Source organism: Falco peregrinus, chromosome 21, assembly GCF_023634155.1.
Source record: "Falco peregrinus isolate bFalPer1 chromosome 21, bFalPer1.pri, whole genome shotgun sequence".
Lineage (NCBI taxonomy): Eukaryota > Metazoa > Chordata > Aves > Falconiformes > Falconidae > Falco > Falco peregrinus.
This window is the reverse complement of record NC_073742.1, coordinates 812,781-883,986: the sequence shown is the minus strand read 5'-3', so window position 1 is coordinate 883,986 and position 71,206 is coordinate 812,781. Positions and strand designations below refer to the sequence as shown.

General features: G+C 47.6%; 6 pseudogenes; all 6 read right to left on the bottom strand.

The window, feature by feature from the left end:
- The window catches only part of LOC129782954 (NADH-ubiquinone oxidoreductase chain 2-like), a 722-nt pseudogene extending 571 nt beyond the window's left edge, over positions 1 to 151 (bottom strand).
- Positions 152 to 29,006: 28,855 nt separating this feature from the next.
- LOC129782959 (NADH-ubiquinone oxidoreductase chain 2-like) lies at positions 29,007 to 30,047 on the bottom strand (annotated as a pseudogene).
- A 6,774-nt stretch (positions 30,048 to 36,821) lies between these two features.
- LOC129782961 (NADH-ubiquinone oxidoreductase chain 2-like) lies at positions 36,822 to 37,862 on the bottom strand (annotated as a pseudogene).
- A 6,866-nt stretch (positions 37,863 to 44,728) lies between these two features.
- LOC129782985 (NADH-ubiquinone oxidoreductase chain 2-like) lies at positions 44,729 to 45,676 on the bottom strand (annotated as a pseudogene).
- A 14,682-nt stretch (positions 45,677 to 60,358) lies between these two features.
- On the bottom strand, positions 60,359 to 61,301 carry LOC129782984 (NADH-ubiquinone oxidoreductase chain 2-like; annotated as a pseudogene).
- A 6,868-nt stretch (positions 61,302 to 68,169) lies between these two features.
- On the bottom strand, positions 68,170 to 69,116 carry LOC129782983 (NADH-ubiquinone oxidoreductase chain 2-like; annotated as a pseudogene).
- Between the last annotated feature and the right edge of the window lie 2,090 nt (positions 69,117 to 71,206).

The window sequence follows — 71,206 nt, the reverse complement described above, 5'->3', positions numbered from 1 at the left end:
GAGGGTGGTGTGATTTTGAAAGGAAGGGGATAATGGCAAGGGTGTTGATTTCTAGGCCAGGCCAGGCTAGCAGTCAGTGGTTGCTTGAAATTGTGATGGTTGTTCCTAGTAGAAGGCTTAAGGAGAACGTTAGTTTTGTGACGGGGCTCATTTAGTAGAGGAAGAGGTTAAACCATCATTTTCGGGGTATGGGCCCGATAGCTTTTGTTTAGCTGACCCTACTGGGAAGTAATATAAGGGGAGTATGGAGCGCTTTGATCTCTTCTGTGCAGGTTCAATTCCTGTCTTCCTAAGGTTTTCAACGGAGACAATGGGATTCGGACATAGAGACGGTCTCCGGTTCACCTCAAACAGGAGAACTGAATGCAGTTGTTTGTGTTTTCCGAGAATGGAATGTACCGCTCCACCTTGTTACTGATTCTGCTTATGTTGCAGGTATTGTTCCACGAGCTGAAGCTTCTGTGCTGCGGAGTGTTTCGCATTCACAACCCTTTACCCTGTTACAGGAACTTATTTTCCTTTTGGACTCTCGATCTGCGCCTTATTTTGTTATGCATATTAGGTCTCATACCTCGCTACCTGGTTTTCCTGCAGAAGGCAATCGACGAGCTGACCTATTGCCGTGACCAGTTCAAGTACTGCCAGACCGTATGGCTCAAGCTAAGCGAAGTCACTCTTTTTTTCCATCGAAACGCTGGAGCTCTTAAGCGACAGTTTGGCCTTGCTGCTCAACAAGCATCAAGTATTATTGCTGTCTGTCCCGATTGTCAAAAACATTCTTTCCCATCAGTTGCTGCAGGAGTTAACCCTAGAGGATTACAAAGCCTACCGTTAGGGCAAACAGATGTCACGCATGATTCTGAATTTGGTAGCCTTAAATATATCCACTCTTCCATTGATACATTTTCAGGTGCCTTGGTTGCCTCGTGTCACACAGGAGAAAAGGCACGAGCTGTTCGTAGACATTTAATGCGTGCTTTTGCTGCTTTAGGTATCCCCTTAAGCTGGACCGTTATCTGTCGTTATCTTTACGTTTCAACAACTGTAAAAACCTCTTTTGCCCTATGGGGTAGAACTCATATTACCGGCATTGCTCATTCCCCCACCGGTCGATCTCTCATTGAAGGGTCTCATCGGTCTCTGAAACGTTTATGACAACAACAAAAAGGGGGAATGGGCATGGCTATTCCCGAGGAACGGTTACAGAAAGCGTTGTATGTTTTTAATTTTTTGAATTGTTCTTGAATAGATAACGGCCCACCGATAGGTCGACGTTTCACTGCAGCTACCTCCGTCGAGGCACGGGTTAAAGCCCCGGTATCGGTCCGAGATGCAGAAACAGGTAAAATTATGGGACCATATCCTCTTGTTACACGGGGAAAAGGTTATGCTTGTGTCTCTACAGAAAAAGGACCTAGATGGATCCCAGCGAAGAATGTCAGACCTTTCCGTGAACCTTTACCGCAGGCAACTGATACCGACACCGACGCTACAGAATGAAATAAAAACTGTGTGAGGATGACTGTTTTGCATTAATGTTAGCTACCCAAAATCAGGACATAGGATATAGATTTCGCTTTTTACAGCGCCTAGAACGAGCACTATCACCCTGGATCAAGCCACTGAACAGAGGTAATACTCTCGGACCAAGCGGGGGAACGGGACGACTCATTGTCCATGGAACGATGATTCCATTGACACTGATAAGGGGAAGGGAGGATTCATAATGAGAGAACAACTAGGTATTATGAAGGAGAACAGGAGCTGGGGGAAGAAGGGGCAACAGAGCAGAGGTGATGAGGTGTTTGTCACATCCATAGGATGTCTTGGCATGCTTAATCGAACTTGCAGGAGACAAACTGTGTGGCCAGGTGGATGACGCCCCTTGGTTATGAACCTCATCCATAGCATCCTTGAAAAGTCAGCATTAATTTCTTTGGTGCGGGGAAGGAAGGATACTCTTGGTTATAGCTGGAGAGGCATAGAAGTCAGTCTTTTCAATGTTTCATGAGCACAATGCTCTCTTCTCAAAGCAGAGGAATGCTTGTGCTCTGCTGAAGAGCAGCATTGCTTGTAGCTGACCGCTGGTGAGTCAGTGCCAATACTGGCAGTAGGCAGTTACTTAGGGCACGAGACAGAAGCGGTGGCCTGTCCTACCTGGCCCTATATATTATAATATAAAATAATGTACATACATACATATATAGATAGATATAAAAAATATAATTCTTTTTAGATCCACGGGACGGATTACGCAATAACCAAGGCTGACCACCAATTCCACCGACACCTCATTGGCAAGAAAGCAGCTAAACGGTAAGTGGAGTGCCTTTCTAGTCCTTCCCATGCTCACACTCTTCGTGTTTAGTAGATGGTATCAGGGGCTCTGTAGCTCACCCCGTGTGCTGTCTCCATCACATTTCCTCTGCTTTTCTGGAGTGGTGGTGGTACAAGGAGAGAAATGGGCCGTCAGGCCTTGCGATGGCTTTAACGGGTGAAAGTACCTTGGGAGCCTGAACAGTAGTGGAATTACTTTGATGTGTCCTGGAGGAATTTTTTTTTTTTTTTTTTCCACACGTTGCTCTGTGCGAATGACATTTTAGCAGCCAGTTGTGGGTGGTGGAAATGTGCTTGGTGAGCTTCTCCCTGTAGAGGAATGAAGGCGGTGGGTTGATTAGCATTGATAACACGCAGCTGTGGCCTTGCCTCAGAGGCAGTGGGTTGATTGACATGGACGATGTGCAGGTGTAGCTGGTTCCCGCTAAGGGGTTAAATAGCCCTGTGGCTTGTGGGAGAGGGTGTCAGCTGGAGGAGGAGCAGTGTGGTCTGGCCTCTGGAGGAAGGTGCTACAGCACCGGCAGTAGAATATGGCCAACGCTAAAGCCTTGTTGCGGTCTGCTAGTTTGATAGCACTGCAACGTGTCCCCAGCCAAGAGTTTGGGGTAGAAAGGAACGATTATCCTCTGCTCTAAATGTGATACTGTTTGGGGAATGTGAGAAACTATGGACTAGGGTATTGTTTATTAAGATTTATGTTAAGCCCAATGTAAAGGTCAGACAGTGTGAGAAACTATGGACTAGGGTATTGTTTATAAAGATTTATCTTAGGCCCAATGTAAAGGTCAGACAGCAAAAGATATAAACAGCCACAAGATACCGCTTGTGCAAGATAAGATAACCACCAGATGTCCAGGAACCGACAGAAACAGGACAAACTACCCCATATAAGGACATATGAGTGAGGGGTCAACTATGGGACAAAGGAGGAAGACTTCTTACTTCGGCCTCAACGACCACCAGAAGGCAGAAAACGACCCCCTAACAACAACTGAAGCATGCGCAGAGTACCTCCACTACCTCATGAACACGGGAGTAAAGATGTATAAAAAGGGACTGTTTGAACTGCTCAGGACGGCAGTTGGCGGAGCGCAGACTCCCCTGTCGTCCAGCGCTGGTTTTGCTCATATTCTACTTGCTGTAATTAATAAAATTTTAATTGGATTATGATCCGTTGTGGTCTCAATTTATAACAATTTCTGGTGCTGTGACTCTGATAAGGAACGGTGGGCTTTGGTCCTCCGGGGAGGCGCCCCGCGACATTTCGCGGCCCCGCGACCAACAGCTTACTCCAACCTTACCGACGAACCTAAATTCTAGAATAATGAGCAAAGGAGAAACCGGTAAAATCCCATAAAAATTCTGTGCACGGGAGTCCGGACGAAGACGCAGGACGCGTAAGTATATTGCGAATTTGTTCGCGGGTTTGCCGTTCGGGCGGGATTGGGTTTCCTGGGATATAACGAGTGAGAGGTTCGATATACTGAACCAAGCGAGTGCGGACTCTTAAGTACTGCGTTTCCCATCTCCCGCGAGGGACTGGGCCAGGAACAAGGGGAGCGAGTGAGTGTATGTTTGTGGATATTCCAGAAGATGGGGGCGAAGGGCAGCAAGCCTTCGACTCCCATGGGAAGGGTACCCACTGTACCTAAGAATACCCCTCTGGCATATATCTTAGACAATTGGAGATATTTCCTTGGAACCCTAGGGAAAGATAAGCAGAAGATGATAGAATATTGTACTAAGATATGGGGAGGGAAGAAGATTTCTAAAAATGTCTTTTGGCCAGTCTATGGGTCAGAAGAAGATTGGGTAAGACAGCAATTAAACCTCTGGGTTAATAATAAAAACCCCCTTAACCCGGAGGAGAGTCGATATGCGGAAGTGTGGCTAGAAAGACCGGGAGCTAGACTTTACCCACTGAATGAAATGAAAACTAAACAAAAGAAAAAGCAGGAAGAGTTGGACGAAACCCTTCTAACCCCCCCTCCTTACATTCCTCCTCCTGCTCCCGCAGAGGTCCCCAGAGCGCCCACTCCCCCACCAGAGTCGGAACAAGGGTCTCCCCCTCTTCCTAGACGCATAACTAGAAGTCAGAAAGGGGCAGCTCAAATGTACCCCCTAAGGGAAATACCCATGGGGGGACCTCAACCTGTGATCGGATATATTTCCGTACCCCTAAACTCGGCTGACCTACGAGATTTTAAAAGAACCGAGATGGGAAACTTAATTGAAGACCCACTCGGAGTGGCAGAAAGATTAAATCCATTTTTGGGACCAAACCTTTATACTTGGGATGAGATGCAATCTATCCTTGGTCAATTATTTACTACCGAGGAAAGAGATATGATTAGACGAGCAGGAATGAGACTGTGGGATGCTCAGCATGCCCAGGGACCCCAAGCAGATATGAAATGGCCACTCCAAAGACCTAATTGGGATAATCAGGATCCAGTGCATAGAACTCATATGCAGGACCTGAGAACTATAGTAATCCAGGGGATTAGGGAAGCAGTACCCCGTGGCCAGAATATCAATAAAGCATTTAATGAAATGCAAAAGAAAGATGAAAGCCCTACTGAGTGGCTGGAACGACTGAGGAAAGCCCTTCAGCTGTACTCTGGGGTAAATCCAGACGACCCTTTAGGGCAAGCGCTCCTCAAAACTCAGTCTGTGGCAAAATCACGGGAAGATATCAGAAAGAAGATTGAAAAGTTAGAAGACTGGCAGAATAGAGGGTTGGATGAATTATTGAGGGAAGCTCAGAAAGTCTACGTAAGGCGGGAAGAAGAGAGCAGCAAGCGACAAGTAAAAATGATGGTAGCAGCAGTCAGAGAGGATCGCAAAGGGCAAACTGGTGAACACAGATCTGCTGGAATGAAACAAGGGAACGTAGTAGTAAAGAAGGAACAGAGATGTTGTTTTTACTGTGGAAAAAGGGGACATATAAAACAGAATTGCAGAGAAAGGATCAGGGATGAGGAAATATTGAAAACGGAATAGGAGAGTCAGGGGCTCTATATCTTAGGGGACCGGAGTCATCATGAGCCCTTGATAAAATTAAAAATAGGTCCCCATAAACAAGAGTTCACCTTTTTAGTAGACACTGGGGCTGAGAAATCAACTATTAAGCAAATACCTGAGGGATGTAAAGTTTCCCCTGAAAAAGTACAAGTAATTGGGGCAAAAGGAGAACCCTTTAAAGTAAGCAAAATCAAAAATGTGGTATTCGAAACTGAAAATAAATTTGGAATGGGTGAACTCTTGCTCGTCCCTGAAGCAGAATTTAATCTGTTAGGACGAGATTTAATTGTTGAATTGCAATTAGAAATTAAAGTGAAAAATCAAGAGCTAACAGTGTCTGCTTATCCTTTGACCGTGGATGATCAAAAACAAATTAACCCTGATGTCTGGTACTCTCCAGACACAATTAGTAGACTGGAAATCCCACCGATTAAAATTCAAATTTCCGAACCCCACATACCTGTGAGGGTAAGGCAATATCCCATATCCCTAGAAGGACGGAGGGGATTAAAACCAGAAATCGATCGATTGTTAGCACAAGGAATCTTAGAGCCTTGTATGTCACCCTTTAACACCCCCATTCTGCCTGTGAAGAAACCAAATGGGAAATATCAGCTCGTACATGATCTAAGGGAAATAAACAAAAGAACTATCGCCCGGTTCCCTGTAGTAGCAAATCCATACACACTGCTAAGCAAGCTAGGACCCCATAACTCCTGGTATAGTGTGGCTGATTTAAAGGATGCCTTTTGGGCCTGTCCACTGGCAGAAGAATGCCGTGATTATTTTGCCTTTGAATGGGAAGACATAGAGACAGGCCGTAAACAGCAATTGAGATGGACCGTGCTTCCTCAAGGGTTCACTGAGTCCCCTAATCTGTTTGGACAGGCCCTGGAAGAGCTCTTAAAAGAATACCAGGTACAAACGGGAAACGTGCTGTTACAGTATGTAGATGATCTGCTCATAGCAGGAAATAATAAGGAGGATGTAAGAAAAGAAAGCATTCGGCTCCTAAACTTTCTTGCACAAAAGGGACTACGGGTATCACAAGAAAAGTTACAATTTGTGGAGGAAAAAGTGAAATATTTGGGGCGTTATTTGTTTAACGGCAAGAAGATATTGGATCCAGAGCGCATTAAAGGAATTCTGGAATTACCTATGCCTGTCACTAAGAGGCAAATTCGGCAGGCATTAGGGCTATTTGGGTATTGTAGGCAATGGATAGAGAACTACAGCTTTAAAGTTAAATTCTTATATGAACAACTGTCTAAAGACAAAATGCCCAAGTGGACCCCTCAGGATCAAGAGCAGTTTGCCAGTCTCAAAAGGGAGCTAAGCCAAGCACCGGTTTTAAGCCTACCAGATTTAAAGCGGCCATTCCATTTATTTGTTAACATATATGAAGGAACGGCATTCGGAGTATTAACTCAGGAATGGGCCGGACAAAAGAAACCGGTGGCATACTTATCAAAGCTGTTGGACCCTGTGAGCAGGGGTTGGCCGAGTTGTTTACAAATCATTGTTGCTGCTGCCTTATTACTTGAGGAAACGAATCGCATTACCTTTAATGGAGAAGTTGTCTTATATGCGCCTCATAATATCAGGGGAGTGTTACAACAAAAAGCAGAAAAATGGCTTACAGATAGCCGATTATTAAAGTATGAGGGAATACTTATAGAATCCCCTAAACTATCTTTGAAAACTATTGGAGCAGTTAACCCCGCTGAATTTTTGTACCCAGGAGAAGGTAATGAACTATTGCACAATTGTTTTCAAGCAATTGAACAGCAGACACGCATTAGGCCAGACTTAGAAGAAGAAGAACTACAATGCGGAGAAGTATTATTTACAGATGGGTCATCACGAATAGTGGAAGGTAAACGATTGTCCGGATATGCCATCGTTAAGTTGGAAAAAAGAGAATTTAAGACAATAGAATCAGGCCCCCTGAGTGCCAGCTGGTCGGCTCAAGCCTGTGAGCTGTATGCATTGTGGAAAGCATTAGTGTCACTGAAGGGAAAGGATGGAACTATATATACAGACTCACGCTATGCGTTCGGAGTAGTGCACACTTTGGGGAAAATATGGGAAGACAGAGGATTTGTTAACTCACAGGGAAAAGAACTGATACACCCGGAATTAATTCGGCGAGTTCTGGGGGCATTAAAAATGCCGAATAAAATAGCAGTTGTACATATAAAGGGACACCAGCGAGGTACAAGTTACCAAGTTAGGGGAAATAATGCAGCTGATACAGAAGCAAAACGAGTGGCAGGCAATTATAGTACGATTTTAACTATACAACAAATACCTGTTAGTAAAAATTTGAGTTTTGAGTCTGCAGAAAAGGAAAAACTAGAACAAATGGGAGCTAAGGAACAGGATGGTAAGTACATATTGCCAGATGGGAGAGAAGTTTTGCCGAAGGGCATAGCACTTGAAATATTTTCAAAAATACATAGTAAAACACACTGGGGAACCCAGGCGTTAGTTGATCATTTCAATCAACAGTTTGCCTGTATAGGCGTATATAACATAGCAAAGACAGTCACGGCAGCCTGCGAGACCTGTCAAAAGGTTAATCGAAACAACATGAGACAAAAGCCTCTTGGAGGACGTTCCCCAGCATACAGACCTTTCTCACACATACAAGTGGATTTTACTGAACTACCCAGGGTAGGGCGTTAGAAATATTTATTAGTAATGGTGGATCATTTAACACATTATGTTGAGGCTTTTCCTACCTCCAAGGCAACTGCTAACCAAGTTACTAAAGTGTTACTTGAACACATTATACCTCGATATGGAGTACCTGAAGTAATCGACTCGGACAGAGGAACACACTTTGTGTCAAAAATTGTTAGAGATCTAACAGAAAGCTTGGGTATTAAGTGGGAATACCATACGCCATGGCATCCACAAAGTTCGGGAAAAGTTGAAAGGATGAATGGAGAAATCAAAACTATTTTGACTAAATTAATGATAGAAACCAAATTATCATGGATTAAGTGCCTACCCATGGCGCTATTAATTCTCAGAACCAGACCCCGAGCAGATGTAGGAATATCAGCGTTTGAAATGGTGTCTGGAATGTCCTATAGAATTGAAAGTCCACAAACAAATGTTTTAATTCGAGACCGTGTGATTAATGAATACGTTTCACGATTAGCAGAACATCGTAACAAGCTTTGGGAACATGGACTGATTGTACAACGACCACCGTTGGACTTAAAAATTCATACTCTTAAACCTGGGGACCGGGTATTGGTTAAAACGTGGAAAGAAGAAACCCTAAAACCCAATTGGGAGGGACCTTATCTTGTTCTGCTTACAACAGAAACGGCTGTCCGGACTGCTGAGCGTGGATGGACTCATGCTAGTCGCATTAAAGGCCCAGTGACGAGACCCCACTGGAAAGTAATCAGTACTCCAGGTGACACCAAGATAACCCTGAAAAGATAACGTAATGATAGAGACTTTATTTGATTATTTTGCCGCATTACCTTTTGGTATAAAGTGTGTATTGTTGTTTATATTTGCTATAATTGTTTCTTTTTTTATCTATTATATATGGAAGCGTACAAAGTGTGTTGAAGGAAATTGCTAAACTTATGCAACCACACAATATCAAGTATAAGAAGATATGCTGATGCAAATAATGTATGCACTCTAGATATATGAATTAGATGTAATAATTTGAACTGCAATTGTTATCCATTTGCTTGTTTCAGGTGTAAGGTATGCCAGAATAAATGGTGGACACACTGTGAATATGGATACCCTCCAATAGGAGTTTGCACACAGTGTTGGAAAATTCAAAGAACTCTTACGGAGTGGAAATTAAAACAATTAGAGTCTAAACAAGAAATTATTCGAGAATCCCATGAGTGGTGGGAAATTTTTGCCAAAGGAATAAACCCTCAATATTATTGTTACCACTCCACCGAACCAGTCCCCTTTGTAGCTGAAATCTTGGCTATAAAGTGCAGGAGGGAAGTACTAACCGTGTCTTGCTTGGCCCCATTAATTAAAGCTGCGAAGTAGGAAGCCTATGTAAACAGGCAAAAAGCCCGCAACAGCTATTCTCCTGAAGAATTCCCTTGCTGCCGAGAAGATGGTACACCCCGTGGCTCGAAGCAACCGAGTCGACGGGCGAGGCAGAGGAGAAACAAACCGTGGAGAAAAGAGCCAGAAAAATGGGATGCAAAAGCAGCCATGGCCGAACTTCCCCAGGACTGGTAAGAATATACTTAAATTAACAAAATTAACAAACACCCTTTTTCCTGGTATACCATTAATTGTGCTATTGATAATAACCCAAGCAAAAGGGGGAAACCCACATGAACCATTTAAGTGGGAACTAATATCTTGGGAAGGAACGAAAACAATAGCCACTTTTAGCAACCCAGGGCCACCTGAATTTGTAGTGAAACTTTGTAATTTAGTACCAATACCTTGTGAAAAAGGACCTCCATTTTATTTATGCCCGGCCTCTGGACAGCCTTACTGTAATTATCCCGGACACTATTATTGTGGTTATTGGGGATGTGAGACAATAGCCTCGGGCTGGACAGTAAAGGCTCCTGATAAATATATAAAAGCAACCTGGACTCCGAACGGATGTGTACCTGAACAAACGGGTGTAGATCTTACAGGTCTGCGCGACGTGGATTATGTAGCTCCACGTAACAAAAAAGTCTGTACCCACATCAAATTTCAAGTATTGCATCCCCTAGAAGACGAACATGTTAGTAGGACGAACATGGGGAATACGTGTCTATGCAGGAATTCCTAAAGATTGGGGAGGGCACTTTCTCATAAGAAAAATTAAAATACCATATGATTCACTCCCTGTTGGGCCGAATAAAGTATTGAATTCACCCACTTTCCCTAAGAAAAAGATTGTCCCCACAAGTGTTACAACCACTCGTCCAAACTCCCTATCAGTAACAGATAAAACAACTAATGACACGGTGACTGAGTTCTCTTTAGTTAGGGATTCAGGAGTGTCAGAGTCTAAAGACCCCTTATGGGATTTAATGCAAGCCTCTTATCATACCCTTAATGAAAGCAAACCAAATTTAACTAAGGAATGCTGGTTATGTTACAATGTTAGACCACCATATTTTGAGGCAATCGGAATACCAGATAGGATTCAATGGTCTAGTGGTTCAAACCCACAAGAATGCCCGTGGGATGACCAGAGGAACCATACGCAAGGAATTACTATTCAATTGGTAACAGGTCAAGGAAAATGTATAGGTACAGTGCCCGAACAATATCAGCCCTTGTGTAATCAAACAATCACTAAAGCTAACATAAAGAAACACAAGAATCAAAATGACAAATGGGCTATCCCGACACCAGGAGCTAAATGGGTTTGTTCAGGCTTCGGAGTAACGCCTTGCCTATCCCTAAACGTGTTTAATCAATCTCAGTTTTGCGTACAGGTGATTATTGTTCCTCGTCTGATCTATCACACCTCTGAGGAGGTGTTACGCCACTTTGAAGGAGACCTGAATAGGCAAAAACGAGAGCCAATTACAGTGGTAACCCTAGCTACACTGCTGATAGCGGGCGGAGTTGGAGCAGGTACAGGCATAGCCTCCCTAGTAAAAGGTCAGGAATTACAAAGTTTGCAGATGGCTGTAGATGAGGATTTAACAAGAATAGAACAATCTATTAAAAATTTAGCCACTTCAGTGAAGTCTTTATCAGAAGTAGTGCTGCAAAATAGAAGAGGATTAGATCTATTGTTCTTAAAAGAAGGAGGGTTATGTGTAGCTCTCAAAGAGGAACGTTGTTCTTTTGCTGACCATACGGGAGTAGTCCTGGATGCCATGTCTGAACTCCGGAAAAGGTTGGAACAACGTAAAAAGAGTCTTGAGGCGGGCAGGTCATGGTATGAAAACTGGTTTAATATCTCACCTTGGCTAACCACTTTGTTGTCTGCTTTAGCAGGACCACTTATTATGTTGATTCTAGGACTGATATTTGGGCCTTGTATATTACGCTATATTTTACATTTTATTAAAGAACGGTTTGACATAGCTCAATTGCTTATTTTAACTACGAGGGCTGGGGCAAAGTATAAGAGTGTATCGATTAATGAGGATGAAGATTGTTGCGAATGCATTATGCCACATGAGAACTATGCCTATTGTAATTGTGAGGTATTACCTTGTGAGTGTTATGATAAATGTTGGGATTGTGGAAAAAGGTTTGTTCGCAGTGCCGAGAATGAAAGTAGAGTCTAATAAACAATAATAGGATAAAAAGAAAAAGGGGGGATTGTGAGAAACTATGGACTAGGGTATTGTTTATTAAGATTTATGTTAAGCCCAATGTAAAGGTCAGACAGTGTGAGAAACTATGGACTAGGGTATTGTTTATAAAGATTTATGTTAGGCCCAATGTAAAGGACAGACAGCAAAAGATATAAACAGCCACAAGGTACCGCTTGTGCAAGATAAGATAACCACCAGATGTCCAGGAACCGACAGAAACAGGACAAACTACCCCATATAAGGACATATGAGTGAGGGGTCAACTATGGGACAAAGGAGGAAGACTTCTTACTTCGGCCTCAACGACCACCAGAAGGCAGAAAACGACCCCCTAACAACAACTGAAGCATGCGCAGAGTACCTCCACTACCTCATGAACACGGGAGTAAAGATGTATAAAAAGGGACTGTTTGAACTGCTCAGGACGGCAGTTGGCGGAGCGCAGACTCCCCTGTCGTCCAGCGCTGGTTTTGCTCATATTCTACTTGCTATAATTAATAAAATTTTAATTGGATTATGATCCGTTGTGGTCTCAATTTATAACAGGGAAGAAACACGCCTCGCTCTGACAAGGGAACAATGGGCTCTGTAGATGCCACGGTATTTACTTGGACAGGCTCTCGTGTGGCACAGGTCTGCTCTCGCTGAACTCCAGGGGGAAGAGGCAAAATCCCCTGGCTCAACCCTACCCCACTGAGTCCTTCCCAGAGGCGGCTTTACTTCTTCATCAGCCTCTGAGCAGTGATAATCAAGGTGCCTTGCTTCCAGGTCTTTGCCTAGCAGACGGCGTCACCACAGTCCTTGCCTCGAAGTGAACAGGATGGAGGATCTGTACAAGGTGTCTGTGCGCATTCCCCCGGACAACGAGAAGAGCAACCCGATCAGAATTGAAGGAGACCCAAAGGGGGTCCCAGAGGCCAAGAAAGAGCTGCTGGAATTCGCTTCCCGTATGGTGAGTGGGTAGGATGTGATGTTTGGGAGACTGCAGGGTTTGGGCTCTCGTGTTCCCTTGTAACCTTCTGGTGCGAGTGTGTGCCCCTTGCCCACGGAGCACTTGGATCTCAGGACAAGTGCAAGTTCCTCTTCACAAATGTCTTCCCCTGTTCCCTCGGGTAGCCCTTCTCTGTCAACGCAGAGTGAATTTGGTCTGGAGAAAAGAGGGACAGTGCTGGCAAGTAAACCGTCGGGCAGCAAACCGCTAAGTCAAAGTAGATGGCTCTCCGGCTGAACACTCAGTGTGCCCTCTGCTCCCGTCAGGAAAATGAACACGCTGCGGACCTAATCGTTGAGCAGAAATTCCACCGGACCATCACTGGGCAGAAGGCTGAGCGGGTCTGGGAAATCCGGGAGCAATTCCCAGAGGTAAGGCTTTGTAGGAGAGGAGGAATCCAGAGGGGTTATTTCCTACATGGGTAGTAGGCCTGTCGTCACAGAAGTCGTAACTTTAGTGGCTCTGTAGCGCAAGTGTCTGAGAAGATAGTTCTTTTAGCCAGAGGCCGCTAACACGGTTCCCCGTTTCTGAATGGGAAAAGGGCATGTGTAGGGTCCCCACAACCTTTGCATGTGTCTGACACAAGGGTTCTTGCTTTTGCTTGAGCTAACTATAAATGACCGCTCCTGCAGGTTATCATCAACTTCCCAGACCCTGCACACAAGAGTGACATCGTCCAACTCCGAGGTCCCAAAAACGAGGGGGAGAAGTGCACCGAGTACATGCAAAAGACGGTGGCAGACCTGGTAAGGAGGTCTTCTGCCTGCACTTCCCTCCTACGTGCCTGGATAACCCTGGGGCAAAGCAGAGCTCTACTGGCTTGGGTAGAGCTAAAACACCTCAAGAGGAGGGAGCTGTCGATGCTGTTTTGGCTGAATGGAGGCAGGGGGTAGTACCTGTTATGGGAAGGCTATAGGGGAACGTCCTTGCCTTTGTTTAGTCTTACAAGTCCCTCGTATAGAGAACTTCCTTGGGTCTAAGCCTCTTTTCAAAAGCTCGTTTATCAGAGTTCCTGAAGTCGGGCCTCCCTTGCCACGACAGTGTAATCTTCAGTTCTCCCTTCCTTTCTCCCTTAGGTTGAAAACAGCTTTTCTATTTCTGTCCCCATCTGCAAACAGTTCCACAAGAACATCGTAGGGAAAGGAGGTGCCAACATCAAGAAGGTGAGATATTGCTCCTAACTCAAGTGCTCGTGATGATCACTGCCTGCAGCAAAATCCCACTGGATGCTCTCTCCTGCCCATTGGTGGTGTCCAATATAGCCTGCGAGGGTTTTTCTTCTGACATGGGACGCTTCTGAGATGATTTTTTTTTTTTTTTCCTTTGTGGCAGATCCGTAAAGAAAGCAACACCAAAATTGATCTCCCAGCAAAGAACAGCAACTCGGAGACAATTGTTATCACAGGCAAGAGGGCAAACTGTGAGGCTGCTCGCCACAGGATAACATCACTTTGGAAGGACCTACAGAAGATGTGCATGTGGCTCAGGAACCGATTGAAGCCATGCTCAAGGAACTGGTGAGCTGGAGTTACTAGTTCCAGTAAGAAACTGGGGGAAGAAGGGGCAACAGAGCAGAAGTGATGAGGTGTTTGTCACATCCATAGGATGTCTTGGCATGCTTAATCGAACTTGCAGGAGACAAATTGTGTAGCCAGGTGGATGACGCCCCTTGGTTATGAACCTCATCCATAGCATCCTTGAAAAGTCAGCATTAATTTTTTTGGTGCGGAGAAGGAAGGATTCTCTTGGTTATAGCTGGAGAGGCATAGAAGTCAGTCTTTTCAATGTTTCATGAGCACAATGCTCTCTTCTCAAAGCAGAGGAATGCTTGTGCTCTGCTGAAGAGCAGAAGTGCTTGTAGCTGACCGCTGGTGAGTCAGTGCCAATACTGGCAGTAGGCAGTTACTTAGGGCACGAGACAGAAGCGGTGGCCTGTCCTACCTGGCCCTAGATATTATAATATAAAATAATGTACATACATACATATATAGATAGATATAAAAAATATAATTCTTTTTAGATCCACGGGACGGATTACGCAATAACCAAGGCTGACCACCAATTCCACCGACACCTCATTGGCAAGAAAGCAGCTAAACGGTAAGTGGAGTGCCTTTCTAGTCCTTCCCATGCTCACACTCTTCGTGTTTAGTAGATGGTATCAGGGGCTCTGTAGCTCACCCCGTGTGCTGTCTCCATCACATTTCCTCTGCTTTTCTGGAGTGGTGGTGGTACAAGGAGAGAAATGGGCCGTCAGGCCTTGCGATGGCTTTAACGGGTGAAAGTACCTTGGGAGCCTGAACAGTAGTGGAATTACTTTGATGTGTCCTGGAGGAATTTATTTTTTTTTTTTTTTTCCACACGTTGCTCTGTGCGAATGACATTTTAGCAGCCAGTTGTGGGTGGTGGAAATGTGCTTGGTGAGCTTCTCCCTGTAGAGGAATGAAGGCGGTGGGTTGATTAGCATTGATAACACGCAGCTGTGGCCTTGCCTCAGAGGCAGTGGGTTGATTGACATGGACGATGTGCAGGTGTAGCTGGTTCCCGCTAAGGGGTTAAATAGCCCTGTGGCTTGTGGGAGAGGGTGTCAGCTGGAGGAGGAGCAGTGTGGTCTGGCCTCTGGAGGAAGGTGCTACAGCACCGGCAGTAGAATATGGCCAACGCTAAAGCCTTGTTGCGGTCTGCTAGTTTGATAGCACTGCAACGTGTCCCCAGCCAAGAGTTTGGGGTAGAAAGGAACGATTATCCTCTGCTCTAAATGTGATACTGTTTGGGGAAGAAACACGCCTCGCTCTGACAAGGGAACAATGGGCTCTGTAGATGCCACGGTATTTACTTGGACAGGCTCTCGTGTGGCACAGGTCTGCTCTCGCTGAACTCCAGGGGGAAGAGGCAATTTCCCCTGGCTCAACCCTACCCCACTGAGCCCTTCCCAGAGGCGGCTTTACTTCTTCAACAGCCTCTGAGCAGTGATAATCAAGGTGCCTTGCTTCCAGGTCTTTGCCTAGCAGACGGCGTCACCACAGTCCTTGCCTCGAAGTGAACAGGATGGAGGATCTGTACAAGGTGTCTGTGCGCATTCCCCCGGACAACGAGAAGAGCAACCCGATCAGAATTGAAGGAGACCCACAGGGGGTCCCACAGGCCAAGAAAGAGCTGCTGGAACTCGCTTCCCGTATGGTGAGTGGGTAGGACGTGATGTTTGGGAGACTGCAGGGTTTGGGCTCTCGTGTTCCCTTGTAACCTTCTGGTGCGAGTGTGTGCCCCTTGCCCACGGAGCACTTGGATCTCATGACAAGTGCAAGTTCCTCTTCACAAATGTCTTCCCCTGTTCCCTCGGGTAGCCCTTCTCTGTCAACGCAGAGTGAATTTGGTCTGGAGAAAAGAGGGACAGTGCTGGCAAGTAAACCGTCGGGCAGCAAACCGCTAAGTCAAAGTAGATGGCTCTCCGGCTGAACACTCAGTGTGCCCTCTGTTCCCGTCAGGAAAATGAACACGCTGCGGACCTAATCGTTGAGCAGAAATTCCACCGGACCATCATTGGGCAGAAGGCTGAGCGGATCTGGGAAATCCGGGAGCAATTCCCAGAGGTAAGGCTTGGTAGGAGAGGAGGAATCCAGAGGGGTTATTTCCTACATGGGTAGTAGGCCTGTCGTCACAGAAGTCGTAACTTTAGTGGCTCTGTAGCGCAAGTGTCTGAGAAGATAGTTCTTTTAGCCAGAGGCCGCTAACACGGTTCCCCTTTTCTGAATGGGAAAAGGGCATGTGTAGGATCCCCCCAACCTTTGCATGTGTCTGACACAAGGGTTCTTGCTTTTGCTTGAGCTAACTATAAATGACCGCTCCTGCAGGTTATCATCAACTTCCCAGACCCTGCACACAAGAGTGACATCGTCCAACTCCGAGGTCCCAAAAACGAGGTGGAGAAGTGCACCGAGTACATGCAAAAGACGGTGGCAGACCTGGTAAGGAGGTCTCTGCCTGCACTTCCCTCCTACGTGCCTGGATAACCCTGGGGCAAAGCAGAGCTCTACTGGCTTGGGTAGAGCTAAAACACCTCAAGAGGAGGGAGCTGTCGACGCTCTTTTGGCTGAATGGAGGCAGGGGGTAGTACCTGTTATGGGAAGGCTATAGGGGAACGTCCTTGCCTTTGTTTAGTCTTACAAGTCCCTCGTATAGAGAACTTCCTTGGGTCTAAGCCTCTTTTCAAAAGCTCGTTTATCAGAGTTCCTGAAGTCGGGCCTCCCTTGCCACGACAGTGTAATCTTCAGTTCTCCCTTCCTTTCTCCCTTAGGTTGAAAACAGCTTTTCTATTTCTGTCCCCATCTGCAAACAGTTCCACAAGAACATCGTAGGGAAAGGAGGTGCCAACATCAAGAAGGTGAGATATTGCTCCTAACTCAAGTGCTCGTGATGATCACTGCCTGCAGCAAAATCCCACTGGATGCTCTCTCCTGCCCATTGGTGGTGTCCAATATAGCCTGCGAGGGTTTTTCTTCTGACATGGGACGCTTCTGAGATGATTTTTTTTTTTTTTTCCCTTTGTGGCAGATCCGTAAAGAAAGCAACACCAAAATTGATCTCCCAGCAAAGAACAGCAACTCGGAGACAATTGTTATCACAGGCAAGAGGGCAAACTGTGAGGCTGCTCGCCACAGGATAACATCACTTTGGAAGGACCTGCAGAAGATGTGCATGTGGCTCAGGAACCGATTGAAGCCATGCTCAAGGAACTGGTGAGCTGGAGTTACTAGTTCCAGTAAGAAACTGGGGGAAGAAGGGGCAACAGAGCAGAGGTGATGAGGTGTTTGTCACATCCATAGGATGTCTTGGCATGCTTAATCGAACTTGCAGGAGACAAATTGTGTGGCCAGGTGGATGACGCCCCTTGGTTATGAACCTCATCCATAGCATCCTTGAAAAGTCAGCATTAATTTTTTTGGTGCGGAGAAGGAAGGATTCTCTTGGTTATAGCTGGAGAGGCATAGAAGTCAGTCTTTTCAATGTTTCATGAGCACAATGCTCTCTTCTCAAAGCAGAGGAATGCTTGTGCTCTGCTGAAGAGCAGAAGTGCTTGTAGCTGACCGCTGGTGAGTCAGTGCCAATACTGGCAGTAGGCAGTTACTTAGGGCACGAGACAGAAGCGGTGGCCTGTCCTACCTGGCCCTAGATATTATAATATAAAATAATGTACATACATACATATATAGATAGATATAAAAAATATAATTCTTTTTAGATCCACGGGATGGATTACGCAATAATCAAGGCTGACCACCAATTCCACCGACACCTCATTGGCAAGAAAGCAGCTAAACGGTAAGTGGAGTGCCTTTCTAGTCCTTCCCATGCTCACACTCTTCGTGTTTAGGAGATGGTATCAGGGGCTCTGTAGCTCACCCAGTGTGCTGTCTCCATCACATTTCCTCTGCTTTTCTGGAGTGGTGGTGGTACAAGGAGAGAAATGGGCCGTCAGGCCTTGCGATGGCTTTAACGGGTGAAAGTACCTTGGGAGCCTGAACAGTAGTGGAATTACTTTGATGTGTCCTGGAGGAATTTTTTTTTTTTTTTTTCCACACGTTGCTCTGTGCGAATGACATTTTAGCAGCCAGTTGTGGGTGGTGGAAATGTGCTTGGTGAGCTTCTCCCTGTAGAGGAATGAAGGCGGTGGGTTGATTAGCATTGATAACACGCAGCTGTGGCCTTGCCTCAGAGGCAGTGGGTTGATTGACATGGACGATGTGCAGGTGTAGCTGGTTCCCGCTAAGGGGTTAAATAGCCCTGTGGCTTGTGGGAGAGGGTGTCAGCTGGAGGAGGAGCAGTGTGGTCTGGCCTCTGGAGGAAGGTGCTACAGCACCGGCAGTAGAATATGGCCAACGCTAAAGCCTTGTTGCGGTCTGCTAGTTTGATAGCACTGCAACGTGTCCCCAGCCAAGAGTTTGGGGTAGAAAGGAACGATTATCCTCTGCTCTAAATGTGATACTGTTTGGGGAAGAAACACGCCTCGCTCTGACAAGGGAACAATGGGCTCTGTAGATGCCACGGTATTTACTTGGACAGGCTCTCGTGTGGCACAGGTCTGCTCTCGCTGAACTCCAGGGGGAAGAGGCAATTTCCCCTGGCTCAACCCTACCCCACCGAGCTCTTCCCAGAGGCGGCTTTACTTCTTCAACAGCCTCTGAGCAGTGATAATCAAGGTGCCTTGCTTCCAGGTCTTTGCCTAGCAGACGGCGTCACCACAGTCCTTGCCTCGAAGTTAACAGGATGGAGGATCTGTACAAGGTGTCTGTGCGCATTCCCCCGGACAACGAGAAGAGCAACCCGATCAGAATTGAAGGAGACCCACAGGGGGTCCCACAGGCCAAGAAAGAGCTGCTGGAACTCGCTTCCCGTAGGGTGAGTGGGTAGGACGTGATGTTTGGGAGACTGCAGGGTTTGGGCTCTCGTGTTCCCTTGTAACCTTCTGGTGCGAGTGTGTGCCCCTTGCCCACGGAGCACTTGGATCTCATGACAAGTGCAAGTTCCTCTTCACAAATGTCTTCCCCTGTTCCCTCGGGTAGCCCTTCTCTGTCAACGCAGAGTGAATTTGGTCTGGAGAAAAGAGGGACAGTGCTGGCAAGTAAACCGTCGGGCAGCAAACCGCTAAGTCAAAGTAGATGGCTCTCCGGCTGAACACTCAGTGTGCCCTCTGTTCCCGTCAGGAAAATCAACACGCTGCGGACCTAATCGTTGAGCAGAAATTCCACCGGACCATCACTGGGCAGAAGGCTGAGCGGGTCTGGGAAATCCGGGAGCAATTCCCAGAGGTAGGGCTTTGTAGGAGAGGAGGAATCCAGAGGGGTTATTTCCTACATGGGTAGTAGGCCTGTCGTCACAGAAGTCGTAACTTTAGTGGCTCTGTAGCGCAAGTGTCTGAGAAGATAGTTCTTTTAGCCAGAGGCCGCTAACACGGTTCCCCTTTTCTGAATGGGAAAAGGGCATGTGTAGGGTCCCCCCAACCTTTGCATGTGTCTGACACAAGGGTTCTTGCTTTTGCTTGAGCTAACTATAAATGACCGCTCCTGCAGGTTATCATCAACTTCCCAGACCCTGCACACAAGAGTGACATCGTCCAACTCCGAGGTCCCAAAAACGAGGTGGAGAAGTGCACCGAGTACATGCAAAAGACGGTGGCAGACCTGGTAAGGAGGTCTTCTGCCTGCACTTCCCTCCTACGTGCCTGGATAACCCTGGGGCAAAGCAGAGCTCTACTGGCTTGGGTAGAGCTAAAACACCTCAAGAGGAGGGAGCTGTCGACGCTGTTTTGGCTGAATGGAGGCAGGGGGTAGTACCTGTTATGGGAAGGCTATAGGGGAACGTCCTTGCCTTTGTTTAGTCTTACAAGTCCCTCGTATAGAGAACTTCCTTGGGTCTAAGCCTCTTTTCAAAAGCTCGTTTATCAGAGTTCCTGAAGTCGGGCCTCCCTTGCCACGACAGTGTAGTCTTCAGTTCTCCCTTCCTTTCTCCCTTAGGTTGAAAACAGCTTTTCTATTTCTGTCCCCATCTGCAAACAGTTCCACAAGAACATCGTAGGGAAAGGAGGTGCCAACATCAAGAAGGTGAGATATTGCTCCTAACTCAAGTGCTCGTGATGATCACTGCCTGCAGCAAAATCCCACTGGATGCTCTCTCCTGCCCATTGGTGGTGTCCAATATAGCCTGCGAGGGTTTTTCTTCTGACATGGGACGCTTCTGAGATGATTTTTTTTTTTTTTTCCCTTTGTGGCAGATCCGTAAAGAAAGCAACACCAAAATTGATCTCCCAGCAAAGAACAGCAACTCGGAGACAATTGTTATCACAGGCAAGAGGGCAAACTGTGAGGCTGCTCGCCACAGGATAACATCACTTTGGAAGGACCTACAGAAGATGTGCATGTGGCTCAGGAACAGATTGAAGCCATGCTCAAGGAACTGGTGAGCTGGAGTTACTAGTTCCAGTAAGAAACTGGGGGAAGAAGGGGCAACAGAGCAGAGGTGATGAGGTGTTTGTCACATCCATAGGATGTCTTGGCATGCTTAATCGAACTTGCAGGAGACAAATTGTGTGGCCAGGTGGATGACGCCCCTTGGTTATGAACCTCATCCATAGCATCCTTGAAAAGTCAGCATTAATTTTTTTGGTGCGGAGAAGGAAGGATTCTCTTGGTTATAGCTGGAGAGGCATAGAAGTCAGTCTTTTCAATGTTTCATGAGCACAATGCTCTCTTCTCAAAGCAGAGGAATGCTTGTGCTCTGCTGAAGAGCAGAAGTGCTTGTAGCTGACCGCTGGTGAGTCAGTGCCAATACTGGCAGTAGGCAGTTACTTAGGGCACGAGACAGAAGCGGTGGCCTGTCCTACCTGGCCCTAGATATTATAATATAAAATAATGTACATACATACATATATAGATAGATATAAAAAATATAATTCTTTTTAGATCCACGGGACGGATTACGCAATAATCAAGGCTGACCACCAATTCCACCGACACCTCATTGGCAAGAAAGCAGCTAAACGGTAAGTGGAGTGCCTTTCTAGTCCTTCCCATGCTCACACTCTTCGTGTTTAGTAGATGGTATCAGGGGCTCTGTAGCTCACCCAGTGTGCTGTCTCCATCACATTTCCTCTGCTTTTCTGGAGTGGTGGTGGTACAAGGAGAGAAATGGGCCGTGAGGCCTTGCGATGGCTTTAACGGGTGAAAGTACCTTGGGAGCCTGAACAGTAGTGGAATTACTTTGATGTGTCCTGGAGGAATTTTTTTTTTTTTTTTTTTTTCCACACGTTGCTCTGTGCGAATGACATTTTAGCAGCCAGTTGTGGGTGGTGGAAATGTGCTTGGTGAGCTTCTCCCTGTAGAGGAATGAAGGCGGTGGGTTGATTAGCATTGATAACACGCAGCTGTGGCCTTGCCTCAGAGGCAGTGGGTTGATTGACATGGACGATGTGCAGGTGTAGCTGGTTCCCGCTAAGGGGTTAAATAGCCCTGTGGCTTGTGGGAGAGGGTGTCAGCTGGAGGAGGAGCAGTGTGGTCTGGCCTCTGGAGGAAGGTGCTACAGCACCGGCAGTAGAATATGGCCAACGCTAAAGCCTTGTTGCGGTCTGCTAGTTTGATAGCACTGCAACGTGTCCCCAGCCAAGAGTTTGGGGTAGAAAGGAACGATTATCCTCTGCTCTAAATGTGATACTGTTTGGGGAAGAAACACGCCTCGCTCTGACAAGGGAACAATGGGCTCTGTAGATGCCACGGTATTTACTTGGACAGGCTCTCGTGTGGCACAGGTCTGCTCTCGCTGAACTCCAGGGGGAAGAGGCAATTTCCCCTGGCTCAACCCTACCCCACTGAGCCCTTCCCAGAGGCGGCTTTACTTCTTCAACAGCCTCTGAGCAGTGATAATCAAGGTGCCTTGCTTCCAGGTCTTTGCCTAGCAGACGGCGTCACCACAGTCCTTGCCTCGAAGTGAACAGGATGGAGGATCTGTACAAGGTGTCTGTGCGCATTCCCCCGGACAACGAGAAGAGCAACCCGATCAGAATTGAAGGAGACCCACAGGGGGTCCCACAGGCCAAGAAAGAGCTGCTGGAACTCGCTTCCCGTATGGTGAGTGGGTAGGACGTGATGTTTGGGAGACTGCAGGGTTTGGGCTCTCGTGTTCCCTTGTAACCTTCTGGTGCGAGTGTGTGCCCCTTGCCCACGGAGCACTTGGATCTCATGACAAGTGCAAGTTCCTCTTCACAAATGTCTTCCCCTGTTCCCTCGGGTAGCCCTTCTCTGTCAACGCAGAGTGAATTTGGTCTGGAGAAAAGAGGGACAGTGCTGGCAAGTAAACCGTCGGGCAGCAAACCGCTAAGTCAAAGTAGATGGCTCTCCGGCTGAACACTCAGTGTGCCCTCTGTTCCCGTCAGGAAAATGAACACGCTGCGGACCTAATCGTTGAGCAGAAATTCCACCGGACCATCACTGGGCAGAAGGCTGAGCGGGTCTGGGAAATCCGGGAGCAATTCCCAGAGGTAGGGCTTTGTAGGAGAGGAGGAATCCAGAGGGGTTATTTCCTACATGGGTAGTAGGCCTGTCGTCACAGAAGTCGTAACTTTAGTGGCTCTGTAGCGCAAGTGTCTGAGAAGATAGTTCTTTTAGCCAGAGGCCGCTAACACGGTTCCCCTTTTCTGAATGGGAAAAGGGCATGTGTAGGGTCCCCCCAACCTTTGCATGTGTCTGACACAAGGGTTCTTGCTTTTGCTTGAGCTAACTATAAATGACCGCTCCTGCAGGTTATCATCAACTTCCCAGACCCTGCACACAAGAGTGACATCGTCCAACTCCGAGGTCCCAAAAACGAGGGGGAGAAGTGCACCGAGTACATGCAAAAGAGGGTGGCAGACCTGGTAAGGAGGTCTTCTGCCTGCACTTCCCTCCTACGTGCCTGGATAACCCTGGGGCAAAGCAGAGCTCTACTGGCTTGGGTAGAGCTAAAACACCTCAAGAGGAGGGAGCTGTCGACGCTGTTTTGGCTGAATGGAGGCAGGGGGTAGTACCTGTTATGGGAAGGCTATAGGGGAACGTCCTTGCCTTTGTTTAGTCTTACAAGTCCCTCGTATAGAGAACTTCCTTGGGTCTAAGCCTCTTTTCAAAAGCTCGTTTATCAGAGTTCCTGAAGTCGGGCCTCCCTTGCCACGACAGTGTAGTCTTCAGTTCTCCCTTCCTTTCTCCCTTAGGTTGAAAACAGCTTTTCTATTTCTGTCCCCATCTGCAAACAGTTCCACAAGAACATCGTAGGGAAAGGAGGTGCCAACATCAAGAAGGTGAGATATTGCTCCTAACTCAAGTGCTCGTGATGATCACTGCCTGCAGCAAAATCCCACTGGATGCTCTCTCCTGCCCATTGGTGGTGTCCAATATAGCCTGCGAGGGTTTTTCTTCTGACATGGGACGCTTCTGAGATGATTTTTTTTTTTTTTCCCTTTGTGGCAGATCCGTAAAGAAAGCAACACCAAAATTGATCTCCCAGCAAAGAACAGCAACTCGGAGACAATTGTTATCACAGGCAAGAGGGCAAACTGTGAGGCTGCTCGCCACAGGATAACATCACTTTGGAAGGACCTGCAGAAGATGTGCATGTGGCTCAGGAACCGATTGAAGCCATGCTCAAGGAACTGGTGAGCTGGAGTTACTAGTTCCAGTAAGAAACTGGGGGAAGAAGGGGCAACAGAGCAGAGGTGATGAGGTGTTTGTCACATCCATAGGATGTCTTGGCATGCTTAATCGAACTTGCAGGAGACAAATTGTGTGGCCAGGTGGATGACACCCCTTGGTTATGAACCTCATCCATAGCATCCTTGAAAAGTCAGCATTAATTTTTTTGGTGCGGAGAAGGAAGGATTCTCTTGGTTATAGCTGGAGAGGCATAGAAGTCAGTCTTTTCAATGTTTCATGAGCACAATGCTCTCTTCTCAAAGCAGAGGAATGCTTGTGCTCTGCTGAAGAGCAGAAGTGCTTGTAGCTGACCGCTGGTGAGTCAGTGCCAATACTGGCAGTAGGCAGTTACTTAGGGCACGAGACAGAAGCGGTGGCCTGTCCTACCTGGCCCTATATATTCTAATATAAAATAATGTACATACATACATATATAGATAGATATAAAAAATATAATTCTTTTTAGATCCACGGGACGGATTACGCAATAACCAAGGCTGACCACCAATTCCACCGACACCTCATTGGCAAGAAAGCAGCTAAACGGTAAGTGGAGTGCCTTTCTAGTCCTTCCCATGCTCACACTCTTCGTGTTTAGTAGATGGTATCAGGGGCTCTGTAGCTCACCCCGTGTGCTGTCTCCATCACATTTCCTCTGCTTTTCTGGAGTGGTGGTGGTACAAGGAGAGAAATGGGCCGTCAGGCCTTGCGATGGCTTTAACGGGTGAAAGTACCTTGGGAGCCTGAACAGTAGTGGAATTACTTTGATGTGTCCTGGAGGAATTTTTTTTTTTTTTTTTTCCTCCACACGTTGCTCTGTGCGAATGACATTTTAGCAGCCAGTTGTGGGTGGTGGAAATGTGCTTGGTGAGCTTCTCCCTGTAGAGGAATGAAGGCGGTGGGTTGATTAGCATTGATAACACGCAGCTGTGGCCTTGCCTCAGAGGCAGTGGGTTGATTGACATGGACGACGTGCAGGTGTAGCTGGTTCCCGCTAAGGGGTTAAATAGCCCTGTGGCTTGTGGGAGAGGGTGTCAGCTGGAGGAGGAGCAGTGTGGTCTGGCCTCTGGAGGAAGGTGCTACAGCACCGGCAGTAGAATATGGCCAACGCTAAAGCCTTGTTGCGGTCTGCTAGTTTGATAGCACTGCAACGTGTCCCCAGCCAAGAGTTTGGGGTAGAAAGGAACGATTATCCTCTGCTCTAAATGTGATACTGTTTGGGGAAGAAACACGCCTCGCTCTGACAAGGGAACAATGGGCTCTGTAGATGCCACGGTATTTACTTGGACAGGCTCTCGTGTGGCACAGGTCTGCTCTCGCTGAACTCCAGGGGGAAGAGGCAATTTCCCCTGGCTCAACCCTACCCCACTGAGCCCTTCCCAGAGGCGGCTTTACTTCTTCAACAGCCTCTGAGCAGTGATAATCAAGGTGCCTTGCTTCCAGGTCTTTGCCTAGCAGACGGCGTCACCACAGTCCTTGCCTCGAAGTGAACAGGATGGAGGATCTGTACAAGGTGTCTGTGCGCATTCCCCCGGACAACGAGAAGAGCAACCCGATCAGAATTGAAGGAGACCCACAGGGGGTCCCACAGGCCAAGAAAGAGCTGCTGGAACTCGCTTCCCGTAGGGTGAGTGGGTAGGACGTGATGTTTGGGAGACTGCAGGGTTTGGGCTCTCGTGTTCCCTTGTAACCTTCTGGTGCGAGTGTGTGCCCCTTGCCCACGGAGCACTTGGATCTCAGGACAAGTGCAAGTTCCTCTTCACAAATGTCTTCCCCTCTTCCCTCGGGTAGCCCTTCTCTGTCAACGCAGAGTGAATTTGGTCTGGAGAAAAGAGGGACAGTGCTGGCAAGTAAACCGTCGGGCAGCAAACCGCTAAGTCAAAGTAGATGGCTCTCCGGCTGAACACTCAGTGTGCCCTCTGTTCCCGTCAGGAAAATGAACACGCTGCGGACCTAATCGTTGAGCAGAAATTCCACCGGACCATCACTGGGCAGAAGGCTGAGCGGGTCTGGGAAATCCGGGAGCAATTCCCAGAGGTAGGGCTTTGTAGGAGAGGAGGAATCCAGAGGGGTTCTTTCCTACATGGGTAGTAGGCCTGTCGTCACAGAAGTCGTAACTTTAGTGGCTCTGTAGCGCAAGTGTCTGAGAAGATAGTTCTTTTAGCCAGAGGCCGCTAACACGGTTCCCCTTTTCTGAATGGGAAAAGGGCATGTGTAGGGTCCCCCCAACCTTTGCATGTGTCTGACACAAGGGTTCTTGCTTTTGCTTGAGCTAACTATAAATGACCGCTCCTGCAGGTTATCATCAACTTCCCAGACCCTGCACACAAGAGTGACATCGTCCAACTCCGAGGTCCCAAAAACGAGGGGGAGAAGTGCACCGAGTACATGCAAAAGAGGGTGGCAGACCTGGTAAGGAGGTCTTCTGCCTGCACTTCCCTCCTACGTGCCTGGATAACCCTGGGGCAAAGCAGAGCTCTACTGGCTTGGGTAGAGCTAAAACACCTCAAGAGGAGGGAGCTGTCGACGCTGTTTTGGCTGAATGGAGGCAGGGGGTAGTACCTGTTATGGGAAGGCTATAGGGGAACGTCCTTGCCTTTGTTTAGTCTTACAAGTCCCTCGTATAGAGAACTTCCTTGGGTCTAAGCCTCTTTTCAAAAGCTCGTTTATCAGAGTTCCTGAAGTCGGGCCTCCCTTGCCACGACAGTGTAATCTTCAGTTCTCCCTTCCTTTCTCCCTTAGGTTGAAAACAGCTTTTCTATTTCTGTCCCCATCTGCAAACAGTTCCACAAGAACATCGTAGGGAAAGGAGGTGCCAACATCAAGAAGGTGAGATATTGCTCCTAACTCAAGTGCTCGTGATGATCACTGCCTGCAGCAAAATCCCACTGGATGCTCTCTCCTGCCCATTGGTGATGTCCAATATACCCTGCGAGGGTTTTTCTTCTGACATGGGACACTTCTGAGATGATTTTTTTTTTTTTTTCCTTTGTGGCAGATCCGTAAAGAAAGCAACACCAAAATTGATCTCCCAGCAAAGAACAGCAACTCGGAGACAATTGTTATCACAGGCAAGAGGGCAAACTGTGAGGCTGCTCGCCACAGGATAACATCACTTTGGAAGGACCTACAGAAGATGTGCATGTGGCTCAGGAACCGATTGAAGCCATGCTCAAGGAACTGGTGAGCTGGAGTTACTAGTTCCAGTAAGAAACTGGGGGAAGAAGGGGCAACAGAGCAGAGGTGATGAGGTGTTTGTCACATCCATAGGATGTCTTGGCATGCTTAATCGAACTTGCAGGAGACAAATTGTGTGGCCAGGTGGATGACACCCCTTGGTTATGAAACTCATCCATAGCATCCTTGAAAAGTCAGCATTAATTTTTTTGGTGCGGAGAAGGAAGGATTCTCTTGGTTATAGCTGGAGAGGCATAGAAGTCAGTCTTTTCAATGTTTCATGAGCACAATGCTCTCTTCTCAAAGCAGAGGAATGCTTGTGCTCTGCTGAAGAGCAGAAGTACTTGTAGCTGACCGCTGGTGAGTCAGTGCCAATACTGGCAGTAGGCAGTTACTTAGGGCACGAGACAGAAGCGGTGGCCTGTCCTACCTGGCCCTATATAATATATATATGTATGTATGTGCGTACAATATTATATATATATAAAATTCTTTTTAGATCCACGGGATGGATTACGCAGTAATCAAGGCTGACCACCAATTCCACCGACACCTCATTGGCAAGTGTGAAGAGGAAGATGAAGCCCAAGGCTCACAGTATCGGTGGATCTCATTTGATGGTGCCTCCGTGTGGTGTGGCTAGTCAGCTGAATACCTGAATGCCGGATGGGATGGCGATGATTATAGTGGCGGAGATGAAGTATGCTCGGCTGTCTACGTCTATTCCTACAGTGAATATGTGGTGGGCTCATACGACAATGCCCAGGAATCCAATCGATAGTATAGCCCTACTATTCCTATGTAGCCGAATGGTTCTTTTTTGCCTGCGTAATACGTTACAACATGTGAGATGATTCCAAAGCCGGGAAGGATTAAGATGTAAACTTCCTGGTGGCCAAAGAATCAGAACAGGTGCTGGTAGAGAATGGGGTCTCCCCCTCCAGCGGGGTCAAAGAATGTAGTGTTTAGGTTTCGGTCGGTCAGTAGTATGGTGATGCCGGCGGCCAGGACTGGAAGTGAGGGCAATAGGAGTACGGATCATACGAATAGGGGAGTTGGATATTGCGATAAGGCAGGGGGGGTTATGTTAATGGCTGTTGTGTTAAAGTTGATGGCCCCTAAGATGGAAGACACACCTGCGAGGTGTAGGGAGAAGATGGCTAGGTCTACTGAGGCGCCAGCATGGGCTAGGTTGCCTGCTAGGGGCGGGTATATGGTTCATCCTGTTCCGACTCCAGCTTCTACTGTGGAGGACGCTAGGAGCAGTAGGAAGGACGGAGGAAGTAGTTCAGAAACTGATGTTGTTTATGCGGGGGAATGCTATGTCTGGGGCTCCAATTATAAGGGGGACTAGTCAGTTTCCAAACCCTTCGATTATAATGGCTATAACTGTGAAGAAGATTCTTACGAAGGCATGGGCGGTGATGATGACATTGTAGATTTGGTCGTCTCCTAGGAGAGTTCCTGGTTGGCCAAGTTCTGCTCGAATAAGGAGGCTGAGGGCGGTACTCGGCTATGCCTGCCCATGCTCCGAAGAGTAGCTATAGGGTGCCGATGTCATTGTGGTTTGTTGAAAATAGTCATCGGTTGATGAAGGTCACGGGTCAGATGGCTGAGTGTTTAGGCGTTAGGCTGTAGTCCTTTTTACAGAGGTTGAATTCCCCTTCTTATCGACTCTGTGGTGAAGTTCATGTTGAGTTGCAAACTCATTGATGTACGCTGAGAGTGTGCCGGAGTCTGGTAGACAGAAGCTTGTTGGTTTGAGCGTCTAGCTGTTAATTAGAAGTTTATGGGATCGAGGCCCGTCTGTCTAGGCTTATCGTGGAGGCCCTAGCTGCATTAGAGTATCTGCGTTGCATTTAGATGGTGCAGGTTTAGTGTCCTGCGGGCCTTAGTGGTGTGGGCAGAAACTAAGAGGATTTAACTCTTAGTTAAGGCTTTGAAGGCCTTCGGTTTGGTAGGCAGGGGATCCTAAGTTTCTTAGGTAACGGTCAGGATTGCGGGAGAAGGGGGGAGAAGGAGGACTGACAGAGAAATTAAGGTAGCAATTGGTGTGCCTGTGGATTTGTTATTGTATCATTGTTTTATGAAGCTTGTAGTGTTTGGTGGGAGTGTGATTGTGGAGCAATATGCAAGGCGTAGGTAGAAAAATAAACCTAGTAGGGAGAGTATTGAAATAATTATGGCTGCGGTTGATATCTCTTGCTTAGTTAGTTCCTGGATAATGAGTCATTTTGGTAAAAAGCCAGTGAGTGGGGGCAGGCCGGCTAGGGATAGTAGTGCTAGCGTCAAGGATGCGTTTAGTGATGGTATTTTTGTTCAGGAGGTTATTATTGTGGATAGTTTTGAGGAGTTGGTTGTGTTGAGGGCTAAGAAAATGGAGGCGGTTCTTAAGGAGTATGGGTAGAAGGTTATTAATGTTAGCTTGGGGTTGTATATGAGGATGATGGTTATTCAGCCTAGGTGGGCGATCGATGAGAAAGCTAGGACTTTTCGGATTTGTGTTTGGTTGAGTCCTGTTGGCCCTCCGATGGCTGCGGATGCAATGGCCACGGTTGTCAGTAGGAGTGGGTTCAGTGAGGGGGCAGTTAAGAAAAGAAGAGTGAGTGGGGGGAGTTTTATTCATGTAGAGACGAGTAGGGCAGTGGTTATAGGTGAGCCTTGTATGACCTCTGGACATCAGAAGTGAAAGGGTACTAGGCCTAGTTTTATTGCGACTGCTGTAGTTAGTAGTAGGGAGGCTGTTGGGTGGCTTAGTCGCGGAATGTCTCATTGTCCGGTGAACTGTGCGTTGATTGTGCTTGAGAAGAGGATTAATGCGGAGGCGGTTGCTTGGACGAGAAAGTATTTGATCGCAGCTTCCATAGCTCGAGGGTGGTGTGATTTTGAAAGGAAGGGGATAATGGCAAGGGTGTTGATTTCTAGGCCAGGCCAGGCTAGCAGTCAGTGGTTGCTTGAAATTGTGATGGTTGTTCCTAGTAGAAGGCTTAAGGAGAACGTTAGTTTTGTGACGGGGCTCATTTAGTAGAGGAAGAGGTTAAACCATCATTTTCGGGGTATGGGCCCGATAGCTTTTGTTTAGCTGACCCTACTGGGAAGTAATATAAGGGGAGTATGGAGCGCTTTGATCTCTTCTGTGCAGGTTCAATTCCTGTCTTCCTAAGGTTTTCAACGGAGACAATGGGATTCGGACATAGAGACGGTCTCCGGTTCACCTCAAACAGGAGAACTGAATGCAGTTGTTCGTGTTTTCCGAGAATGGAATGTACCGCTCCACCTTGTTACTGATTCTGCTTATGTTGCAGGTATTGTTCCACGAGCTGAAGCTTCTGTGCTGCGGAGTGTTTCGCATTCACAACCCTTTACCCTGTTACAGGAACTTATTTTCCTTTTGACTCTCGATCTGCGCCTTATTTTGTTATGCATATTAGGTCTCATACCTCGCTACCTGGTTTTCCTGCAGTAGGCAATCGACGAGCTGACCTATTGCCGTGACCAGTTCAAGTACTGCCAGACCGTATTGCACAAGCTAAGCGAAGTCACTCTTTTTTTCCATCGAAACGCTGGAGCTCTTAAGCGACAGTTTGGCCTTGCTGCTCAACAAGCATCAAATATTATTGCTGTCTGTCCCGATTGTCAAAAACATTCTTTCCCATCAGTTGCTGCAGGAGTTAATCCTAGAGGATTACAAAGCCTACCGTTATGGCAAACAGATGTCACGCATGATTCTGAATTTGGTAGCCTTAAATATATCCACTCTTCCATTGATACATTTTCAGGTGCCTTGGTTGCCTCGTGTCACACAGGAGAAAAGGCACGAGCTGTTCGTAGACATTTAATGCGTGCTTTTGCTGCTTTAGGTATCCCCTTAAGCTGGACCGTTATCGGTCTTTATCTTTACGTTTCAACAACTGTAAAAACCTCTTTTGCCCTATGGGGTAGAACTCATATTACCGGCATTGCTCATTCCCCCACCGGTCGATCTCTCATTGAAGGGTCTCGTCGGTCTCTGAAACGTTTATGACAACAACAAAAAGGGGGAATGGGCATGGCTATTCCCGAGGAACGGTTACAGAAAGCGTTGTATGTTTTTAATTTTTTGAATTGTTCTTGAATAGATAACGACCCACCGATAGGTCGACGTTTCACTGCAGCTACCTCCGTCGAGGCACGGGTTAAAGGCCCGGTATCGGTCCGAGATGCAGAAACAGGTAAAATTATGGGACCATATCCTCTTGTTACACGGGGAAAAGGTTATGCTTGTGTCTCTACAGAAAAAGGACCTAGATGGATCCCAGCGAAGAATGTCAGACCTTTCCGTGAACCTTTACCGCAGGCAGCTGATACCGACACCGACGCTACAGAATGAAATAAAAACTGTGTGAGGATTACTGTTTTGCCTTAATGTTAGCTACCCAAAATCAGGACATAGGATATAGATTTCGCTTGTTACAGCGCCTAGAACGAGCACTATCACCCTGGATCAAGCCACTGAACAGAGGTAATACTCTCGGACCAAGCGGGGGAACGGGACGACTCATTGTCCATGGAACGATGATTCCATTGACACTGATAAGGGGAAGGGAGGATTCATAATGAGAGAACAACTAGGTATTATGAAGGAGAACAGGAGCTGGGGGAAGAAGGGGCAACAGAGCAGAGGTGATGAGGTGTTTGTCACATCCATAGGATGTCTTGGCATGCTTAATCGAACTTGCAGGAGACAAATTGTGTGGCCAGGTGGATGACGCCCCTTGGTTATGAACCTCATCCATAGCATCCTTGAAAAGTCAGCATTAATTTTTTTGGTGCGGAGAAGGAAGGATTCTCTTGGTTATAGCTGGAGAGGCATAGAAGTCAGTCTTTTCAATGTTTCATGAGCACAATGCTCTCTTCTCAAAGCAGAGGAATGCTTGTGCTCTGCTGAAGAGCAGAAGTGCTTGTAGCTGACCGCTGGTGAGTCAGTGCCAATACTGGCAGTAGGCAGTTACTTAGGGCACGAGACAGAAGCGGTGGCCTGTCCTACCTGGCCCTATATATTCTAATATAAAATAATGTACATACATACATATATAGATAGATATAAAAAATATAATTCTTTTTAGATCCACGGGACGGATTACGCAATAATCAAGGCTGACCACCAATTCCACCGACACCTCATTGGCAAGAAAGCAGCTAAACGGTAAGTGGAGTGCCTTTCTAGTCCTTCCCATGCTCACACTCTTCGTGTTTAGCAGATGGTATCAGGGGCTCTGTAGCTCACCCAGTGTGCTGTCTCCATCACATTTCCTCTGCTTTTCTGGAGTGGTGGTGGTACAAGGAGAGAAATGGGCCGTGAGGCCTTGCGATGGCTTTAACGGGTGAAAGTACCTTGGGAGCCTGAACAGTAGTGGAATTACTTTGATGTGTCCTGGAGGAATTTTTTTTTTTTTTTTTTTCTCCAGACGTTGCTCTGTGCGAATGACATTTTAGCAGCCAGTTGTGGGTGGTGGAAATGTGCTTGGTGAGCTTCTCCCTGTAGAGGAATGAAGGCGGTGGGTTGATTAGCATTGATAACACGCAGCTGTGGCCTTGCCTCAGAGGCAGTGGGTTGATTGACATGGACGATGTGCAGGTGTAGCTGGTTCCCGCTAAGGGGTTAAATAGCCCTGTGGCTTGTGGGAGAGGGTGTCAGCTGGAGGAGGAGCAGTGTGGTCTGGCCTCTGGAGGAAGGTGCTACAGCACCGGCAGTAGAATATGGCCAACGCTAAAGCCTTGTTGCGGTCTGCTAGTTTGATAGCACTGCAACGTGTCCCCAGCCAAGAGTTTGGGGTAGAAAGGAACGATTATCCTCTGCTCTAAATGTGATACTGTTTGGGGAAGAAACACGCCTCGCTCTGACAAGGGAACAATGGGCTCTGTAGATGCCACGGTATTTACTTGGACAGGCTCTCGTGTGGCACAGGTCTGCTCTCGCTGAACTCCAGGGGGAAGAGGCAATTTCCCCTGGCTCAACCCTACCCCACCGAGCTCTTCCCAGAGGCGGCTTTACTTCTTCAACAGCCTCTGAGCAGTGATAATCAAGGTGCCTTGCTTCCAGGTCTTTGCCTAGCAGACGGCGTCACCACAGTCCTTGCCTCGAAGTTAACAGGATGGAGGATCTGTACAAGGTGTCTGTGCGCATTCCCCCGGACAACGAGAAGAGCAACCCGATCAGAATTGAAGGAGACCCACAGGGGGTCCCACAGGCCAAGAAAGAGCTGCTGGAACTCGCTTCCCGTATGGTGAGTGGGTAGGACGTGATGTTTGGGAGACTGCAGGGTTTGGGCTCTCGTGTTCCCTTGTAACCTTCTGGTGCGAGTGTGTGCCCCTTGCCCACGGAGCACTTGGATCTCAGGACAAGTGCAAGTTCCTCTTCACAAATGTCTTCCCCTCTTCCCTGGGGTAGCCCTTCTCTGTCAACGCGGAGTGAATTTGGTCTGGAGAAAAGAGGGACAGTGCTGGCAAGTAAACCGTCGGGCAGCAAACCGCTAAGTCAAAGTAGATGGCTCTCCGGCTGAACACTCAGTGTGCCCTCTGTTCCCGTCAGGAAAATCAACACGCTGCGGACCTAATCGTTGAGCAGAAATTCCACCGGACCATCACTGGGCAGAAGGCTGAGCGGGTCTGGGAAATCCGGGAGCAATTCCCAGAGGTAGGGCTTTGTAGGAGAGGAGGAATCCAGAGGGGTTATTTCCTACATGGGTAGTAGGCCTGTCGTCACAGAAGTCGTAACTTTAGTGGCTCTGTAGCGCAAGTGTCTGAGAAGATAGTTCTTTTAGCCAGAGGCCGCTAACACGGTTCCCCGTTTCTGAATGGGAAAAGGGCATGTGTAGGGTCCCCCCAACCTTTGCATGTGTCTGACACAAGGGTTCTTGCTTTTGCTTGAGCTAACTATAAATGACCGCTCCTGCAGGTTATCATCAACTTCCCAGACCCTGCACACAAGAGTGACATCGTCCAACTCCGAGGTCCCAAAAACGAGGGGGAGAAGTGCACCGAGTACATGCAAAAGAGGGTGGCAGACCTGGTAAGGAGGTCTTCTGCCTGCACTTCCCTCCTACGTGCCTGGATAACCCTGGGGCAAAGCAGAGCTCTACTGGCTTGGGTAGAGCTAAAACACCTCAAGAGGAGGGAGCTGTCGACGCTCTTTTGGCTGAATGGAGGCAGGGGGTAGTACCTGTTATGGGAAGGCTATAGGGGAACGTCCTTGCCTTTGTTTAGTCTTACAAGTCCCTCGTATAGAGAACTTCCTTGGGTCTAAGCCTCTTTTCAAAAGCTCGTTTATCAGAGTTCCTGAAGTCGGGCCTCCCTTGCCACGACAGTGTAATCTTCAGTTCTCCCTTCCTTTCTCCCTTAGGTTGAAAACAGCTTTTCTATTTCTGTCCCCATCTGCAAACAGTTCCACAAGAACATCGTAGGGAAAGGAGGTGCCAACATCAAGAAGGTGAGATATTGCTCCTAACTCAAGTGCTCGTGATGATCACTGCCTGCAGCAAAATCCCACTGGATGCTCTCTCCTGCCCATTGGTGGTGTCCAATATAGCCTGCGAGGGTTTTTCTTCTGACATGGGACGCTTCTGAGATGATTTTTTTTTTTTTTTCCTTTGTGGCAGATCCGTAAAGAAAGCAACACCAAAATTGATCTCCCAGCAAAGAACAGCAACTCGGAGACAATTGTTATCACAGGCAAGAGGGCAAACTGTGAGGCTGCTCGCCACAGGATAACATCACTTTGGAAGGACCTGCAGAAGATGTGCATGTGGCTCAGGAACCGATTGAAGCCATGCTCAAGGAACTGGTGAGCTGGAGTTACTAGTTCCAGTAAGAAACTGGGGGAAGAAGGGGCAACAGAGCAGAGGTGATGAGGTGTTTGTCACATCCATAGGATGTCTTGGCATGCTTAATCGAACTTGCAGGAGACAAATTGTGTGGCCAGGTGGATGACACCCCTTGGTTATGAACCTCATCCATAGCATCCTTGAAAAGTCAGCATTAATTTTTTTGGTGCGGAGAAGGAAGGATTCTCTTGGTTATAGCTGGAGAGGCATAGAAGTCAGTCTTTTCAATGTTTCATGAGCACAATGCTCTCTTCTCAAAGCAGAGGAATGCTTGTGCTCTGCTTAAGAGCAGAAGTGCTTGTAGCTGACCGCTGGTGAGTCAGTGCCAATACTGGCAGTAGGCAGTTACTTAGGGCACGAGACAGAAGCGGTGGCCTGTCCTACCTGGCCCTATATAATATATATATGTATGTATGTGCGTACAATATTATATATATATAAAATTCTTTTTAGATCCACGGGATGGATTACGCAGTAATCAAGGCTGACCACCAATTCCACCGACACCTCATTGGCAAGTGTGAAAAGGAAGATGAAGCCCAAGGCTCACAGTATCGGTGGATCTCATTTGATGGTGCCTCCGTGTGGTGTGGCTAGTCAGCTGAATACCTGAATGCCGGATGGGATGGCGATGATTATAGTGGCGGAGATGAAGTATGCTCGGCTGTCTACGTCTATTCCTACAGTGAATATGTGGTGGGCTCATATGACAAAGCCCAGGAATCCAATCGATAGTATAGCTCAGACTATTCCTATGTAGCCGAATGGTTCTTTTTTGCCTGCGTAATACGTTACAACATGTGAGATGATTCCAAAGCCGGGAAGGATTAAGATGTAAACTTCCTGGTGGCCAAAGAATCAGAACAGGTGCTGGTAGAGAATGGGGTTTCCCCCTCCAGCGGGGTCAAAGAAAAGTGTTTAGGTTTCGGTCGGTCAGTAGTATGGTGATGCCGGCGGCCAGGACTGGAAGTGAGGGCAATAGGAGTACGGATCATACGAATAGGGGAGTTGGATATTGCGATAAGGCAGGGGGGGTTATGTTAATGGCTGTTGTGTTAAAGTTGATGGCCCCTAAGATGGAAGACACACCTGCGAGGTGTAGGGAGAAGATGGCTAGGTCTACTGAGGCGCCAGCATGGGCTAGGTTGCCTGCTAGGGGCGGGTATATGGTTCATCCTGTTCCGACTCCAGCTTCTACTGTGGAGGACGCTAGGAGCAGTAGGAAGGACAGAGGAAGTAGTTCAGAAACTGATGTTGTTTATGCGGGGGAATGCTATGTCTGGGGCTCCAATTATAAGGGGGACTAGTCAGTTTCCAAACCCTTCGATTATAATGGCTATAACTGTGAAGAAGATTCTTACGAAGGCATGGGCGGTGATGATGACATTGTAGATTTGGTCGTCTCCTAGGAGAGTTCCTGGTTGGCCAAGTTCTGCTCGAATAAGGAGGCTGAGGGCGGTACTCGGCTATGCCTGCCCATGCTCCGAAGAGTAGCTATAGGGTGCCGATGTCATTGTGGTTTGTTGAAACTAGTCATCGGTTGATGAAGGTCACGGGTCAGATGGCTGAGTGTTTAGGCGTTAGGCTGTAGTCCTTTTTACAGAGGTTGAATTCCTCTTCTTATCGACTCTGTGGTGAAGTTCATGTTGAGTTGCAAACTCATTGATGTACGCTGAGAGTGTGCCGGAGTCTGGTAGACAGAAGCTTGTTGGTTTGAGCGTCTAGCTGTTAATTAGAAGTTTATGGGATCGAGGCCCGTCTGTCTAGGCTTATCGTGGAGGCCCTAGCTGCATTAGAGTATCTGAGTTGCATTTAGATGGTGCAGGTTTAGTGTCCTGCGGGCCTTAGTGGTGTGGGCAGAAACTAAGAGGATTTAACTCTTAGTTAAGGCTTTGAAGGCCTTCGGTTTGGTAGGCAGGGGATCCTAAGTTTCTTAGGTAACGGTCAGGATTGCGGGAGAAGGGGGGAGAAGGAGGACTGACAGAGAAATTAAGGTAGCAATTGGTGTGCCTGTGGATTTGTTATTGTATCATTGTTTTATGAAGCTTGTAGTGTTTGGTGGGAGTGTGATTGTGGAGCAATATGCAAGGCGTAGGTAGAAAAATAAACCTAGTAGGGAGAGTATTGAAATAATTATGGCTGCGGTTGATATCTCTTGCTTAGTTAGTTCCTGGATAATGAGTCATTTTGGTAAAAAGCCAGTGAGTGGGGGCAGGCCGGCTAGGGATAGTAGTGCTAGCGTCAAGGATGCGTTTAGTGATGGTATTTTTGTTCAGGAGGTTATTATTGTGGATAGTTTTGAGGAGTTGGTTGTGTTGAGGGCTAAGAAAATGGAGGCGGTTCTTAAGGAGTATGGGTAGAAGGTTATTAATGTTAGCTTGGGGTTGTATATGAGGATGATGGTTATTCAGCCTAGGTGGGCGATCGATGAGAAAGCTAGGACTTTTCGGATTTGTGTTTGGTTGAGTCCTGTTGGCCCTCCGATGGCTGCGGATGCAATGGCCACGGTTGTCAGTAGGAGTGGGTTCAGTGAGGGGGCAGTTAAGAAAAGAAGAGTGAGTGGGGGGACTTTTATTCATGTAGAGACGAGTAGGGCAGTGGTTATAGGTGAGCCTTGTATGACCTCTGGACATCAGAAGTGAAAGGGTACTAGGCCTAGTTTTATTGCGACTGCTGTAGTTAGTAGTAGGGAGGCTGTTGGGTGGCTTAGTCGCGGAATGTCTCATTGTCCGGTGAACTGTGCGTTGATTGTGCTTGAGAAGAGGATTAATGCGGAGGCGGTTGCTTGGACGAGAAAGTATTTGATCGCAGCTTCCATAGCTCGAGGGTGGTGTGATTTTGAAAGGAAGGGGATAATGGCAAGGGTGTTGATTTCTAGGCCAGGCCAGGCTAGCAGTCAGTGGTTGCTTGAAATTGTGATGGTTGTTCCTAGTAGAAGGCTTAAGGAGAACGTTAGTTTTGTGACGGGGCTCATTTAGTAGAGGAAGAGGTTAAACCATCATTTTCGGGGTATGGGCCCGATAGCTTTTGTTTAGCTGACCCTACTGGGAAGTAATATAAGGGGAGTATGGAGCGCTTTGATCTCTTCTGTGCAGGTTCAATTCCTGTCTTCCTAAGGTTTTCAACGGAGACAATGGGATTCGGACATAGAGACGGTCTCCGGTTCACCTCAAACAGGAGAACTGAATGCAGTTGTTCGTGTTTTCCGAGAATGGAATGTACCGCTCCACCTTGTTACTGATTCTGCTTATGTTGCAGGTATTGTTCCACGAGCTGAAGCTTCTGTGCTGCGGAGTGTTTCGCATTCACAACCCTTTACCCTGTTACAGGAACTTATTTTCCTTTTGGACTCTCGATCTGCGCCTTATTTTGTTATGCATATTAGGTCTCATACCTCGCTACCTGGTTTTCTTGCAGAAGGCAATCGACGAGCTGACCTATTGCCGTGACCAGTTCAAGTACTGCCAGACCGTATTGCACAAGCTAAGCGAAGTCACTCTTTTTTTCCATCGAAACGCTGGAGCTCTTAAGCGACAGTTTGGCCTTGCTGCTCAACAAGCATCAAGTATTATTGCTGTCTGTCCCGATTGTCAAAAACATTCTTTCCCATCAGTTGCTGCAGGAGTTAATCCTAGAGGATTACAAAGCCTACCGTTAGGGCAAACAGATGTCACGCATGATTCTGAATTTGGTAGCCTTAAATATATCCACTCTTCCATTGATACATTTTCAGGTGCCTTGGTTGCCTCGTGTCACACAGGAGAAAAGGCACGAGCTGTTCGTAGACATTTAATGCGTGCTTTTGCTGCTTTAGGTATCCCCTTAAGCTGGACCGTTATCGGTCTTTATCTTTACGTTTCAACAACTGTAAAAACCTCTTTTGCCCTATGGGGTAGAACTCATATTACCGGCATTGCTCATTCCCCCACCGGTCGATCTCTCATTGAAGGGTCTCGTCGGTCTCTGAAACGTTTATGACAACAACAAAAAGGGGGAATGGGCATGGCTATTCCCGAGGAACGGTTACAGAAAGCGTTGTATGTTTTTAATTTTTTGAATTGTTCTTGAATAGATAACGACCCACCGATAGGTCGACGTTTCACTGCAGCTACCTCCGTCGAGGCACGGGTTAAAGGCCCGGTATCGGTCCGAGATGCAGAAACAGGTAAAATTATGGGACCATATCCTCTTGTTACACGGGGAAAAGGTTATGCTTGTGTCTCTACAGAAAAAGGACCTAGATGGATCCCAGCGAAGAATGTAAGACCTTTCCGTGAACCTTTACCGCAGGCAGCTGATACCGACACCGACGCTACAGAATGAAATAAAAACTGTGTGAGGATTACTGTTTTGCATTAATGTTAGCTACCCAAAATCAGGACATAGGATATAGATTTCGCTTTTTACAGCGCCTAGAACGAGCACTATCACCCTGGATCAAGCCACTGAACAGAGGTAATACTCTCGGACCAAGCGGGGGAACGGGACGACTCATTGTCCATGGAACGATGATTCCATTGACACTGATAAGGGGAAGGGAGGATTCATAATGAGAGAACAACTAGGTATTATGAAGCAGAACAAGAGCTGGGGGAAGAAGGGGCAACAGAGCAGAGGTGATGAGGTGTTTGTCACATCCATAGGATGTCTTGGCATGCTTAATCGAACTTGCAGGAGACAAATTGTGTGGCCAGGTGGATGACACCCCTTGGTTATGAACCTCATCCATAGCATCCTTGAAAAGTCAGCATTAATTTTTTTGGTGCGGAGAAGGAAGGATTCTCTTGGTTATAGCTGGAGAGGCATAGAAGTAAGTCTTTTCAGTGTTTCATGAGCACAATGCTCTCTTCTCAAAGCAGAGGAATGCTTGTGCTCTGCTTAAGAGCAGAAGTGCTTGTAGCTGACCGCTGGTGAGTCAGTGCCAATACTGGCAGTAGGCAGTTACTTAGGGCACGAGACAGAAGCAGTGGCCTGTCCTACCTGGCCCTATATATTATAATATAAAATAATGTACATACATACATATATAGATAGATATAAAAAATATAATTCTTTTTAGATCCACGGGACGGATTACGCAATAATCAAGGCTGACCACCAATTCCACCGACACCTCATTGGCAAGAAAGCAGCTAAACGGTAAGTGGAGTGCCTTTCTAGTCCTTCCCATGCTCACACTCTTCGTGTTTAGTAGATGGTATCAGGGGCTCTGTAGCTCACCCAGTGTGCTGTCTCCATCACATTTCCTCTGCTTTTCTGGAGTGGTGGTGGTACAAGGAGAGAAATGGGCCGTCAGGCCTTGCGATGGCTTTAACGGGTGAAAGTACCTTGGGAGCCTGAACAGTAGTGGAATTACTTTGATGTGTCCTGGAGGAATTTTTTTTTTTTTTTTTTCCACACGTTGCTCTGTGCGAATGACATTTTAGCAGCCAGTTGTGGGTGGTGGAAATGTGCTTGGTGAGCTTCTCCCTGTAGAGGAATGAAGGCGGTGGGTTGATTAGCATTGATAACACGCAGCTGTGGCCTTGCCTCAGAGGCAGTGGGTTGATTGACATGGACGATGTGCAGGTGTAGCTGGTTCCCGCTAAGGGGTTAAATAGCCCTGTGGCTTGTGGGAGAGGGTGTCAGCTGGAGGAGGAACAGTGTGGTCTGGCCTCTGGAGGAAGGTGCTACAGCACCGGCAGTAGAATATGGCCAACGGTAAAGCCTTGTTGCGGTCTGCTAGTTTGATAGCACTGCAACGTGTCCCCAGCCAAGAGTTTGGGGTAGAAAGGAACGATTATCCTCTGCTCTAAATGTGATACTGTTTGGGGAAGAAACACGCCTCGCTCTGACAAGGGAACAATGGGCTCTGTAGATGCCACGGTATTTACTTGGACAGGCTCTCGTGTGGCACAGGTCTGCTCTCGCTGAACTCCAGGGGGAAGAGGCAATTTCCCCTGGCTCAACCCTACCCCACTGAGCCCTTCCCAGAGGCGGCTTTACTTCTTCAACAGCCTCTGAGCAGTGATAATCAAGGTGCCTTGCTTCCAGGTCTTTGCCTAGCAGACGGCATCACCACAGTCCTTGCCTCGAAGTGAACAGGATGAAGGATCTGTACAAGGTGTCTGTGCGCATTCCCCCGGACAACGAGAAGAGCAACCCGATCAGAATTGAAGGAGACCCACAGGGGGTCCCACAGGCCAAGAAAGAGCTGCTGGAACTCGCTTCCCGTATGGTGAGTGGGTAGGACGTGATGTTTGGGAGACTGCAGGGTTTGGGCTCTCGTGTTCCCTTGTAACCTTCTGGTGCGAGTGTGTGCCCCTTGCCCACGGAGCACTTGGATCTCAGGACAAGTGCAAGTTCCTCTTCACAAATGTCTTCCCCTCTTCCCTCGGGTAGCCCTTCTCTGTCAACGCAGAGTGAATTTGGTCTGGAGAAAAGAGGGACAGTGCTGGCAAGTAAACCGTCGGGCAGCAAACCGCTAAGTCAAAGTAGATGGCTCTCCGGCTGAACACTCAGTGTGCCCTCTCTTCCCGTCAGGAAAATGAACATGCTGTGGACCTAATCGTTGAGCAGAAATTCCACTGGACCATCATTGGGCAGAAGGCTGAGCGGGTCTGGGAAATCCGGGAGCAATTCCCAGAGGTAAGGCTTGGTAGGAGAGGAGGAATCCAGAGGGGTTATTTCCTACATGGGTAGTAGGCCTGTCGTCACAGAAGTCGTAACTTTAGTGGCTCTGTAGCGCAAGTGTCTGAGAAGATAGTTCTTTTAGCCAGAGGCCGCTAACACGGTTCCCCTTTTCTGAATGGGGAAAGGGCATGTGTAGGGTCCCCCCAACCTTTGCATGTGTCTGACACAAGGGTTCTTGCTTTTGCTTGAGCTAACTATAAATGACCGCTCCTGCAGGTTATCATCAACTTCCCAGACCCTGCACACAAGAGTGACATCGTCCAACTCCGAGGTCCCAAAAACGAGGTGGAGAAGTGCACCGAGTACATGCAAAAGACGGTGGCAGACCTGGTAAGGAGGTCTTCTGCCTGCACTTCCCTCGTACGTGCCTGGATAACCCTGGGGCAAAGCAGAGCTCTACTGGCTTGGGTAGAGCTAAAACACCTCAAGAGGAGGGAGCTGTCGACGCTCTTTTGGCTGAATGGAGGCAGGGGGTAGTACCTGTTATGGGAAGGCTATAGGGGAACGTCCTTGCCTTTGTTTAGTCTTACAAGTCCCTCGTATAGAGAACTTCCTTGGGTCTAAGCCTCTTTTCAAAAGCTCGTTTATCAGAGTTCCTGAAGTCGGGCCTCCCTTGCCACGACAGCGTAATCTTCAGTTCTCCCTTCCTTTCTCCCTTAGGTTGAAAACAGCTTTTCTATTTCTGTCCCCATCTGCAAACAGTTCCACAAGAACATCGTAGAGAAAGGAGGTGCCAACATCAAGAAGGTGAGATATTGCTCCTAACTCAAGTGCTCGTGATGATCACTGCCTGCAGCAAAATCCCACTGGATGCTCTCTCCTGCCCATTGGTGATGTCCAATATACCCTGCGAGGGTTTTTCTTCTGACATGGGACACTTCTGAGATGATTTTTTTTTTTTTTCCTTTGTGGCAGATCCGTAAAGAAAGCAACACCAAAATTGATCTCCCAGCAAAGAACAGCAACTCGGAGACAATTGTTATCACAGGCAAGAGGGCAAACTGTGAGGCTGCTCGCCACAGGATAACATCACTTTGGAAGGACCTACAGAAGATGTGCATGTGGCTCAGGAACCGATTGAAGCCATGCTCAAGGAACTGGTGAGCTGGAGTTACTAGTTCCAGTAAGAAACTGGGGGAAGAAGGGGCAACAGAGCAGAGGTGATGAGGTGTTTGTCACATCCATAGGATGTCTTGGCATGCTTAATCGAACTTGCAGGAGACAAATTGTGTGGCCAGGTGGATGACACCCCTTGGTTATGAACCTCATCCATAGCATCCTTGAAAAGTCAGCATTAATTTTTTTGGTGCGGAGAAGGAAGGATTCTCTTGGTTATAGCTGGAGAGGCATAGAAGTCAGTCTTTTCAGTGTTTCATGAGCACAATGCTCTCTTCTCAAAGCAGAGGAATGCTTGTGCTCTGCTTAAGAGCAGAAGTGCTTGTAGCTGACCGCTGGTGAGTCAGTGCCAATACTGGCAGTAGGCAGTTACTTAGGGCACGAGACAGAAGCGGTGGCCTGTCCTACCTGGCCCTATATAATATATATATGTATGTATGTGCGTACAATATTATATATATATAAAATTCTTTTTAGATCCACGGGATGGATTACGCAGTAATCAAGGCTGACCACCAATTCCACCGACACCTCATTGGCAAGTGTGAAGAGGAAGATGAAGCCCAAGGCTCACAGTATCGGTGGATCTCATTTGATGGTGCCTCCGTGTGGTGTGGCTAGTCAGCTGAATACCTGAATGCCGGATGGGATGGCGATGATTATAGTGGCGGAGATGAAGTATGCTCGGCTGTCTACGTCTATTCCTACAGTGAATATGTGGTGGGCTCATACGACAAAGCCCAGGAATCCAATCGATAGTATAGCTCAGACTATTCCTATGTAGCCGAATGGTTCTTTTTTGCCTGCGTAATACGTTACAACATGTGAGATGATTCCAAAGCCGGGAAGGATTAAGATGTAAACTTCCTGGTGGCCAAAGAATCAGAACAGGTGCTGGTAGAGAATGGGGTCTCCCCCTCCAGCGGGGTCAAAGAATGTAGTGTTTAGGTTTCGGTCGGTCAGTAGTATGGTGATGCCGGCGGCCAGGACTGGAAGTGAGGGCAATAGGAGTACGGATCATACGAATAGGGGAGTTGGATATTGCGATAAGGCAGGGGGGGTTATGTTAATGGCTGTTGTGTTAAAGTTGATGGCCCCTAAGATGGAAGACACACCTGCGAGGTGTAGGGAGAAGATGGCTAGGTCTACTGAGGCGCCAGCATGGGCTAGGTTGCCTGCTAGGGGCGGGTATATGGTTCATCCTGTTCCGACTCCAGCTTCTACTGTGGAGGACGCTAGGAGCAGTAGGAAGGACGGAGGAAGTAGTTCAGAAACTGATGTTGTTTATGCGGGGGAATGCTATGTCTGGGGCTCCAATTATAAGGGGGACTAGTCAGTTTCCAAACCCTTCGATTATAATGGCTATAACTGTGAAGAAGATTCTTACGAAGGCATGGGCGGTGATGATGACATTGTAGATTTGGTCGTCTCCTAGGAGAGTTCCTGGTTGGCCAAGTTCTGCTCGAATAAGGAGGCTGAGGGCGGTACTCGGCTATGCCTGCCCATGCTCCGAAGAGTAGCTATAGGGTGCCGATGTCATTGTGGTTTGTTGAAAATAGTCATCGGTTGATGAAGGTCACGGGTCAGATGGCTGAGTGTTTAGGCGTTAGGCTGTAGTCCTTTTTACAGAGGTTGAATTCCCCTTCTTATCGACTCTGTGGTGAAGTTCATGTTGAGTTGCAAACTCATTGATGTACGCTGAGAGTGTGCCGGAGTCTGGTAGACAGAAGCTCGTTGGTTTGAGCGTCTAGCTGTTAATTAGAAGTTTATGGGATCGAGGCCCGTCTGTCTAGGCTTATCGTGGAGGCCCTAGCTGCATTAGAGTATCTGAGTTGCATTTAGATGGTGCAGGTTTAGTGTCCTGCGGGCCTTAGTGGTGTGGGCAGAAACTAAGAGGATTTAACTCTTAGTTAAGGCTTTGAAGGCCTTCGGTTTGGTAGGCAGGGGATCCTAAGTTTCTTAGGTAACGGTCAGGATTGCGGGAGAAGGGGGGAGAAGGAGGACTGACAGAGAAATTAAGGTAGCAATTGGTGTGCCTGTGGATTTGTTATTGTATCATTGTTTTATGAAGCTTGTAGTGTTTGGTGGGAGTGTGATTGTGGAGCAATATGCAAGGCGTAGGTAGAAAAATAAACCTAGTAGGGAGAGTATTGAAATAATTATGGCTGCGGTTGATATCTCTTGCTTAGTTAGTTCCTGGATAATGAGTCATTTTGGTAAAAAGCCAGTGAGTGGGGGCAGGCCGGCTAGGGATAGTAGTGCTAGCATCAAGGATGCGTTTAGTGATGGTATTTTTGTTCAGGAGGTTATTATTGTGGATAGTTTTGAGGAGTTGGTTGTGTTGAGGGCTAAGAAAATGGAGGCGGTTCTTAAGGAGTATAGGTAGAAGGTTATTAATGTTAGCTTGGGGTTGTATATGAGGATGATGGTTATTCAGCCTAGGTGGGCGATCGATGAGAAAGCTAGGACTTTTCGGATTTGTGTTTGGTTGAGTCCTGTTGGCCCTCCGATGGCTGCGGATGCAATGGCCACGGTTGTCAGTAGGAGTGGGTTCAGTGAGGGGGCAGTTAAGAAAAGAAGAGTGAGTGGGGGGAGTTTTATTCATGTAGAGACGAGTAGGGCAGTAGTTATAGGTGAGCCTCGTATGACCTCTGGACATCAGAAGTGAAAGGGTACTAGGCCTAGTTTTATTGCGACTGCTGTAGTTAGTAGTAGGGAGGCTGTTGGGTGGCTTAGTCGCGGAATGTCTCATTGTCCGGTGAACTGTGCGTTGATTGTGCTTGAGAAGAGGATTAATGCGGAGGCGGTTGCTTGGACGAGAAAGTATTTGATCGCAGCTTCCATAGCTCGAGGGTGGTGTGATTTTGAAAGGAAGGGGATAATGGCAAGGGTGTTGATTTCTAGGCCAGGCCAGGCTAGCAGTCAGTGGTTGCTTGAAATTGTGATGGTTGTTCCTAGTAGAAGGCTTAAGGAGAACGTTAGTTTTGTGACGGGGCTCATTTAGTAGAGGAAGAGGTTAAACCATCATTTTCGGGGTATGGGCCCGATAGCTTTTGTTTAGCTGACCCTACTGGGAAGTAATATAAGGGGAGTATGGAGCGCTTTGATCTCTTCTGTGCAGGTTCAATTCCTGTCTTCCTAAGGTTTTCAACGGAGACAATGGGATTCGGACATAGAGACGGTCTCCGGTTCACCTCAAACAGGAGAACTGAATGCAGTTGTTCGTGTTTTCCGAGAATGGAATGTACCGCTCCACCTTGTTACTGATTCTGCTTATGTTGCAGGTATTGTTCCACGAGCTGAAGCTTCTGTGCTGCGGAGTGTTTCGCATTCACAACCCTTTACCCTGTTACAGGAACTTATTTTCCTTTTGGACTCTCGATCTGCGCCTTATTTTGTTATGCATATTAGGTCTCATACCTCGCTACCTGGTTTTCTTGCAGAAGGCAATCGACGAGCTGACCTATTGCCGTGACCAGTTCAAGTACTGCCAGACCGTATTGCACAAGCTAAGCGAAGTCACTCTTTTTTTCCATCGAAACGCTGGAGCTCTTAAGCGACAGTTTGGCCTTGCTGCTCAACAAGCATCAAGTATTATTGCTGTCTGTCCCGATTGTCAAAAACATTCTTTCCCATCAGTTGCTGCAGGAGTTAATCCTAGAGGATTACAAAGCCTACCGTTATGGCAAACAGATGTCACGCATGATTCTGAATTTGGTAGCCTTAAATATATCCACTCTTCCATTGATACATTTTCAGGTGCCTTGGTTGCCTCGTGTCACACAGGAGAAAAGGCACGAGCTGTTCGTAGACATTTAATGCGTGCTTTTGCTGCTTTAGGTATCCCCTTAAGCTGGACCGTTATCGGTCTTTATCTTTACGTTTCAACAACTGTAAAAACCTCTTTTGCCCTATGGGGTAGAACTCATATTACCGGCATTGCTCATTCCCCCACCGGTCGATCTCTCATTGAAGGGTCTCATCGGTCTCTGAAACGTTTATGACAACAACAAAAAGGGGGAATGGGCATGGCTATTCCCGAGGAACGGTTACAGAAAGCGTTGTATGTTTTTAATTTTTTGAATTGTTCTTTAATAGATAACGACCCACCGATAGGTCGACGTTTCACTGCAGCTACCTCCGTCGAGGCACGGGTTAAAGGCCCGGTATCGGTCCGAGATGCAGAAACAGGTAAAATTATGGGACCATATCCTCTTGTTACACGGGGAAAAGGTTATGCTTGTGTCTCTACAGAAAAAGGACCTAGATGGATCCCAGCGAAGAATGTAAGACCTTTCCGTGAACCTTTACCGCAGGCAGCTGATACCGACACCGACGCTACAGAATGAAATAAAAACTGTGTGAGGATTACTGTTTTGCATTAATGTTAGCTACCCAAAATCAGGACATAGGATATAGATTTCGCTTTTTACAGCGCCTAGAACGAGCACTATCACCCTGGATCAAGCCACTGAACAGAGGTAATACTCTCGGACCAAGCGGGGGAACGGGACGACTCATTGTCCATGGAACGATGATTCCATTGACACTGATAAGGGGAAGGGAGGATTCATAATGAGAGAACAACTAGGTATTATGAAGGAGAACAGGAGCTGGGGGAAGAAGGGGCAACAGAGCAGAGGTGATGAGGTGTTTGTCACATCCATAGGATGTCTTGGCATGCTTAATCGAACTTGCAGGAGACAAATTGTGTGGCCAGGTGGATGACACCCCTTGGTTATGAACCTCATCCATAGCATCCTTGAAAAGTCAGCATTAATTTTTTTGGTGCGGAGAAGGAAGGATTCTCTTGGTTATAGCTGGAGAGGCATAGAAGTAAGTCTTTTCAGTGTTTCATGAGCACAATGCTCTCTTCTCAAAGCAGAGGAATGCTTGTGCTCTGCTTAAGAGCAGAAGTGCTTGTAGCTGACCGCTGGTGAGTCAGTGCCAATACTGGCAGTAGGCAGTTACTTAGGGCACGAGACAGAAGCGGTGGCCTGTCCTACCTGGCCCTATATATTATAATATAAAATAATGTACATACATACATATATAGATAGATATAAAAAATATAATTCTTTTTAGATCCACGGGACGGATTACGCAATAATCAAGGCTGACCACCAATTCCACCGACACCTCATTGGCAAGAAAGCAGCTAAACGGTAAGTGGAGTGCCTTTCTAGTCCTTCCCATGCTCACACTCTTCGTGTTTAGGAGATGGTATCAGGGGCTCTGTAGCTCACCCAGTGTGCTGTCTCCATCACATTTCCTCTGCTTTTCTGGAGTGGTGGTGGTACAAGGAGAGAAATGGGCCGTCAGGCCTTGCGATGGCTTTAACGGGTGAAAGTACCTTGGGAGCCTGAACAGTAGTGGAATTACTTTGATGTGTCCTGGAGGAATTTTTTTTTTTTTTTTTTTTCCACACGTTGCTCTGTGCGAATGACATTTTAGCAGCCAGTTGTGGGTGGTGGAAATGTGCTTGGTGAGCTTCTCCCTGTAGAGGAATGAAGGCGGTGGGTTGATTAGCATTGATAACACGCAGCTGTGGCCTTGCCTCAGAGGCAGTGGGTTGATTGACATGGACGACGTGCAGGTGTAGCTGGTTCCCGCTAAGGGGTTAAATAGCCCTGTGGCTTGTGGGAGAGGGTGTCAGCTGGAGGAGGAGCAGTGTGGTCTGGCCTCTGGAGGAAGGTGCTACAGCACCGGCAGTAGAATATGGCCAACGCTAAAGCCTTGTTGCGGTCTGCTAGTTTGATAGCACTGCAACGTGTCCCCAGCCAAGAGTTTGGGGTAGAAAGGAACGATTATCCTCTGCTCTAAATGTGATACTGTTTGGGGAAGAAACACGCCTCGCTCTGACAAGGGAACAATGGGCTCTGTAGATGCCACGGTATTTACTTGGACAGGCTCTCGTGTGGCACAGGTCTGCTCTCGCTGAACTCCAGGGGGAAGAGGCAATTTCCCCTGGCTCAACCCTACCCCACCGAGCCCTTCCCAGAGGCGGCTTTACTTCTTCAACAGCCTCTGAGCAGTGATAATCAAGGTGCCTTGCTTCCAGGTCTTTGCCTAGCAGACGGCGTCACCACAGTCCTTGCCTCGAAGTGAACAGGATGGAGGATCTGTACAAGGTGTCTGTGCGCATTCCCCCGGACAACGAGAAGAGCAACCCGATCAGAATTGAAGGAGACCCACAGGGGGTCCCACAGGCCAAGAAAGAGCTGCTGGAACTCGCTTCCCGTAGGGTGAGTGGGTAGGACGTGATGTTTGGGAGACTGCAGGGTTTGGGCTCTCGTGTTCCCTTGTAACCTTCTGGTGCGAGTGTGTGCCCCTTGCCCACGGAGCACTTGGATCTCAGGACAAGTGCAAGTTCCTCTTCACAAATGTCTTCCCCTGTTCCCTCGGGTAGCCCTTCTCTGTCAACGCAGAGTGAATTTGGTCTGGAGAAAAGAGGGACAGTGCTGGCAAGTAAACCGTCGGGCAGCAAACCGCTAAGTCAAAGTAGATGGCTCTCCGGCTGAACACTCAGTGTGCCCTCTGTTCCCGTCAGGAAAATGAACACGCTGCGGACCTAATCGTTGAGCAGAAATTCCACCGGACCATCACTGGGCAGAAGGCTGAGCGGGTCTGGGAAATCCGGGAGCAATTCCCAGAGGTAGGGCTTGGTAGGAGAGGAGGAATCCAGAGGGGTTATTTCCTACATGGGTAGTAGGCCTGTCGTCACAGAAGTCGTAACTTTAGTGGCTCTGTAGCGCAAGTGTCTGAGAAGATAGTTCTTTTAGCCAGAGGCCGCTAACACGGTTCCCCTTTTCTGAATGGGAAAAGGGCATGTGTAGGGTCCCCCCAACCTTTGCATGTGTCTGACACAAGGGTTCTTGCTTTTGCTTGAGCTAACTATAAATGACCGCTCCTGCAGGTTATCATCAACTTCCCAGACCCTGCACACAAGAGTGACATCGTCCAACTCCGAGGTCCCAAAAACGAGGTGGAGAAGTGCACCGAGTACATGCAAAAGACGGTGGCAGACCTGGTAAGGAGGTCTTCTGCCTGCACTTCCCTCCTACGTGCCTGGATAACCCTGGGGCAAAGCAGAGCTCTACTGGCTTGGGTAGAGCTAAAACACCTCAAGAGGAGGGAGCTGTCGACGCTCTTTTGGCTGAATGGAGGCAGGGGGTAGTACCTGTTATGGGAAGGCTATAGGGGAACGTCCTTGCCTTTGTTTAGTCTTACAAGTCCCTCGTATAGAGAACTTCCTTGGGTCTAAGCCTCTTTTCAAAAGCTCGTTTATCCGAGTTCCTGAAGTCGGGCCTCCCTTGCCACGACAGCGTAATCTTCAGTTCTCCCTTCCTTTCTCCCTTAGGTTGAAAACAGCTTTTCTATTTCTGTCCCCATCTGCAAACAGTTCCACAAGAACATCGTAGGGAAAGGAGGTGCCAACATCAAGAAGGTGAGATATTGCTCCTAACTCAAGTGCTCGTGATGATCACTGCCTGCAGCAAAATCCCACTGGATGCTCTCTCCTGCCCATTGGTGGTGTCCAATATAGCCTGCGAGGGTTTTTCTTCTGACATGGGACGCTTCTGAGATGATTTTTTTTTTTTTTTTCCCTTTGTGGCAGATCCGTAAAGAAAGCAACACCAAAATTGATCTCCCAGCAAAGAACAGCAACTCGGCGACAATTGTTATCACTGGCAAGAGGGCAAACTGTGAGGCTGCTCGCCACAGGATAACATCACTTTGGAAGGACCTACAGAAGATGTGCATGTGGCTCAGGAACCGATTGAAGCCATGCTCAAGGAACTGGTGAGCTGGAGTTACTAGTTCCAGTAAGAAACTGGGGGAAGAAGGGGCAACAGAGCAGAGGTGATGAGGTGTTTGTCACATCCATAGGATGTCTTGGCATGCTTAATCGAACTTGCAGGAGACAAATTGTGTGGCCAGGTGGATGACACCCCTTGGTTATGAACCTCATCCATAGCATCCTTGAAAAGTCAGCATTAATTTTTTTGGTGCGGAGAAGGAAGGATTCTCTTGGTTATAGCTGGAGAGGCATAGAAGTCAGTCTTTTCAATGTTTCATGAGCACAATGCTCTCTTCTCAAAGCAGAGGAATGCTTGTGCTCTGCTGAAGAGCAGAAGTGCTTGTAGCTGACCGCTGGTGAGTCAGTGCCAATACTGGCAGTAGGCAGTTACTTAGGGCACGAGACAGAAGCGGTGGCCTGTCCTACCTGGCCCTAGATATTATAATATAAAATAATGTACATACATACATATATAGATAGATATAAAAAATATAATTCTTTTTAGATCCACGGGACGGATTACGCAATAACCAAGGCTGACCACCAATTCCACCGACACCTCATTGGCAAGAAAGCAGCTAAACGGTAAGTGGAGTGCCTTTCTAGTCCTTCCCATGCTCACACTCTTCGTGTTTAGGAGATGGTATCAGGGGCTCTGTAGCTCACCCAGTGTGCTGTCTCCATCACATTTCCTCTGCTTTTCTGGAGTGGTGGTGGTACAAGGAGAGAAATGGGCCGTGAGGCCTTGCGATGGCTTTAACGGGTGAAAGTACCTTGGGAGCCTGAACAGTAGTGGAATTACTTTGATGTGTCCTGGAGGAATTTTTTTTTTTTTTTTTCCACACGTTGCTCTGTGCGAATGACATTTTAGCAGCCAGTTGTGGGTGGTGGAAATGTGCTTGGTGAGCTTCTCCCTGTAGAGGAATGAAGGCGGTGGGTTGATTAGCATTGATAACACGCAGCTGTGGCCTTGCCTCAGAGGCAGTGGGTTGATTGACATGGACGATGTGCAGGTGTAGCTGGTTCCCGCTAAGGGGTTAAATAGCCCTGTGGCTTGTGGGAGAGGGTGTCAGCTGGAGGAGGAGCAGTGTGGTCTGGCCTCTGGAGGAAGGTGCTACAGCACCGGCAGTAGAATATGGCCAACGCTAAAGCCTTGTTGCGGTCTGCTAGTTTGATAGCACTGCAACGTGTCCCCAGCCAAGAGTTTGGGGTAGAAAGGAACGATTATCCTCTGCTCTAAATGTGATACTGTTTGGGGAAGAAACACGCCTGGCTCTGACAAGGGAACAATGGGCTCTGTAGATGCCACGGTATTTACTTGGACAGGCTCTCGTGTGGCACAGGTCTGCTCTCGCTGAACTCCAGGGGGAAGAGGCAATTTCCCCTGGCTCAACCCTACCCCACCGAGCTCTTCCCAGAGGCGGCTTTACTTCTTCAACAGCCTCTGAGCAGCGATAATCAAGGTGCCTTGCTTCCAGGTCTTTGCCTAGCAGACGGCGTCACCACAGTCCTTGCCTCGAAGTTAACAGGATGAAGGATCTGTACAAGGTGTCTGTGCGCATTCCCCCGGACAACGAGAAGAGCAACCCGATCAGAATTGAAGGAGACCCACAGGGGGTCCCACAGGCCAAGAAAGAGCTGCTGGAACTCGCTTCCCGTAGGGTGAGTGGGTAGGACGTGATGTTTGGGAGACTGCAGGGTTTGGGCTCTCGTGTTCCCTTGTAACCTTCTGGTGCGAGTGTGTGCCCCTTGCCCACGGAGCACTTGGATCTCAGGACAAGTGCAAGTTCCTCTTCACAAATGTCTTCCCCTGTTCCCTCGGGTAGCCCTTCTCTGTCAACGCAGAGTGAATTTGGTCTGGAGAAAAGAGGGACAGTGCTGGCAAGTAAACCGTCGGGCAGCAAACCGCTAAGTCAAAGTAGATGGCTCTCCGGCTGAACACTCAGTGTGCCCTCTGTTCCCGTCAGGAAAATGAACACGCTGCGGACCTAATCGTTGAGCAGAAATTCCACCGGACCATCACTGGGCAGAAGGCTGAGCGGGTCTGGGAAATCCGGGAGCAATTCCCAGAGGTAGGGCTTTGTAGGAGAGGAGGAATCCAGAGGGGTTATTTCCTACATGGGTAGTAGGCCTGTCGTCACAGAAGTCGTAACTTTAGTGGCTCTGTAGCGCAAGTGTCTGAGAAGATAGTTCTTTTAGCCAGAGGCCGCTAACACGGTTCCCCGTTTCTGAATGGGAAAAGGGCATGTGTAGGGTCCCCCCAACCTTTGCATGTGTCTGACACAAGGGTTCTTGCTTTTGCTTGAGCTAACTATAAATGACCGCTCCTGCAGGTTATCATCAACTTCCCAGACCCTGCACACAAGAGTGACATCGTCCAACTCCGAGGTCCCAAAAACGAGGGGGAGAAGTGCACCGAGTACATGCAAAAGACGGTGGCAGACCTGGTAAGGAGGTCTTCTGCCTGCACTTCCCTCCTACGTGCCTGGATAACCCTGGGGCAAAGCAGAGCTCTACTGGCTTGGGTAGAGCTAAAACACCTCAAGAGGAGGGAGCTGTCGACGCTCTTTTGGCTGAATGGAGGCAGGGGGTAGTACCTGTTATGGGAAGGCTATAGGGGAACGTCCTTGCCTTTGTTTAGTCTTACAAGTCCCTCGTATAGAGAACTTCCTTGGGTCTAAGCCTCTTTTCAAAAGCTCGTTTATCAGAGTTCCTGAAGTCGGGCCTCCCTTGCCACGACAGTGTAATCTTCAGTTCTCCCTTCCAGCCTCCCTTAGGTTGAAAACAGCTTTTCTATTTCTGTCCCCATCTGCAAACAGTTCCACAAGAACATCGTAGGGAAAGGAGGTGCCAACATCAAGAAGGTGAGATATTGCTCCTAACTCAAGTGCTCGTGATGATCACTGCCTGCAGCAAAATCCCACTGGATGCTCTCTCCTGCCCATTGGTGGTGTCCAATATAGCCTGCGAGGGTTTTTCTTCTGACATGGGACGCTTCTGAGATGATTTTTTTTTTTTTTTTCCCTTTGTGGCAGATCCGTAAAGAAAGCAACACCAAAATTGATCTCCCAGCAAAGAACAGCAACTCGGAGACAATTGTTATCACAGGCAAGAGGGCAAACTGTGAGGCTGCTCGCCACAGGATAACATCACTTTGGAAGGACCTACAGAAGATGTGCATGTGGCTCAGGAACAGATTGAAGCCATGCTCAAGGAACTGGTGAGCTGGAGTTACTAGTTCCAGTAAGAAACTGGGGGAAGAAGGGGCAACAGAGCAGAGGTGATGAGGTGTTTGTCACATCCATAGGATGTCTTGGCATGCTTAATCGAACTTGCAGGAGACAAATTGTGTGGCCAGGTGGATGACACCCCTTGGTTATGAACCTCATCCATAGCATCCTTGAAAAGTCAGCATTAATTTTTTTGGTGCGGAGAAGGAAGGATTCTCTTGGTTATAGCTGGAGAGGCATAGAAGTCAGTCTTTTCAATGTTTCATGAGCACAATGCTCTCTTCTCAAAGCAGAGGAATGCTTGTGCTCTGCTGAAGAGCAGAAGTGCTTGTAGCTGACCGCTGGTGAGTCAGTGCCAATACTGGCAGTAGGCAGTTACTTAGGGCACGAGACAGAAGCGGTGGCCTGTCCTACCTGGCCCTATATAATATATATATGTATGTATGTGCGTACAATATTATATATATATAAAATTCTTTTTAGATCCACGGGATGGATTACGCAGTAATCAAGGCTGACCACCAATTCCACCGACACCTCATTGGCAAGTGTGAAGAGGAAGATGAAGCCCAAGGCTCACAGTATCGGTGGATCTCATTTGATGGTGCCTCCGTGTGGTGTGGCTAGTCAGCTGAATACCTGAATGCCGGATGGGATGGCGATGATTATAGTGGCGGAGATGAAGTATGCTCGGCTGTCTACGTCTATTCCTACAGTGAATATGTGGTGGGCTCATATGACAAAGCCCAGGAATCCAATCGATAGTATAGCTCAGACTATTCCTATGTAGCCGAATGGTTCTTTTTTGCCTGCGTAATACGTTACAACATGTGAGATGATTCCAAAGCCGGGAAGGATTAAGATGTAAACTTCCTGGTGGCCAAAGAATCAGAACAGGTGCTGGTAGAGAATGGGGTCTCCCCCTCCAGCGGGGTCAAAGAATGTAGTGTTTAGGTTTCGGTCGGTCAGTAGTATGGTGATGCCGGCGGCCAGGACTGGAAGTGAGGGCAATAGGAGTACGGATCATACGAATAGGGGAGTTGGATATTGCGATAAGGCAGGGGGGGTTATGTTAATGGCTGTTGTGTTAAAGTTGATGGCCCCTAAGATGGAAGACACACCTGCGAGGTGTAGGGAGAAGATGGCTAGGTCTACTGAGGCGCCAGCATGGGCTAGGTTGCCTGCTAGGGGCGGGTATATGGTTCATCCTGTTCCGACTCCAGCTTCTACTGTGGAGGACGCTAGGAGCAGTAGGAAGGACGGAGGAAGTAGTTCAGAAACTGATGTTGTTTATGCGGGGGAATGCTATGTCTGGGGCTCCAATTATAAGGGGGACTAGTCAGTTTCCAAACCCTTCGATTATAATGGCTATAACTGTGAAGAAGATTCTTACGAAGGCATGGGCGGTGATGATGACATTGTAGATTTGGTCGTCTCCTAGGAGAGTTCCTGGTTGGCCAAGTTCTGCTCGAATAAGGAGGCTGAGGGCGGTACTCGGCTATGCCTGCCCATGCTCCGAAGAGTAGCTATAGGGTGCCGATGTCATTGTGGTTTGTTGAAACTAGTCATCGGTTGATGAAGGTCACGGGTCAGATGGCTGAGTGTTTAGGCGTTAGGCTGTAGTCCTTTTTACAGAGGTTGAATTCCTCTTCTTATCGACTCTGTGGTGAAGTTCATGTTGAGTTGCAAACTCATTGATGTACGCTGAGAGTGTGCCGGAGTCTGGTAGACAGAAGCTTGTTGGTTTGAGCGTCTAGCTGTTAATTAGAAGTTTATGGGATCGAGGCCCGTCTGTCTAGGCTTATCGTGGAGGCCCTAGCTGCATTAGAGTATCTGAGTTGCATTTAGATGGTGCAGGTTTAGTGTCCTGCGGGCCTTAGTGGTGTGGGCAGAAACTAAGAGGATTTAACTCTTAGTTAAGGCTTTGAAGGCCTTCGGTTTGGTAGGCAGGGGATCCTAAGTTTCTTAGGTAACGGTCAGGATTGCGGGAGAAGGGGGGAGAAGGAGGACTGACAGAGAAATTAAGGTAGCAATTGGTGTGCCTGTGGATTTGTTATTGTATCATTGTTTTATGAAGCTTGTAGTGTTTGGTGGGAGTGTGATTGTGGAGCAATATGCAAGGCGTAGGTAGAAAAATAAACCTAGTAGGGAGAGTATTGAAATAATTATGGCTGCGGTTGATATCTCTTGCTTAGTTAGTTCCTGGATAATGAGTCATTTTGGTAAAAAGCCAGTGAGTGGGGGCAGGCCGGCTAGGGATAGTAGTGCTAGCGTCAAGGATGCGTTTAGTGATGGTATTTTTGTTCAGGAGGTTATTATTGTGGATAGTTTTGAGGAGTTGGTTGTGTTGAGGGCTAAGAAAATGGAGGCGGTTCTTAAGGAGTATGGGTAGAAGGTTATTAATGTTAGCTTGGGGTTGTATATGAGGATGATGGTTATTCAGCCTAGGTGGGCGATCGATGAGAAAGCTAGGACTTTTCGGATTTGTGTTTGGTTGAGTCCTGTTGGCCCTCCGATGGCTGCGGATGCAATGGCCACGGTTGTCAGTAGGAGTGGGTTCAGTGAGGGGGCAGTTAAGAAGAGTGAGTGGGGGGACTTTTATTCATGTAGAGACGAGTAGGGCAGTGGTTATAGGTGAGCCTCGTATGACCTCTGGACATCAGAAGTGAAAGGGTACTAGGCCTAGTTTTATTGCGACTGCTGTAGTTAGTAGTAGGGAGGCTGTTGGGTGGCTTAGTCGCGGAATGTCTCATTGTCCGGTGAACTGTGCGTTGATTGTGCTTGAGAAGAGGATTAATGCCGAGGCGGTTGCTTGGACGAGAAAGTATTTGATCGCAGCTTCCATAGCTCGAGGGTGGTGTGATTTTGAAAGGAAGGGGATAATGGCAAGGGTGTTGATTTCTAGGCCAGGCCAGGCTAGCAGTCAGTGGTTGCTTGAAATTGTGATGGTTGTTCCTAGTAGAAGGCTTAAGGAGAACGTTAGTTTTGTGACGGGGCTCATTTAGTAGAGGAAGAGGTTAAACCATCATTTTCGGGGTATGGGCCCGATAGCTTTTGTTTAGCTGACCCTACTGGGAAGTAATATAAGGGGAGTATGGAGCGCTTTGATCTCTTCTGTGCAGGTTCAATTCCTGTCTTCCTAAGGTTTTCAACGGAGACAATGGGATTCGGACATAGAGACGGTCTCCGGTTCACCTCAAACAGGAGAACTGAATGCAGTTGTTCGTGTTTTCCGAGAATGGAATGTACCGCTCCACCTTGTTACTGATTCTGCTTATGTTGCAGGTATTGTTCCACGAGCTGAAGCTTCTGTGCTGCGGAGTGTTTCGCATTCACAACCCTTTACCCTGTTACAGGAACTTATTTTCCTTTTGGACTCTCGATCTGCGCCTTATTTTGTTATGCATATTAGGTCTCATACCTCGCTACCTGGTTTTCCTGCAGAAGGCAATCGACGAGCTGACCTATTGCCGTGACCAGTTCAAGTACTGCCAGACCGTATTGCACAAGCTAAGCGAAGTCACTCTTTTTTTCCATCGAAACGCTGGAGCTCTTAAGCGACAGTTTGGCCTTGCTGCTCAACAAGCATCAAGTATTATTGCTGTCTGTCCCGATTGTCAAAAACATTCTTTCCCATCAGTTGCTGCAGGAGTTAATCCTAGAGGATTACAAAGCCTACCGTTAGGGCAAACAGATGTCACGCATGATTCTGAATTTGGTAGCCTTAAATATATCCACTCTTCCATTGATACATTTTCAGGTGCCTTGGTTGCCTCGTGTCACACAGGAGAAAAGGCACGAGCTGTTCGTAGACATTTAATGCGTGCTTTTGCTGCTTTAGGTATCCCCTTAAGCTGGACCGTTATCGGTCTTTATCTTTACGTTTCAACAACTGTAAAAACCTCTTTTGCCCTATGGGGTAGAACTCATATTACCGGCATTGCTCATTCCCCCACCGGTCGATCTCTCATTGAAGGGTCTCGTCGGTCTCTGAAACGTTTGTGACAACAACAAAAAGGGGGAATGGGCATGGCTATTCCCGAGGAACGGTTACAGAAAGCGTTGTATGTTTTTAATTTTTTGAATTGTTCTTGAATAGATAACGACCCACCGATAGGTCGACGTTTCACTGCAGCTACCTCCGTCGAGGCACGGGTTAAAGGCCCGGTATCGGTCCGAGATGCAGAAACAGGTAAAATTATGGGACCATATCCTCTTGTTACACGGGGAAAAGGTTATGCTTGTGTCTCTACAGAAAAAGGACCTAGATGGATCCCAGCGAAGAATGTAAGACCTTTCCGTGAACCTTTACCGCAGGCAGCTGATACCGACACCGACGCTACAGAATGAAATAAAAACTGTGTGAGGATTACTGTTTTGCATTAATGTTAGCTACCCAAAATCAGGACATAGGATATAGATTTCGCTTTTTACAGCGCCTAGAACGAGCACTATCACCCTGGATCAAGCCACTGAACAGAGGTAATACTCTCGGACCAAGCGGGGGAACGGGACGACTCATTGTCCATGGAACGATGATTCCATTGACACTGATAAGGGGAAGGGAGGATTCATAATGAGAGAACAACTAGGTATTATGAAGCAGAACAAGAGCTGGGGGAAGAAGGGGCAACAGAGCAGAGGTGATGAGGTGTTTGTCACATCCATAGGATGTCTTGGCATGCTTAATCGAACTTGCAGGAGACAAATTGTGTGGCCAGGTGGATGACACCCCTTGGTTATGAACCTCATCCATAGCATCCTTGAAAAGTCAGCATTAATTTTTTTGGTGCGGAGAAGGAAGGATTCTCTTGGTTATAGCTGGAGAGGCATAGAAGTCAGTCTTTTCAGTGTTTCATGAGCACAATGCTCTCTTCTCAAAGCAGAGGAATGCTTGTGCTCTGCTTAAGAGCAGAAGTGCTTGTAGCTGACCGCTGGTGAGTCAGTGCCAATACTGGCAGTAGGCAGTTACTTAGGGCACGAGACAGAAGCGGTGGCCTGTCCTACCTGGCCCTATATAATATATATATGTATGTATGTGCGTACAATATTATATATATATAAAATTCTGTTTAGATCCACGGGATGGATTACGCAGTAATCAAGGCTGACCACCAATTCCACCGACACCTCATTGGCAAGTGTGAAGAGGAAGATGAAGCCCAAGGCTCACAGTATCGGTGGATCTCATTTGATGGTGCCTCCGTGTGGTGTGGCTAGTCAGCTGAATACCTGAATGCCGGATGGGATGGCGATGATTATAGTGGCGGAGATGAAGTATGCTCGGCTGTCTACGTCTATTCCTACAGTGAATATGTGGTGGGCTCATATGACAAAGCCCAGGAATCCAATCGATAGTATAGCTCAGACTATTCCTATGTAGCCGAATGGTTCTTTTTTGCCTGCGTAATACGTTACAACATGTGAGATGATTCCAAAGCCGGGAAGGATTAAGATGTAAACTTCCTGGTGGCCAAAGAATCAGAACAGGTGCTGGTAGAGAATGGGGTCTCCCCCTCCAGCGGGGTCAAAGAATGTAGTGTTTAGGTTTCGGTCGGTCAGTAGTATGGTGATGCCGGCGGCCAGGACTGGAAGTGAGGGCAATAGGAGTACGGATCATACGAATAGGGGAGTTGGATATTGCGATAAGGCAGGGGGGGTTATGTTAATGGCTGTTGTGTTAAAGTTGATGGCCCCTAAGATGGAAGACACACCTGCGAGGTGTAGGGAGAAGATGGCTAGGTCTACTGAGGCGCCAGCATGGGCTAGGTTGCCTGCTAGGGGCGGGTATATGGTTCATCCTGTTCCGACTCCAGCTTCTACTGTGGAGGACGCTAGGAGCAGTAGGAAGGACGGAGGAAGTAGTTCAGAAACTGATGTTGTTTATGCGGGGGAATGCTATGTCTGGGGCTCCAATTATAAGGGGGACTAGTCAGTTTCCAAACCCTTCGATTATAATGGCTATAACTGTGAAGAAGATTCTTACGAAGGCATGGGCGGTGATGATGACATTGTAGATTTGGTCGTCTCCTAGGAGAGTTCCTGGTTGGCCAAGTTCTGCTCGAATAAGGAGGCTGAGGGCGGTACTCGGCTATGCCTGCCCATGCTCCGAAGAGTAGCTATAGGGTGCCGATGTCATTGTGGTTTGTTGAAACTAGTCATCGGTTGATGAAGGTCACGGGTCAGATGGCTGAGTGTTTAGGCGTTAGGCTGTAGTCCTTTTTACAGAGGTTGAATTCCTCTTCTTATCGACTCTGTGGTGAAGTTCATGTTGAGTTGCAAACTCATTGATGTACGCTGAGAGTGTGCCGGAGTCTGGTAGACAGAAGCTTGTTGGTTTGAGCGTCTAGCTGTTAATTAGAAGTTTATGGGATCGAGGCCCGTCTGTCTAGGCTTATCGTGGAGGCCCTAGCTGCATTAGAGTATCTGCGTTGCATTTAGATGGTGCAGGTTTAGTGTCCTGCGGGCCTTAGTGGTGTGGGCAGAAACTAAGAGGATTTAACTCTTAGTTAAGGCTTTGAAGGCCTTCGGTTTGGTAGGCAGGGGATCCTAAGTTTCTTAGGTAACGGTCAGGATTGCGGGAGAAGGGGGGAGAAGGAGGACTGACAGAGAAATTAAGGTAGCAATTGGTGTGCCTGTGGATTTGTTATTGTATCATTGTTTTATGAAGCTTGTAGTGTTTGGTGGGAGTGTGATTGTGGAGCAATATGCAAGGCGTAGGTAGAAAAATAAACCTAGTAGGGAGAGTATTGAAATAATTATGGCTGCGGTTGATATCTCTTGCTTAGTTAGTTCCTGGATAATGAGTCATTTTGGTAAAAAGCCAGTGAGTGGGGGCAGGCCGGCTAGGGATAGTAGTGCTAGCGTCAAGGATGCGTTTAGTGATGGTATTTTTGTTCAGGAGGTTATTATTGTGGATAGTTTTGAGGAGTTGGTTGTGTTGAGGGCTAAGAAAATGGAGGCGGTTCTTAAGGAGTATGGGTAGAAGGTTATTAATGTTAGCTTGGGGTTGTATATGAGGATGATGGTTATTCAGCCTAGGTGGGCGATCGATGAGAAAGCTAGGACTTTTCGGATTTGTGTTTGGTTGAGTCCTGTTGGCCCTCCGATGGCTGCGGATGCAATGGCCACGGTTGTCAGTAGGAGTGGGTTCAGTGAGGGGGCAGTTAAGAAGAGTGAGTGGGGGGACTTTTATTCATGTAGAGACGAGTAGGGCAGTGGTTATAGGTGAGCCTTGTATGACCTCTGGACATCAGAAGTGAAAGGGTACTAGGCCTAGTTTTATTGCGACTGCTGTAGTTAGTAGTAGGGAGGCTGTTGGGTGGCTTAGTCGCGGAATGTCTCATTGTCCGGTGAACTGTGCGTTGATTGTGCTTGAGAAGAGGATTAATGCGGAGGCGGTTGCTTGGACGAGAAAGTATTTGATCGCAGCTTCCATAGCTCGAGGGTGGTGTGATTTTGAAAGGAAGGGGATAATGGCAAGGGTGTTGATTTCTAGTCCAGGCCAGGCTAGCAGTCAGTGGTTGCTTGAAATTGTGATGGTTGTTCCTAGTAGAAGGCTTAAGGAGAACGTTAGTTTTGTGACGGGGCTCATTTAGTAGAGGAAGAGGTTAAACCATCATTTTCGGGGTATGGGCCCGATAGCTTTTGTTTAGCTGACCCTACTGGGAAGTAATATAAGGGGAGTATGGAGCGCTTTGATCTCTTCTGTGCAGGTTCAATTCCTGTCTTCCTAAGGTTTTCAACGGAGACAATGGGATTCGGACATAGAGACGGTCTCCGGTTCACCTCAAACAGGAGAACTGAATGCAGTTGTTCGTGTTTTCCGAGAATGGAATGTACCGCTCCACCTTGTTACTGATTCTGCTTATGTTGCAGGTATTGTTCCACGAGCTGAAGCTTCTGTGCTGCGGAGTGTTTCGCATTCACAACCCTTTACCCTGTTACAGGAACTTATTTTCCTTTTGGACTCTCGATCTGCGCCTTATTTTGTTATGCATATTAGGTCTCATACCTCGCTACCTGGTTTTCTTGCAGAAGGCAATCGACGAGCTGACCTATTGCCGTGACCAGTTCAAGTACTGCCAGACCGTATTGCACAAGCTAAGCGAAGTCACTCTTTTTTTCCATCGAAACGCTGGAGCTCTTAAGCGACAGTTTGGCCTTGCTGCTCAACAAGCATCAAGTATTATTGCTGTCTGTCCCGATTGTCAAAAACATTCTTTCCCATCAGTTGCTGCAGGAGTTAACCCTAGAGGATTACAAAGCCTACCGTTAGGGCAAACAGATGTCACGCATGATTCTGAATTTGGTAGCCTTAAATATATCCACTCTTCCATTGATACATTTTCAGGTGCCTTGGTTGCCTCGTGTCACACAGGAGAAAAGGCACGAGCTGTTCGTAGACATTTAATGCGTGCTTTTGCTGCTTTAGGTATCCCCTTAAGCTGGACCGTTATCTGTCGTTATCTTTACGTTTCAACAACTGTAAAAACCTCTTTTGCCCTATGGGGTAGAACTCATATTACCGGCATTGCTCATTCCCCCACCGGTCGATCTCTCATTGAAGGGTCTCATCGGTCTCTGAAACGTTTATGACAACAACAAAAAGGGGGAATGGGCATGGCTATTCCCGAGGAACGGTTACAGAAAGCGTTGTATGTTTTTAATTTTTTGAATTGTTCTTGAATAGATAACGACCCACCGATAGGTCGACGTTTCACTGCAGCTACCTCCGTCGAGGCACGGGTTAAAGGCCCGGTATCGGTCCGAGATGCAGAAACAGGTAAAATTATGGGACCATATCCTCTTGTTACACGGGGAAAAGGTTATGCTTGTGTCTCTACAGAAAAAGGACCTAGATGGATCCCAGCGAAGAATGTAAGACCTTTCCGTGAACCTTTACCGCAGGCAGCTGATACCGACACCGACGCTACAGAATGAAATAAAAACTGTGTGAGGATGACTGTTTTGCATTAATGTTAGCTACCCAAAATCAGGACATAGGATATAGATTTCGCTTTTTACAGCGCCTAGAACGAGCACTATCACCCTGGATCAAGCCACTGAACAGAGGTAATACTCTCGGACCAAGCGGGGGAACGGGACGACTCATTGTCCATGGAACGATGATTCCATTGACACTGATAAGGGGAAGGGAGGATTCATAATGAGAGAACAACTAGGTATTATGAAGGAGAACAAGAGCTGGGGGAAGAAGGGGCAACAGAGCAGAGGTGATGAGGTGTTTGTCACATCCATAGGATGTCTTGGCATGCTTAATCGAACTTGCAGGAGACAAATTGTGTGGCCAGGTGGATGACACCCCTTGGTTATGAACCTCATCCATAGCATCCTTGAAAAGTCAGCATTAATTTTTTTGGTGCGGAGAAGGAAGGATTCTCTTGGTTATAGCTGGAGAGGCATAGAAGTAAGTCTTTTCAGTGTTTCATGAGCACAATGCTCTCTTCTCAAAGCAGAGGAATGCTTGTGCTCTGCTTAAGAGCAGAAGTGCTTGTAGCTGACCGCTGGTGAGTCAGTGCCAATACTGGCAGTAGGCAGTTACTTAGGGCACGAGACAGAAGCAGTGGCCTGTCCTACCTGGCCCTATATATTATAATATAAAATAATGTACATACATACATATATAGATAGATATAAAAAATATAATTCTTTTTAGATCCACGGGACGGATTACGCAATAATCAAGGCTGACCACCAATTCCACCGACACCTCATTGGCAAGAAAGCAGCTAAACGGTAAGTGGAGTGCCTTTCTAGTCCTTCCCATGCTCACACTCTTCGTGTTTAGGAGATGGTATCAGGGGCTCTGTAGCTCACCCAGTGTGCTGTCTCCATCACATTTCCTCTGCTTTTCTGGAGTGGTGGTGGTACAAGGAGAGAAATGGGCCGTCAGGCCTTGCGATGGCTTTAACGGGTGAAAGTACCTTGGGAGCCTGAACAGTAGTGGAATTACTTTGATGTGTCCTGGAGGATTTTTTTTTTTTTTTTTTTCCACACGTTGCTCTGTGCGAATGACATTTTAGCAGCCAGTTGTGGGTGGTGGAAATGTGCTTGGTGAGCTTCTCCCTGTAGAGGAATGAAGGCGGTGGGTTGATTAGCATTGATAACACGCAGCTGTGGCCTTGCCTCAGAGGCAGTGGGTTGATTGACATGGACGATGTGCAGGTGTAGCTGGTTCCCGCTAAGGGGTTAAATAGCCCTGTGGCTTGTGGGAGAGGGTGTCAGCTGGAGGAGGAGCAGTGTGGTCTGGCCTCTGGAGGAAGGTGCTACAGCACCGGCAGTAGAATATGGCCAACGCTAAAGCCTTGTTGCGGTCTGCTAGTTTGATAGCACTGCAACGTGTCCCCAGCCAAGAGTTTGGGGTAGAAAGGAACGATTATCCTCTGCTCTAAATGTGATACTGTTTGGGGAAGAAACACGCCTCGCTCTGACAAGGGAACAATGGGCTCTGTAGATGCCACGGTATTTACTTGGACAGGCTCTCGTGTGGCACAGGTCTGCTCTCGCTGAACTCCAGGGGGAAGAGGCAATTTCCCCTGGCTCAACCCTACCCCACTGAGCCCTTCCCAGAGGCGGCTTTACTTCTTCAACAGCCTCTGAGCAGTGATAATCAAGGTGCCTTGCTTCCAGGTCTTTGCCTAGCAGACGGCGTCACCACAGTCCTTGCCTCGAAGTGAACAGGATGAAGGATCTGTACAAGGTGTCTGTGCGCATTCCCCCGGACAACGAGAAGAGCAACCCGATCAGAATTGAAGGAGACCCACAGGGGGTCCCACAGGCCAAGAAAGAGCTGCTGGAACTCGCTTCCCGTATGGTGAGTGGGTAGGACGTGATGTTTGGGAGACTGCAGGGTTTGGGCTCTCGTGTTCCCTTGTAACCTTCTGGTGCGAGTGTGTGCCCCTTGCCCACGGAGCACTTGGATCTCAGGACAAGTGCAAGTTCCTCTTCACAAATGTCTTCCCCTCTTCCCTCGGGTAGCCCTTCTCTGTCAACGCAGAGTGAATTTGGTCTGGAGAAAAGAGGGACAGTGCTGGCAAGTAAACCGTCGGGCAGCAAACCGCTAAGTCAAAGTAGATGGCTCTCCGGCTGAACACTCAGTGTGCCCTCTGTTCCCGTCAGGAAAATGAACACGCTGCGGACCTAATCGTTGAGCAGAAATTCCACTGGACCATCATTGGGCAGAAGGCTGAGCGGGTCTGGGAAATCCGGGAGCAATTCCCAGAGGTAAGGCTTGGTAGGAGAGGAGGAATCCAGAGGGGTTATTTCCTACATGGGTAGTAGGCCTGTCGTCACAGAAGTCGTAACTTTAGTGGCTCTGTAGCGCAAGTGTCTGAGAAGATAGTTCTTTTAGCCAGAGGCCGCTAACACGGTTCCCCTTTTCTGAATGGGGAAAGGGCATGTGTAGGGTCCCCCCAACCTTTGCATGTGTCTGACACAAGGGTTCTTGCTTTTGCTTGAGCTAACTATAAATGACCGCTCCTGCAGGTTATCATCAACTTCCCAGACCCTGCACACAAGAGTGACATCGTCCAACTCCGAGGTCCCAAAAACGAGGTGGAGAAGTGCACCGAGTACATGCAAAAGACGGTGGCAGACCTGGTAAGGAGGTCTTCTGCCTGCACTTCCCTCCTACGTGCCTGGATAACCCTGGGGCAAAGCAGAGCTCTACTGGCTTGGGTAGAGCTAAAACACCTCAAGAGGAGGGAGCTGTCGACGCTCTTTTGGCTGAATGGAGGCAGGGGGTAGTACCTGTTATGGGAAGGCTATAGGGGAACGTCCTTGCCTTTGTTTAGTCTTACAAGTCCCTCGTATAGAGAACTTCCTTGGGTCTAAGCCTCTTTTCAAAAGCTCGTTTATCCGAGTTCCTGAAGTCGGGCCTCCCTTGCCACGACAGCGTAATCTTCAGTTCTCCCTTCCTTTCTCCCTTAGGTTGAAAACAGCTTTTCTATTTCTGTCCCCATCTGCAAACAGTTCCACAAGAACATCGTAGAGAAAGGAGGTGCCAACATCAAGAAGGTGAGATATTGCTCCTAACTCAAGTGCTCGTGATGATCACTGCCTGCAGCAAAATCCCACTGGATGCTCTCTCCTGCCCATTGGTGATGTCCAATATACCCTGCGAGGGTTTTTCTTCTGACATGGGACACTTCTGAGATGATTTTTTTTTTTTTTTCCTTTGTGGCAGATCCGTAAAGAAAGCAACACCAAAATTGATCTCCCAGCAAAGAACAGCAACTCGGAGACAATTGTTATCACAGGCAAGAGGGCAAACTGTGAGGCTGCTCGCCACAGGATAACATCACTTTGGAAGGACCTACAGAAGATGTGCATGTGGCTCAGGAACCGATTGAAGCCATGCTCAAGGAACTGGTGAGCTGGAGTTACTAGTTCCAGTAAGAAACTGGGGGAAGAAGGGGCAACAGAGCAGAGGTGATGAGGTGTTTGTCACATCCATAGGATGTCTTGGCATGCTTAATCGAACTTGCAGGAGACAAATTGTGTGGCCAGGTGGATGACACCCCTTGGTTATGAAACTCATCCATAGCATCCTTGAAAAGTCAGCATTAATTTTTTTGGTGCGGAGAAGGAAGGATTCTCTTGGTTATAGCTGGAGAGGCATAGAAGTCAGTCTTTTCAGTGTTTCATGAGCACAATGCTCTCTTCTCAAAGCAGAGGAATGCTTGTGCTCTGCTTAAGAGCAGAAGTGCTTGTAGCTGACCGCTGGTGAGTCAGTGCCAATACTGGCAGTAGGCAGTTACTTAGGGCACGAGACAGAAGCGGTGGCCTGTCCTACCTGGCCCTATATAATATATATATGTATGTATGTGCGTACAATATTATATATATATAAAATTCTTTTTAGATCCACGGGATGGATTACGCAGTAATCAAGGCTGACCACCAATTCCACCGACACCTCATTGGCAAGTGTGAAGAGGAAGATGAAGCCCAAGGCTCACAGTATCGGTGGATCTCATTTGATGGTGCCTCCGTGTGGTGTGGCTAGTCAGCTGAATACCTGAATGCCGGATGGGATGGCGATGATTATAGTGGCGGAGATGAAGTATGCTCGGCTGTCTACGTGTATTCCTACAGTGAATATGTGGTGGGCTCATATGACAAAGCCCAGGAATCCAATCGATAGTATAGCTCAGACTATTCCTATGTAGCCGAATGGTTCTTTTTTGCCTGCGTAATACGTTACAACATGTGAGATGATTCCAAAGCCGGGAAGGATTAAGATGTAAACTTCCTGGTGGCCAAAGAATCAGAACAGGTGCTGGTAGAGAATGGGGTCTCCCCCTCCAGCGGGGTCAAAGAATGTAGTGTTTAGGTTTCGGTCGGTCAGTAGTATGGTGATGCCGGCGGCCAGGACTGGAAGTGAGGGCAATAGGAGTACGGATCATACGAATAGGGGAGTTGGATATTGCGATAAGGCAGGGGGGGTTATGTTAATGGCTGTTGTGTTAAAGTTGATGGCCCCTAAGATGGAAGACACACCTGCGAGGTGTAGGGAGAAGATGGCTAGGTCTACTGAGGCGCCAGCATGGGCTAGGTTGCCTGCTAGGGGCGGGTATATGGTTCATCCTGTTCCGACTCCAGCTTCTACTGTGGAGGACGCTAGGAGCAGTAGGAAGGACGGAGGAAGTAGTTCAGAAACTGATGTTGTTTATGCGGGGGAATGCTATGTCTGGGGCTCCAATTATAAGGGGGACTAGTCAGTTTCCAAACCCTTCGATTATAATGGCTATAACTGTGAAGAAGATTCTTACGAAGGCATGGGCGGTGATGATGACATTGTAGATTTGGTCGTCTCCTAGGAGAGTTCCTGGTTGGCCAAGTTCTGCTCGAATAAGGAGGCTGAGGGCGGTACTCGGCTATGCCTGCCCATGCTCCGAAGAGTAGCTATAGGGTGCCGATGTCATTGTGGTTTGTTGAAAATAGTCATCGGTTGATGAAGGTCACGGGTCAGATGGCTGAGTGTTTAGGCGTTAGGCTGTAGTCCTTTTTACAGAGGTTGAATTCCCCTTCTTATCGACTCTGTGGTGAAGTTCATGTTGAGTTGCAAACTCATTGATGTACGCTGAGAGTGTGCCGGAGTCTGGTAGACAGAAGCTCGTTGGTTTGAGCGTCTAGCTGTTAATTAGAAGTTTATGGGATCGAGGCCCGTCTGTCTAGGCTTATCGTGGAGGCCCTAGCTGCATTAGAGTATCTGCGTTGCATTTAGATGGTGCAGGTTTAGTGTCCTGCGGGCCTTAGTGGTGTGGGCAGAAACTAAGAGGATTTAACTCTTAGTTAAGGCTTTGAAGGCCTTCGGTTTGGTAGGCAGGGGATCCTAAGTTTCTTAGGTAACGGTCAGGATTGCGGGAGAAGGGGGGAGAAGGAGGACTGACAGAGAAATTAAGGTAGCAATTGGTGTGCCTGTGGATTTGTTATTGTATCATTGTTTTATGAAGCTTGTAGTGTTTGGTGGGAGTGTGATTGTGGAGCAATATGCAAGGCGTAGGTAGAAAAATAAACCTAGTAGGGAGAGTATTGAAATAATTATGGCTGCGGTTGATATCTCTTGCTTAGTTAGTTCCTGGATAATGAGTCATTTTGGTAAAAAGCCAGTGAGTGGGGGCAGGCCGGCTAGGGATAGTAGTGCTAGCATCAAGGATGCGTTTAGTGATGGTATTTTTGTTCAGGAGGTTATTATTGTGGATAGTTTTGAGGAGTTGGTTGTGTTGAGGGCTAAGAAAATGGAGGCGGTTCTTAAGGAGTATAGGTAGAAGGTTATTAATGTTAGCTTGGGGTTGTATATGAGGATGATGGTTATTCAGCCTAGGTGGGCGATCGATGAGAAAGCTAGGACTTTTCGGATTTGTGTTTGGTTGAGTCCTGTTGGCCCTCCGATGGCTGCGGATGCAATGGCCACGGTTGTCAGTAGGAGTGGGTTCAGTGAGGGGGCAGTTAAGAAAAGAAGAGTGAGTGGGGGGACTTTTATTCATGTAGAGACGAGTAGGGCAGTGGTTATAGGTGAGCCTCGTATGACCTCTGGACATCAGAAGTGAAAGGGTACTAGGCCTAGTTTTATTGCGACTGCTGTAGTTAGTAGTAGGGAGGCTGTTGGGTGGCTTAGTCGCGGAATGTCTCATTGTCCGGTGAACTGTGCGTTGATTGTGCTTGAGAAGAGGATTAATGCGGAGGCGGTTGCTTGGACGAGAAAGTATTTGATCGCAGCTTCCATAGCTCGAGGGTGGTGTGATTTTGAAAGGAAGGGGATAATGGCAAGGGTGTTGATTTCTAGGCCAGGCCAGGCTAGCAGTCAGTGGTTGCTTGAAATTGTGATGGTTGTTCCTAGTAGAAGGCTTAAGGAGAACGTTAGTTTTGTGACGGGGCTCATTTAGTAGAGGAAGAGGTTAAACCATCATTTTCGGGGTATGGGCCCGATAGCTTTTGTTTAGCTGACCCTACTGGGAAGTAATATAAGGGGAGTATGGAGCGCTTTGATCTCTTCTGTGCAGGTTCAATTCCTGTCTTCCTAAGGTTTTCAACGGAGACAATGGGATTCGGACATAGAGACGGTCTCCGGTTCACCTCAAACAGGAGAACTGAATGCAGTTGTTCGTGTTTTCCGAGAATGGAATGTACCGCTCCACCTTGTTACTGATTCTGCTTATGTTGCAGGTATTGTTCCACGAGCTGAAGCTTCTGTGCTGCGGAGTGTTTCGCATTCACAACCCTTTACCCTGTTACAGGAACTTATTTTCCTTTTGGACTCTCGATCTGCGCCTTATTTTGTTATGCATATTAGGTCTCATACCTCGCTACCTGGTTTTCTTGCAGAAGGCAATCGACGAGCTGACCTATTGCCGTGACCAGTTCAAGTACTGCCAGACCGTATTGCACAAGCTAAGCGAAGTCACTCTTTTTTTCCATCGAAACGCTGGAGCTCTTAAGCGACAGTTTGGCCTTGCTGCTCAACAAGCATCAAGTATTATTGCTGTCTGTCCCGATTGTCAAAAACATTCTTTCCCATCAGTTGCTGCAGGAGTTAACCCTAGAGGATTACAAAGCCTACCGTTAGGGCAAACAGATGTCACGCATGATTCTGAATTTGGTAGCCTTAAATATATCCACTCTTCCATTGATACATTTTCAGGTGCCTTGGTTGCCTCGTGTCACACAGGAGAAAAGGCACGAGCTGTTCGTAGACATTTAATGCGTGCTTTTGCTGCTTTAGGTATCCCCTTAAGCTGGACCGTTATCTGTCGTTACCTTTACGTTTCAACAACTGTAAAAACCTCTTTTGCCCTATGGGGTAGAACTCATATTACCGGCATTGCTCATCCCCCCACCGGTCGATCTCTCATTGAAGGGTCTCATCGGTCTCTGAAACGTTTATGACAACAACAAAAAGGGGGAATGGGCATGGCTATTCCCGAGGAACGGTTACAGAAAGCGTTGTATGTTTTTAATTTTTTGAATTGTTCTTGAATAGATAACGGCCCACCGATAGGTCGACGTTTCACTGCAGCTACCTCCGTCGAGGCACGGGTTAAAGGCCCGGTATCGGTCCGAGATGCAGAAACAGGTAAAATTATGGGACCATATCCTCTTGTTACACGGGGAAAAGGTTATGCTTGTGTCTCTACAGAAAAAGGACCTAGATGGATCCCAGCGAAGAATGTAAGACCTTTGCGTGAACCTTTACCGCAGGCAGCTGATAGCGACACCGACGCTACAGAATGAAATAAAAACTGTGTGAGGATGACTGTTTTGCATTAATGTTAGCTACCCAAAATCAGGACATAGGATATAGATTTCGCTTTTTACAGCGCCTAGAACGAGCACTATCACCCTGGATCAAGCCACTGAACAGAGGTAATACTCTCGGACCAAGCGGGGGAACGGGACGACTCATTGTCCATGGAACGATGATTCCATTGACACTGATAAGGGGAAGGGAGGATTCATAATGAGAGAACAACTAGGTATTATGAAGGAGAACAGGAGCTGGGGGAAGAAGGGGCAACAGAGCAGAGGTGATGAGGTGTTTGTCACATCCATAGGATGTCTTGGCATGCTTAATCGAACTTGCAGGAGACAAATTGTGTGGCCAGGTGGATGACGCCCCTTGGTTATGAACCTCATCCATAGCATCCTTGAAAAGTCAGCATTAATTTTTTTGGTGCGGAGAAGGAAGGATTCTCTTGGTTATAGCTGGAGAGGCATAGAAGTAAGTCTTTTCAGTGTTTCATGAGCACAATGCTCTCTTCTCAAAGCAGAGGAATGCTTGTGCTCTGCTTAAGAGCAGAAGTGCTTGTAGCTGACCGCTGGTGAGTCAGTGCCAATACTGGCAGTAGGCAGTTACTTAGGGCACGAGACAGAAGCGGTGGCCTGTCCTACCTGGCCCTATATATTATAATATAAAATAATGTACATACATACATATATAGATAGATATAAAAAATATAATTCTTTTTAGATCCA